Raw genomic sequence first — 72,089 nt, forward strand, 5'->3', positions numbered from 1 at the left:
ATGGGCCCCACAATGATGGCTATGGATAATGGCATCATCATCATCTATTGTAAGAGTATTTGATAATGACGGGGCTCTGCACGACAACACCATGATATGTTGTAAAAGTTTTTGCAAATCTCCTTATCGCCATCTATGAGCATAGGCTTTTAGGAGGATTAAGGGGAAATGGTATGGATATGTATGAAGTCAACATTATAAGTATACTAGAGCTAGGAGAGAAATATACATCACATGTATCAACTCTCTATCAATCTTTAGAAGCCTAGTCCATCATGATACAAGCTTGAAGAAAAACTAGTGATACCAAATAATTTTTTTGGGAGGTTCTCACCATAGCTAGACACCAAATAAAAACTAATGATACCAAATAAATTTGTTGGGAGGTTCTCACCATAGCTAAGATATTGGTGTGCTTGAACAAGATGCTATTGATCTACGAAGACAAGGATCTTACAATCATGCACTCATCTTGGTAGTGTAGTCTGCCAGAGTTCAAGGTAGTATCATGGATATATTTGGTTGAACAAAACCGCTTCTTCTTCAAATCTAGAAGTGAATCCAAATTTTACAAATTTTTGTTTATTAAAGAGGGAAATAGTTTCCTTTTTCCCCTTCCATAAAGATATCAAGTTATTTAGTTGTAAATGACAAGAACTTGGAACCTTGGCTTTAAGGTTTTAACGAAAAAGGGAAAATTATAGTCTCATTATCGATTAGAGGTAATGATTAATTTGGTATTTCCCCGGGGGATTCACTCTTCATGAAGGGGGGACGTCACCTGCGTGCATGAACTTCAAGAAAACCCCCTATTTAAGATCCATGTAGGATGATAAAACACCCCTATTTAAGCTTATAAGATACCACCAAAATTCTATTATGTCCCCCCTTTCCTTAAATCTATGTTCTTTCTCAAGCATTTAGATCACACAATAAGAAAATTTAGATTACTTTCCCTATGACTATTTAAAACCATACACAAAACTAAACTTGTTTGGACTAGTTATCCAAGGTAGCCTATACTATGTCCCCCCCTCTTAAATATGGCATGACCCCCCTAACTTAAATTCAATATTGGGAAAAAATAAAAGGCCCCCCACCCCTAATGTATAAGCTTATGCCTCATTTAAAAAAACCCCCTAATTGTACACTCACGTGATATCATAAGTTTCCTCTTGTGAATCCCTCGGGGGTATTTCCTTCAAGTTTGGATCAAATAATTTCATTCTTACCTACCATATGTTGTAGCTGTCGGCATAAAGATTGCAATTCGCTTGCCGCTTTGGCTCATAAAAGAGGGAATCTATAGCCTCATGACCAACTAGCGACAAAGCCTAATTGGTATTCCTTTCACTTTGTATCAAAGAATTCCTACTAGATGTACTCAATTCGAGTCATACAATTTCAATACAATGGATTCTTGGTTAGCAAGGCCTTGTTTCAACTCTAATATTTTTGCTACATAATGGTTTCACAATTTGTGCTTAGCTAGTAAGAACTATAAATAAACTTTTAGCATATCAATTAGCACAACTTGTTGCAACATAATTTTGATTGAATTGAACTACCTACATCAATCAAATGGAGCATATAATGTTCCACGTGTAGAAAATGGCTGACCAATCTAATTCACACATTGCTTACCTTGGACCATATCCCATTAGATGCTCATTCAAAAACTCACAAGACTTCTAGTTTCGATTTAGGGCTTGTTTGAACTTCTTTACCTCTAACTTTGCCAAAATCTACTCCTTCAATGCATGTTACCAAAACCTCTATGCAATGGTTAATTTCGTTTGAACTTGCACCCCCATTGAAGCAATCAACATAATCTCCCCAAACCACATTTGGAAAACAAGTCTCATTGTTAGGACCCATGAAGTTGGACTTCAACACAAAGGGTATGTATTTGGGCTCTATTTGGGCAATACTCTTTGCCGAAGCATGCATGATTGACTCCTTTATGTGAGCTTGGAGGCACAAGACATTGTGGAGAGTGCAAGGTTTATTGTGTTCCTTGCTTATCTTGAGAGTGAGAGAGCTTTTATTTCTCGAGTTTCTTGAGTGATTAGTTTCTTGTGAGGTTTGAGATAGTTTCTTCTTCTTTATCCTCAAAGTATGCTTTATAGCCTTTGTTTCATACTATTGTGTTACATCCTTCTTTCTGAGGAGACTTCATTGAAGCATACTCCTTTCAAATCTTGTTTATGTAAAAGATCCTATGTCTACATCCTAGTCTACTTTTTCATCCATACTACAACCCAAAATGACACTAGCATAAGCAACCTATGCACCAAAGCAGATATAAAGACAAACTAACTCTGACCGATTAACAGATGCAATTAACAAGATGAACACAATATAAGGTTCAATGACTCAAGTGGCAAACTAACATAGACCAAGAAACAATATACAATAGTAGTATCTACAACTAGTGATAGTAGACCAATAGCCTACAAGCAAGCCAACATAAAGGGCAAATAAGTCTTGGAAACAGGCTGACATGGGATGGCTACAAAAGAGATATGCAGAGCAAGATAGCAATAATGAAAGCTACAATAGGACCATGATGCCAGACCAAAACTCAACAACTGTAACAAGGGATGCAAAGGCATGAGGCATACATCGAAGCTCAGGATCATGATAAGGTCACCCAAAACCAAGGTTGTTAACAAGATCGACATGTGAGGATAAGGCCGCATCATCCAAAATGTGGCATTTACCACGTTAGCAAGAGTCTAAGTCACTATTCCAGTCAACAGTGCCATGTCGGTAGTACATGTGACATGGCCACACCATCATGTGCCACATTAGCATACCACATGGCAGTCCAATCATCAATGCCGCATAAGCACACAAGTGCCTACTAAGCACAATTTGTAAGCAGCATTTGTACACACAGGCAATATGTTCACATAGTGCCACAGCATTAATTGGAGCTCCTCCTTGATAAGCCATAACTTTTGATCCAGGAAGAATTTGCTTATGATCCAGGGGAAAAATGATCCATGGTTTTTATACAATGGTAGTGTCTAATTCTTTTAAGACCTATGAGATTGTTGCATAAAAACCATTGTATAAAATTAGACACTACCAATATTGAAATAATTAAATTGATAAAACCTTTGCAACGAATGGCAAAGCAAAGCATGAATGCACAAATCATTATCCTAAGCATGCCAAAAGCACAAGCTCATGAGATGACCATAGCACATAACATGGCATCCAAACTTAATGCATTAAAGGAACATGAAGAACAAAGCATCACATGACATAAAGTAAAGAGGAGAATGACAATGAAAGAATATACTAAGAGCCACAAAGATAGACGTTATTACCTTAGCCCAAGTTTTGTAAAAGGCTACCATATGAGTAGACCTGATTTTTTAAATCAAACCTGATCATTTGAGAGTAGTGTATCAACAAGAGGTGATGGATTATCTTTTGTAACTCACATCTCCTCACCTTGCATAGCTAGGTGTTGAGAGTTGTGGTGACATGAACATAAGAAAAGAGGCAAGGTATGAGTAAAGGTTATGAAGCAAGAGCATGCTGCCACATGGTAGGGAGGCTTTATCCAAACATGTGAGCAAGCAAATGTAAGTATCTATCCACTCCTATAAATGGAGGTCATTTTCATGCAATAACATCAAGCAATCTCTCAAGTCTCTTTATGACTACAAGTCACAATCTTGTAACCTAACACACTTGAGTCTATGCTTTACAATTAATAGGTTAGACTTCATTAGGCCTACAACAGCATTGCTCCACTCCCCTCACACTCCTTTGCATCTGTAGGAGGACACGAGTATTGGGAAACTTGAAAGGTCATCAATTTGCAAAGGTTGAAATTGGATGATCCTCCCACATGTCTTTGCACTAGTGAAAGGGCAAAATACTATTGATACTAGTAGCTTGGGATTGCAAAGGATGGAAATTGAGGATCCTACCACATGTCTTTGCATTAGTACCAAGCTTTTAATATGTAGAGAATTACATTGAAAACCACATAGAACACATGAGCTACCATAGCTAGGAGATCCTGGAGTTAAGCAAATATTTAACGATGAGCACTAGATCAATTTTTTAAACATGGAGTCATTCAATCATATGGATAGGACATTCAATTTGAACCTTTCAATGGATAGCTAATAAGTGAAGCTAAGTGTTAATAGAAGGTCAATAATGATGGAAATGCTATTGAGACTAGTGGCCTTGGATTGTGACTGCGATGGCTATCACAGGCTTTGGAAAAATGGGAAATTGGACCTTTAATTAAGGTTTCAAAGAGGGTCTATCTTATTTTCATATGTAATATCACTGTGCTTATATAGCTTTTAAAATACCCTTTTTGTAGATTTTACGTATGGTATTTTTAAAATCCCTTCATGCATGTATAACATTTTTCAATTTTATGGGGACATACACTCGCTCGACTCAACTTTATTCCTATTTGTTTTGGTCTATGGAGGCTAATTAACCTATGTTTGTCCATGGTTTAACATATTTTATGCATAGGTTAATCTTTTAATCTTATGTCTAAGAGGGGTGCACATCATATCAAGAGGGGATTCAAACTCATAATCTTAACTTCACACACTTGAGCTTTACCACTAAGCTAGGAGTAGTATAGCATCATAAGCTAAGAATGGTATAGCATACAGATAATATTAAAAATGGTCCCTCCTTCCCTTCCATGTCCCTTCCTCTTTAATGCCCTCTTCATAAGTGGTTCCTCACCCCGTCCCTAATCTCACCTCATGATGGCTCCTTATTTAATGCCCCCTAACTCTTTTATTCTTTAATTGAAACTCCTTTCCTCTCCCCTTTATCCCTTAGTTTAAACATGGGTTTGCCATCTTCCTTTTCACCCCTCTTCTTTTCCCCACAAGTAATTAATAGGATTTGTCATTTTTTCAATGTTATGGGATGTACTAAATCAATTGAAAAAAAACCCCCTCCATTAAAATCCCTTCTTGCATGTATACATATGTATTTTTAACATCCCTTCATACATTGTAGTATATATGTATAAATCCCTTGATTTAAAAATCCCTCTCTATTCTACATTTCTGAGGAAGCCTGGTGGATGAGGGGGGCATTTAGGGGTGCATGCATGACCTCGTCAGCCCTTTCAGACCACACCTCGGTGGTGTGGGAGTTCTTAGTCCCGACGTCAGTAGGGAGATCTAAAGACGTCAAAAAACATGTTATGTTACATGTATATAAGGTGATCCCTTGGGTTGAGATCCTTGACCAAACATGTTTCTAGGTCATGACCCATCCATATTTGAGGGCAACGTAAATTGTTTTATATGCTATAGTAGTTGTAACTTCTTGCAATCTTAGTTGCTCCCCATTATGGCCTTGAGAGCATCTTATAGAGTGCCTTTCAATTTTTATCTCGCGAGGTGGTGTGCACAAACTCAATGATAGTTCTATATCCATCCTTTAGTAGACCCATGGAAGCTATTCATAGTGTTCAGCCTAATCCTAGTGTTCACCTGGCTGGCTCCGCCCCTTGTTGCCTGTCTGCGTAAGCACGGCTAGTCGGCGTCTGTAAGGGTGTTTACAGACTCGAGCCACCAATGCCCAACATGGTACATTGAATGCATCTAGGCCGTGGGCTAGACTTGTGCGGGCAATCTCCCCCCCCCCGGTTTGCAAACATCCTAAGGAGACACTACAATGTAAGGATCCATGTGGACACTCACATGGGCATAGCCCTATACATAGTAAAGCTGGAACATCTTATGGGCATTCGTCGATGCCTACAGAGCAGCAACAGCCGCTTAGGCGAACGAAGGCCTTAGTGATCTGGGCCACTGTTGTGCAGGGTTTGGAGAGATACAAAGATCCTTGCATCTTGAAGGAGCCCGCTCGCAATTTTCTCATGTCATTCCCTCCCTTCTCTCCAAGCTACGGACATCAATTCTTGGCTAAGTAATGTGGTTGTTACAAATCAACACACAGAGCAAAACGCTTAATAGAGATGGCAAATGAACTAGATCTGAATTCTAGTTCAAAACGTAGGCAGCTTCAATGGTGAATGGGAATGAAAAGGTGGCTTATCGCGAAAATTACAAACTCCCTTCCCATGTAAAAGCAAGTTTAGGTGGGCTAAAATAGCATGCCAGCACTACTCCTTAGAGGTAGTGCTATAGTGGTGGATTGAAACCCCTCTTGTGAATTTTCACATTTATTTTTTTTAAAATATTAATTAGGTTGTGTTTATGGAGATCATCCTATAAAAATGCCTTTTAATAGCCTAACACCCCTTCAACAATTGTTTTCTTTGTCTTGTGCATCCAAAAGCCCTTGCTTTACCACTATAGTAGGAGGTAGTGCTTGCATGCACTTGTGCACTCTTATTAGCTTTCCAACTTAGAACCATTACACCATTGTGGTCACATGTATGATACTCACACAACCCAAATTATGTACTGTGCAAGACATTATCACAACAAAGTGACTACAATGCATTCCATCTACATTGGATCCCTCAATGGGGGTAAGCCTTTCCTAAAGGTGGCTCGCAATGGAATTATATTCAAATTCCTACATGTTGCATTCTTGATGTAGCACAAATGAGAATATCCTACAATCACTTTGAGTTTAGTGACGCATATAAAAATGATGGGAAGAGCTTGCATTGCAATCTCCTTAGACTATGTAGAGAGCCATGATGCAATTTTGCCTATAACTACAAGTAAAAACTGGATCATCTAGTTGTGCTTCCAATAGTTATTTCACAACCAATACAATTTTTTAAACACAAGTTTTACAAGAAATATACATATAGGAGTTTGATTTCGATGGTTAGACAAGTCATGCCTCTACCCATAATAAGGGGCTACTGAAAAATCAAGCTAGATAAAAGAATGATTGAGAGACAAATCATTTTGGGTCAACCAGCCAGGTGAGCCAGCTAGGTGAGCCGACGCCCAAACTCCTGACCTGGCGCTTGGTAGAAGTTAGTTTCCCATTCTAAACGAACAACTAACGTTAGTTCAGAGAAATGGAGTTTCGTAGAACTTAAAAGGCCAGAGCTGCGGATTTAAGCTTCTACAAGCTCTCGCTCACAGCCATGGCTCCTTTGCTTAGGGTTAGCGATGCTGCCGTGCCCAACGTCGAACGAGTGGTACGCTCCTTTCCTGCCCACTCCTCTGCCACCTTCTTACCGTTGCTATTCACACAGAATTCAAGTCCTCCTCTTTGCTGCTTTGGGTCTGCAGAACGCAGAGCTTTTCACTTTGACTTACGGTGCTATCGTTCGTCAACTCCTTACTGACTTCGAAGAAGTGGAAGAGGTCAACAAACAGCTGGATACCATGTGAGTCTGTCGTCCTTCCGAAGATGGGTGAATTTGAAGAAGCAAAATTGATCCATTTGTGCGTTTGAATTCAGCGATCCGAGCTTCAGCGTTGCAGAGGGCAGAAATTGTCCGAACAGTAAGGCTGGGCTTGCTGCCTGTCGTATCAAACATGAGTTCTCCTGCTACATAGGTTGCCCCTTCTCCAACTTGGAAAACCATCCTTGTATCTAGGAGTACTCCTTGAAGCTGCCGAAGGCGTGTTGCTGCAGGCACAACTGAATGTTGTAAAGCAGGGGTAGGGCAGAGGTAAAGGAGGGCGGGCAGAAGATAGCAGGAGCTGGAGAGAGAGAGAGAGAGAGAGAGAGAGAGAGCTGATGTGAGACTGGAGGGTGGGAGTTGGAGTGGATCAGAACAAAACCTCAAGCGGCCTAGCTGACAGAAGAATGAGAGAAGAGGAAGGTTTCTGCTGCCTATGTATGCTTCTGCATGCCTCGCTGAAGAGGGCTTCAGTGGGATACATAAACTGAGGCTAGAGCCTCCCTTTTATAAGGCATTCCAGCCATAAACCTGGCCGACAACCAGCTGACCAGATCTGGACCAGATCCAGTTATCTAGACCAGGCAGACCTGGTCTGTTACTTGGTCAACCCACTTTGTCAATGCGTTATCCGATGTAAGTAGCTTTTCAGCAATGTAATGATGTATACCGAAATGAAAAAGATGCATAACAAAGGAGATCTACGAAACATTCAAGCACCGTATGCTTCCCTCATCTGTCTCTGCTAAATACTTCACCTCCTCCATCAAGTTACTTACAAATCCCCTCCTCCATAAGAGTGCTGGGTTCAATTAGTTAATCCAAAACACCTGGATGTATTTTCACTGCATAACAGGTCTCCTATTTATGCCTTAGTTTATCAATCAGTAACTTGAACAACTTCAAGAAAAATGTTCTCTATAAAGGCTGGCTAAAACAATCTGTCCAAATGCACATATATTGTATCTAATGTATTAGTACACGTGCTAGCCTGACTACTTAGAAACCCAAAGCTTCTGCTCCATTGTAAGGCTAATCTTCATTTTTTTCCACGAGTGTTCCATTTTCCTTGTTTGCCATTGCTACTCCTAGATTCCTTTCTTTGCTTCTGTTTTTTGTTTCTTCCTCCACCACAAAAATTTTTTAGCTGCTTTTGTTCTCCCTATGTACCATGTGTTAGAGATCGATGACCCCACTTGTGAGCCGCCAACCGGTCTTCCTGCTGAAGACTCGCTGCCAAGGGTATGTTCTACTGAATGGATTCCTGCTGCTCTTATATGCAGCCAAGAGTGAGGCACAAAGTGAATGCCAGGCCCCAAAACGGGGGCCTTTATACGGGGCATAGAAGCCCTCAGATCTGGCAGACCAGATGTGTACTCTGCTGACCAAACTCCTGCTCAGACCGACCTGACACAGCCTCCTGCTGCTGACCTAACAGCCGACCAGTCTGTACAGCCAACTGTCCTGTGCTGACTGCCCCCGTCTGCTGCTGCAGATGCCGACCACCTGCAGGGCCTATAAGTGCCCTTATACTGGGGCACTTTCCTGCACCAGCCCCCTGATATGCCCTACTCCATGGCCTATGCCAGACGTGTATGCTAGCCTGTACTGCAGACCACGTGCTGTCCTGCCGGTCCTACAGTCTGTCCATGCTGCGCATGTGGCAGCCTGTTTGCTGACCATGTGGCAGCCCTCTTTCTTCTTTTATCTTCTCAGTGCACCCCCCCATGGCATCTTCATTCTCTGCCCATGTGAGCTCCTTCTGATCCCTTGCTTTGCTACAGGTCATTTGGGGAGGTGACTTCTAATTCCCAACACCCCTTGTCACCGATCCACTGGGGGCCTATACCTGCTCGTCGAAACAGATGCTCCATCAGTTCCCATGGAGAGGCTTTCAGGAACAAGTCGATGGCATCCTCAATCTTTCATCCTTGTTTTCCTCCAGGTCCAACTTCACCAAGGTAAGCCATCAAGAACACAGGTACCATTCGAGTATACAAACTGTTCGTACCTCCATCAGGTTCATCTAGCTAAAATGCAAGGACAGTTTGGCTCCACCATGCTCTGAGGTCTATTTCAACCCGTCCTGTTTGCAGGCACCATCTGCAACCAAGAAACACAAGTGAACAATGAGATCCCTGTAACTACTCCACAGATTCTCGTCACCAAGTATACTTCCAGAAATCTTGGAATCTTCAGAAACAAGTTCCAAGTGAGCTCCCACGTGAGTACCCCATCGCTAATGATGGACCCTCCACCTCAAAGGCTTCAACAGGTTCACCTATTCTGTCTTCCAATATCCTGCAATTGGGCCTTGAAGAAGCCTCTGAAACACCTGTCCATGTCAACAACTTAAGCTTCTCGAAGCCTCCATTAGTAGCCTAATAGCAGGCATTGATGACATTTACAACAAGATTTCCTCCTTTGTTCATTAGGAAGGCTTTCACCCTGTACAATCATTACACACTGGCATGGCCTTGTAGGCTAGTTAGTACATAAATAGGACAGTTAGTACTGTTAGTTCACGTATGACTACTGGATTAAGATAGATAATTTTTTCCTTAGGATTTTATAAAAAACCTTTTGTACTTGAAATACAGATGCTTGTTGCCTGTGCTCAACGTTGATGATTTGCTTCCACTTGATCATCTCGTACAACAGAGGTATCGAAGTGGTCAGATCCTGGCCTCTCCGCTTGATTGGGGCTGATCCTCGCTGGTTGACTAGTTCGGCTTTTGATTTTTGCTTCAGCTGGTTGATTTTTTCCTCGAGCTGGTCGACATCTTTTATGAGTTGCCACCTTTGTCTTGCTGGGTGTTTTGTATTGAGCTGCACGATTCTGCTCTATATCTGGTTGTTCTCACACATCAGATTGCCGCCTCAGTTATGCTCTAATTTTGAGCACATCAAATCATGCCGTTGCCATTTTCTGAGATCTGTTCTTGCTGGTGCTCTAGATCAGTTTGTTGTCGCTTCCTTTCACTTTTAGAACGGATGCTTTCATCGCATATGTATGCCTCATGAATAGTCCTCCCCTCAGGGTTAATACTATTGCTACAAAGGCCATCACTATTATTTGCAAGGCATGACATAACCGACATCCCACCCTTGCAGCTGATGATCCCATCGCACCAGCAAAAAGAAGTGTCGGAAGATGACAGGGCCTATCTCACATCCAACTTTCCATATCTAACCACTCTCTCTGCCAATCTCACAACCTCACTACTCCTTGCTGCTACCATCCTCTTAACCTTCCATGAGCTCCATCTTAACATCTATTCCCTTCATCGTCTCATGCCTCTTACCATTTTCATCTAACCCAACAACAGCCTTGCTCTGAAGCAAACCTGTCGCCACCATTTAGAACCAGATCAGTGCCGCCGCCGTACAATATTTGTAGGAGGTCGACTTCCTACCTTGGTCGACACTTAGATTTGTATTGTTCAGCTTTGTACTAGCCATACAGGTCGTGTAGGGGATAGGGACCATACCGCCATACATGCTTTACAGAATTTGGGGCTTTTGAGTCAAGACCACTATCATTCAATGGAAGAGTCGCCACCATTTAGAACCAGATCAGTGCCGCCGCCGTACAATATTTGTAGGAGGTCGACTTCCTACCTTGGTCGACACTTAGATTTGTATTGTTCAGCTTTGTACTAGCCATACAGGTCGTGTAGGGGATACGGACCATACCGCCATACATGCTTTACAGAATTTGGGGCTTTTGAGTCAAGACCACTATCATTCAATGGAAGAGTTCAAGATGCACTCAACTTTGAGTTGAAATTCCTGCCCAAAATTTCCTGCCCAAAATTTGGGGCTTTTGCATCATGGTTTCTTTCCTGCAGGCATTTATTGCCAGGGGTTGTTATTTGTAGGCATGGCAAGTCAGATTCGGTCTTTGGGCAAACATTTGCACTCATGGCTTAGTATAGTTAGTTGCATTAATTGTTCAGTTAATATGACAAAGGATGGTCTAGCTGGAAATGCTTGCAGCTGAAGATGACTTGATGGTAGTAATTACCCCATGTGGGAATACATCATGCGTGATATACTGGTGGCCAAAAGTGTTTGCCCTATCAGCTAGATCGTCTAAGCATTTTTTTGCTTGGATGCTCGTTTGGGAGAGACTAAAATGAAATCATATAGTCTTCACATTGAGCAGTTGTAGCTTGAATGAAGAGAATGTGGACTACTTTTTGATTAGCCTTCTCCTTTAGTGCTAGCCTTTGTCACGGCTGAGTCTGTCCTTCCGGAGTGTTGGAGCTCCATACGACCCCACATTTTCTTCATACATCTCCGCATATGTGCTGGACTGAGCAGCCCTCATGGTGATCCCTCCCCCTCCACCTCTGACACGTCCCAGCACTCCTGAAACCCCTGATCTGCAAACAAACCACACACAACGTCAGATCTGAGCAGGCTGCTCACCACCCAACCATGACATCTACGGGATGTGATCCCGAATCAGAAGATGTCCCCTCTGAGCCACGAGCTGAGCTACTGGCACGAACTCCCAATCAGATCCAAACCAGCTTGGTGTCCCATACCACCAGGTGGCGCTGTGAAGCCCTGGATCTACCACTGGGCCTTGGGCTACGCTAAGATGCAGGCGCGCGTCCGCGACTCAATCCAGGATCAGACCTGGCACCTGGGAACGAGACTTGCTTCCAACTGCACACTGAGAACTGAATTTCCTGGGCCTCTTTTATAGACTCGGGCCCCGGTGCCAAAAATAGCGAAGACCTATAAATAGTTCGTACCCTTGCCACTCAACCCGAGAATCAAGCCTGCCTAGCTCTAAGCCTCCCGAGGCTAACCTGAGCTAGTCATGTGTACCTAGTACACGTCAGATACCAATCCGTGCACATGACATACTCCCCCTCCTCTAAGAACTCACTCCTGAGTTCGCTAAAAAATCTGCAAATGTTCTTTGGAGGTTTTGTAATGTCTCCCATGTGGCATCCTCCTCAACACGATCCTTCCACTTGATCTTGTATTCCGTGATAGTACGATTACGAATCTGTCTTTCACGAAATTCAAGAATAAACTCAGGTTCGTGAGGAATAAAAGTCAAATCTGTAACTTCTATAATCTCATGAGGAGAAACAAGTTGATCATCTGCACCCAAGACTTCTTTCAGTCTACTGACATGAAAGGCTGGATGTACTTTAACATCAGGAGGCAATTCTAGTCGATATGCAACTGGTCCAATTCTTTTAATGACCTTGAATGGGCCACAGTATCTGGGGGATAATTTCGGAACCAAACCAGTACTTAGGCTCTTGGATTCCTTTGGAATTCGCAAATATACCATCGTTCTTTCAGAGAACTCTCTAGGTGAACGATGTCTATTAGCATAAAATCTGTCTCGATCTTGGGCACTTCTAATAGACTCCTTGGCAAACTGCAACATTTCCTGCATATCTAGCAAGAAGTTCTTAGGAGCATCATTTTGAATCCCTTTTAATCCAACCATAACTGGTGACTTAGGTTGAAACCCGTACATAAGCATAAAAGGACTGTAACCCGTACTAGAATGCTTTGCACTGTTGTAAGCAAATTCAATCATAGGTAGATAATCTTCCCATGAAGACTGTCTCTTAGATACATATGCCCGAAGCATGTCTTCAACCAACTGGTTGACCTTCTCTGTACTGCCATCGGATTGTGCATGATCCGAGGAACTCATACTTAGAGTAGTTTCCAACTTCTCAAATACAAGTGTCCAAAAGTTACTTGTAAACTTTGAGTCCCTGTCACTGACTATGTCAGATGGCAAACCATACAGCTTAAACAAGTGGTCCACAAACTCGTGAGCCAGCTGAACAGCTGAAATAATTGTTCTAGTAGGTAAGAATCTAGCCATTTTTGTCAAACGATCGACTATGACCCAAATGGAGTCATGACCCTTGCGCGTTCGAGGCAAACCAGTAATAAAATCCATGGAAATACTTTCCTATTTATTACCTGGAATCTGTAATGGCTGTAATAAGCCCGCGCTTCTAAGGCGTTCTGCCTTAGTAACCTGACAAACTCGGCAACCTACTACATAGTTCTCAATAAATGCACGCATCTTAGGCCAATAAAAGGTATGCTTCACAAGAGACAGAGTCCTATGTATACCCGGATGTCTAGCACTAGGAGCATCATGACGCTCCCAGAGAATATTGGATTTAAGGTCCGAAACATCTGGCACACAAATCTTTTCATTCCGGAACAGCAAGCCGTTCCTAATCATCCACTGACCTCCTGCCGCCTGTACCGTAGGTGGCACAATCCCTGAGTCCTGGTCAACCATGGAGCTCCCATCCTGGACTCTCTGCCAATAAGAACTGAAATGACTATCAGTTGCGTATAGCCCTCTCAAGGATTGAAATAGGTCGGAGGATATTTCCATAAATGACAAAGCATTTACAAACTTAACTTGACTTAAGGCATCCGCCACACTATTCAGGGAACCCTTACAATAACGTATTTCGAAATCAAAATCCTTCATTAATTCTGCCCATCTAGCTTTCCTTCCCCTCAATTCTGATCCATTACACACATACTTAATTGACTGATGATTAGTCAATACAAGGAACTTTGAACCATACAAGTAGTGTCTCCAAACCTTAAGAGCATACACTACAGCATAAAGTTCCTTCTCGAGTGTGGGCCAACGATATTGAGTGTCGTCTAGCTTCTTACTCTCGAAAGCTACAGGTCTGCCCTCTTGGAATAGAGCTGCCCCAATCGCATAATCACTCGCATCGGCCTCTAAAACATAAGGCCGGGTAGGATCGGGTAATGCAAGAACGGGTGCTTCCTTGATAGAAAACTTCAAGGTTTCAAAAGCCTTGTTCATTGCATCATTCCAAGAGATCGGCTGGGTAGACCTGCGTCCACGACCTTTCAATATGTTTGTCAGGGGTGCCGTGATATGTGAATAATCACGCATAGATTTTCGAAGAAATACCGTAAATCCTAGGAAAGAACGAAGTTGTTTCACAGTCTGAGGGATAGGCCATTCTAAAACCTTCTGGATACGATCCAGATCAATGCTAATACCTTCAGAAGAAATCTTGTGTCCTAAGTAAATGATTTCCTTCATAAAGAAGTCACATTTACTCATCTTGGCATAAAGCTTATGCTGTCGTAGAACAACTAAGACAACCCGGAGGTGTCCTATGTGATCCTCAAGCGTTTGACTATATACCAAGATGTCATCTAAGAACACTACAACAAATTTGCCCAGAAAATCCCTGAACAAATCGTTCATCATCTGCTGAAAAGTAGCAGGAGCATTGGTCAAACCAAAAGGTAATACGAGGAACTCGTAATGACCATACCTAGTCCGGAATGCGGTCCTATCTATGTGTTTAGCATAGATACGGATTTGATGATAACCCGTACGCAAATCAATCTTAGTGAAATACTTCGCTCCCGCCAAACGGTCTATCAAATCATCGGAACGAGGTAAAGGATAGCGGTTCTTAATTGTCACTTTATTTAATCGTTTATAATCTATACACATTCTCCAGGTAGAATCTTTCTTCTTTCTTAAGAGGACAGGTGCACCCCAAGGTGATTTACTTGGGCGGATATAGCCCATATTCAGGTAATCCTGTAGCTGGGTAGCTAACTCATCCTCCTCTACCTGGCTCATCCTATAAGGTGGTACACTGATAGGTTGAGCCCCTGGGACTAAGTCTATGCGATGATCTACTGCCCGTTCTGGAGGTAAACCTTCCGGCAGTTGAGCTGGGAATACGTCCTTAAAATTATCTAACAACATTTTTCAATTCACGGTGTTCAAACACACTTAATTCATTCTTGTTAATGACAGAAACAACAAATGAAGAAAGTGGAATCAAAACACACTGATAGACATCATAATGAGAATTGTTTAATATATTCCGAAGCTGCATCGCAGATACAATAGGTCCCTGAGAAGAGGGAATTTTATCACACTGAATACAAAATTGGGTGTCCTTATCTACAAAAGAAAGCGTATGCTCCTTCCATCCGATCTGAATATTGTGGGTTTTAAACCACTCTATCCCGATCAACAAGTCTACATGCTCCAGATGCATAACATAACATGTAAGAGCTCCCGTGTAGGCCTGAATCCGGATAGGAAGCGCTTCAACCTTGCGATCCCAAAACTGCTTCCCAGCTGGAAGTTGCACCTCATAGGTGTGGTCGCTAGGTACTGTGGACAGCCCCATCTTCTGCACAAATTTGTAATTAACAAAGTTGTGAGAGGTGCCCGGATCAAAGAGAATGTGAACCTGTTGGCCCCTAACTTCTCCATAAACTCGGAAAAGATCATGGGAACCAAACAACGAAGTATTGAAAGTACAATTACAAGAGAGTGGGCAAGTAATGACATTTACTGAAATACCTGTTATCGCGACTTGGTTCGCTCCCTTGGCTGCGGTACGTGGACCCGCCTGGAGCTTCGGTCCAAGCACCAACTTTTGGTTCTTGCGCTTGGGACACTCATTCTTTGTGTGGCCCCGCTCCTCGCAATAGAAGCATCGTCCTTCTTTCTTGAGCCTCAGAGTGTGAAGGAAACGGGCTTTACCATTCTTTGCTGGAGTCAAGTTTTTCTTGGAGGCGTTGTCCGTAGACTTCGTCTCCCCAATACCAGTCGTATGCTGAAAGAACTTGCGTTTGTTCTTTCCACTCGTGTCGGTAACTGTGGTTGCTTTGGTACCGGCCATGGTATCATCGTATATGCGCGCATAAGTCATGGCCTCCTGCAACGTTGTGCATTTGTTGTTCTTTATCTGCAACTTGTAGGAGTCTGGCAAACCATCCACGAAGAAACCTAACAAGGTCACCGGATCCATCTTAGTGGCCCTGGTTTGCAGATCCCGAAATCTTTGAAGATAAACTTCAAAGGTCAAGTTTAATTTTGACATATCGAGGGCTTTGAGCTTGCCAATGATATCGTAATCATCCTCCTTCTTCAGGAACTCCTTCCTGAAGACCCCTTCAAAATCTGTCCATGTATCGGGCTTAGGCTGGAGTTCCTTCCACCATAGCAATGCTTTACCTGACATGAACCCCGCTGCAAGCTGGATCTTCTTCTCATCTGGGTATGGGTGGAACTGGAAGTGTACCTGCCACTTGTGTAACCAAGTGTCAACTACTTCCTTCGTTCTATACTTTTGGTCACCCGGAAAAGGGTCTGGAGTTATATTCGGGCCTAGCACTGAAGCCATAGCATCCACATGCGTGAGTGCCTGCACAGTGCTAGCCAGAAGGGTGAGAGTAGCTTGAATCCCCTGGAGTTGCTGTGTCAACCCCGTTTGATTAGCATTGACCTGCTCGAATTTGCCATCTAGAGCAGTCGTAAATTCACTGAAGGCCTTTTTGGTTATCAGGTCATCATAGAGACCCTGATCCTCCTCTCCCACAGGAGTGTAATCCAAATCCTGCTCTCCCATGGTGAACTCGGGATTTGCAGCATCAGACATAACTGAAATCTGATTTGAATACGAACTGAGAGAAATAAATGACTGAACTGAAGCGAAAAGGAGAATGGAGCAGAGGAAAACCGTCCCAAGAGATGCCGACGGAAAGAGATGCTGGAAACTGGCGAACCGGAAGCCCACGAATCCCGAGACCTCGCTGAACCCGCTACCGGATGCACGTGCGAAATCCTGCGGCAAACGTGCTGCTGACGTGGCTGTACGGTCTGCTGACGCAGGCCGTACAGGTGCTGACGGAGGCCGTACAGTTGCTGACGTGGCTGTACGGCGTCCGTACAATCTGCAGGTGCAGGTGCGATGCAGGAGGTGCTGACGCAGGCAGAGTTCGCAGCAGCTGACGCAGATCCGTACGGATGGCGATGGCTGACGCAGACAGCATACGGTTGCTGACGCAGGCTGGCGCAGCTGTACGGTGCTGTTGCAGGGCTGGCGCAGGCTTGCAGACAGGCTGGGGCTGATGCAGGGCTGAAGCAGGCAGGCACGCAATTCGAGGGGCAGCTACAAGGCACTTTGCGAGGCTGTGGGTGGGCTGGTACCCTGCCCCATCTATATAGGGAGCAGGGCAGCCTTATTAGGAAGCCCTGCTTCCAAAAAAGGCCAACCTCCCCCAGCTTTGGAAGGGTGCTTTTTTCGAAAAAAGCACCCTCCACGCAGGCTGTTCACAGCCTGTTCGCTGCCCTTTGAGCCTCTCCTTGCACCCGCCTGTTTCCGTACTGCCCTGGGTGTCCCCTCTCCGCCTCCCTCGCAGCCCTTTTCCCTCACTTTCCCACTTCTCTGCTCTCTCTCCTGCTCCCTACAGCCTACTCTCACAGGTTCCTTCAGGAAACTCGAAATCTCTCTCTCCTTTCTTCTACCTTTTCCCACACATCTGTCCACCCCTGCCAACCCAGGAACCCAGCAGAAAACGCAGCAACAGATTTCGAATTTTGGGCATACCTGGAGGAAAAATTCGTCAAAAATTCCCGCATCAGAAGTTCCTACCTCAGGAGCTGGCTCTGATACCAACTGACACGTCCCAGCACTCCTGAAACCCCTGATCTGCAAACAAACCACACACAACGTCAGATCTGAGCAGTGCTCACCACCCAACCATGACATCTACGGGATGTGATCCCGAATCAGAAGATGTCCCCTCCGAGCCACGAGTTGAGCTACTGGCACGAACTCCCAATCAGATCCAAACCAGCCTGGTGTCCCATACCACTAGGTGGCGCTGTGAAGCCCTGGATCTGCCACTGGGCCTTGGGCTACGCTAAGATGCAGGCGCGCGTCCGCGACTCAATCCAGGATCAGACCTGGCACCTGGGAACGAGACTTGCTCCCAACTGCACACTGAGAACTGAACCTCCTGGGCCTCTTTTATAGACTCGGGCCCCGGTGCCAAAAATAGCGAAGACCTATAAATAGTTCGTACCCTTGCCACTCAACCCGAGAATCAAGCCTGCCTAGCTCTAAGCCTCCCCAGGCTAACCTGAGCTAGTCCTGTGTACCTAGTACACGTCAGATATCAATCCGTGCACATGACAACCTCTCCTGGGCGGGCAAACCCACAAGCAAGGCCCTCACTCCATCTTTTGGGCGGGTAGACCCACAACCAAGGCCCCCACTTTGTAGGCCATCCTTTGGTGGTTCTAGTGATGCCGTATAGGCCATGGTATGTGCCTTGTAGGCATAAGTGTAGGCACTTATTGTGTTAGTGCCTTCTATGCCACATAGGACACTTAGTCCTATGTGACACCTAGGACACTTAGTCCTAGGCCTAGATACAAGTACTTTGTACTTGTGTTTAGGAACCTTATCTATCAATCTAAGTTGACGTGACTTCTTCTTCGACTCGTCCTGTACTGCACACTCTCTCTCTCTCTTCGTTTAGCATCCACAGTGGTATCAGAGCAGGTTTTGCTCTTGTCTTCCAGCTCTACTCAGCCCCCGAGTCCTCCATTGCTCTTTGGGAAGTCTGCTGCCCTGCTGGTCGACATATCTTCGGCACCTGCAGTTTTTTGAGGTCACCTGTTCCGTACTGCATGCAGTACCTTAGCCGTACAGCCTGTACGTGAACAAGTACATCGTCGTCGCTATACAACTGCACGTCACCGTACTGTGCATCGTCGTACCGTACTGCCACAGTCCATAGGTGAGCAGACCTGCATCACTTGTACCTTTTGCGTCGTCGCCGTACGCCGTACCTTCAGTGAGTCGTCAACTGCACTCGCACCGTACATTCGCTGTACCCGTACTCTGCTTCGTACAGTTGCCGTACCCGTACTCTACTCCGTACATTCGTTGTACCCGCACTCTGCTCCGTACAGCCGCCGTACCCGTACTTTGCTCCGTACATCTACTGTACCCGTACATGCTTTGTACGCTGCGCCGTACATTCGTCGTACAGGGTCGTACCTTCAGGAGTACACCGTACGTCCGTACAGCCGTACAGCAGTACTTAAGCTGACAGTACAGCTGTACGTTGTACTAGAGCTGTTTGTACAGCTAAGATTTGCAGGACATTGGGTCACATTTGTGAGATTCCAGCAAAATTTGGGGCTTTCCCACATTTGCCCTCTTTTTGGTCTATTTGCCCTAAATAAACTTGGGGCTTTCTGCCAAATTTGCTGTTTTTGCATCAGATTGCAGTACATTGGGTCAGATTGCAGGACATTCAGCTACATTTACAGGACATTGAGTCAGATTTGCATAGATTGGGTCACATTTGCAAAATTTCAGCAAAATTTGGGGCTCTTCTGAATTTGCCCTCTTTTTGGCCTATTTGCCCTCAATAAATTTAGGGCTTTTGCCAAATTTGCTGTTTTGTTTTGTAGTGAACATTGCCTGTCACAATCACATTTGGGTCAGATCTGCATTTGCCCTTTGATTTGGGTCAGAAATTTGCAGATATTTGCTGTCATTTTTGGGACAGCCAGCTGATAGCCTTGAGGCTTTTGGGTTTTCAGGTCTTTTACAAGTTATCATAGTTGCTATGGCTGGGAACAATCAAGATTTATTTGGAGTTCTTCGTGAAGATGATAAGTTGGATGGCACCAACTATCCGATGTGGTCTTATCTCATGAAACATATTCTTGTTGCAAAGCATTTGTGGAATATTGTTTCTAGGGCTGATCTGAGGCCAGCCAATCCTTCAGTGGTTGTTTCTACTGCTGCACCTTCTGCAGGTGGTACTTCTCCTGATGCCTCTTCCTCTAGCACTCCTGCTGCTGCTCTTCCAACTCAAGAACAGTTTAGATGGGATGCAAGAGATGCAAATGCACATTCATGCATTGCTTTATCATGCAAGAGAATCATTATTCCACACATCCGTTCTTGCAGGACAGCAAAGGATGCTTGGGATAAATTGGCTTCTCTATATCAGATTCGCAATGAAGCTCGTGTTGCATATTTGAGAAGGCAATTACAGGAAGTGAATATGAATGAAGGTGAGTCAATGGATGCATATTTGACAAAGGTCAAGGACCTCATGGAACAGCTTGCCAACATCGATGAAGTGGTGCCAAATTCACAGCTTGTCAGTACTACTTTGAATGGACTACCAGATACATATCAAGGGTTTGCTACAACCCTTCGATTAGTGGCCATGGGTAATCCAGACCACTATTCTTTTGATCAGCTTCTTACTTTGCTTTTGCAGGAAGAGCAAAGTAGAGCTAACAGACAAGCCATTATTCCTGATCATGCATTTGCTTCACAGCAAACAGGAAGAGGCAAGGCTTCCAAGTCTATGAACAAGCCAAAATCTGCGCATAGCAGCTGCAATTCCTCTACACATAGCAGCTGTAATTCCTCCCATGCATCTAAAAATACAGCAGATAAAGGAAAGAAGAAAAGATGCAACTATTGTCGCAAGCCTGGACATGACATTTCAGAATGCAGGAAGCGCATTGCTTCGGAGAAAAAGAAAGCAGGATTGACAGTTAATGCCTCACATGCCATTGAATCCCATGAGCCAGCAGATGCTTCACATGCACATGCTCTTCAGGATGATTGGGCATGGGCTGTCCATTGCTCATTTGATCCCTCCAAAGCTGATGCACTTTTTACTGCTAATGATGCTCAGTTCTGGTACTTTGATAGTGGTGCTTCCAAGCATGTCACATCTTGCAGACAGTTGTTTCATTCTTTAGCTGATGCACCTCGAGGGGGGACTGTTACAGGTGCCAATAATGCTTCATATGCTGTAAAAGGAGTTGGAGATGTGCAGCTCACATTTCCAGCCATCCTGTCACTCTGACAAATGTTCTTTTTGTGCCTGGAATTGAAGTTAACTTGATTTCAATTTCAGCAATTGCTACTTCAGGTTTCAGAGTAATTTTTGATGGCTACAGATGCCTAGTATATGATCTTCGTGATGACAATGCCATAGTTCTCACTGGCACTTTGCAAAAAGGACTTTATCACCTTGATCATCATGCAGCTACACTTTCTACCGAAGCATTGGCTATTTCAGATTCACAGCTTGCTGAAACTCATCTTTGGCATGAGAGAATGGGCCATCTCAATTATAGAGCTCTTGCAAAGCTACATTGACAGCAGATGGCAAATGATGTACCTCAGACTCACACAGTTTCTAAACATGTGTGTGAGGGTTGTCTTTGTAAGATGCATCGATTTCCTTTTCAAAAGAATTGTCCAAAACTCTCACAAAGGAAATTGCAGCTAGTACACAGTGATGTCTGTGGCCCAATGAGGACAAATGCCATTGGAGGATACAAGTATTTCATGACTCTCATTGATGATTTCACAAGGTATTGCTGGGTATATCCTTTAAAGGCCAAATCTGAAGTTTTTTAATGCTTTCAGAGATGGCTGAATATGGTTGAGAATGAATCAGGATGCAAGCTTGTCACCCTCAACACAGATAGGGGGGGTGAGTATATGTCAAAGGAGTTTGATGCATTTCTTTCCTCACGGGGCATTATTCACTCATGCACTACTCCTTACACTCCTCAGCAGAATCCTGTTTCTGAAAGGAAAAACAGGTCCACAATGGAGATGGCTAGATGCATGCTTAAGGCCAAGTCTTTGCCCAATAAATTTTGGCTTGATGCCGTAATGTGTGCCAACTATGTGCTGAATAGATCACCTACACGGGCATTAAAGACTATTACACCTTATGAAGCATGGAAAGGCAGGAAGCCTTCACTTTCACACATGAAAGTTTTTGGGTCTGTTGCATATGTTCATGTACCATCTCAGCTGAGACATAAGCTTGATGACAAGGCAATCAAATGCATATTCATTGGTTACAGCGAGGAGAGCAGAGGGTATCGGTTATATCAACCAAATACTGGGAAGATTATTGTCAGTAGAGATGTGATCTTTGCTGAACATTCAGCTTCTCCTCTTGTGGACTGCAAAGCAAAGCCAGATATTGACATGTTTGATGCCTTTGAATCTTGGTTACCTCTACCATCATCAGAAGAGGATTTTGAGCAGCAACATGCGCCTCCTGCAGGCCCTCCACAAAGCAATAATCAGCCTCAACCTCATGCTGATTTGCAGGTTTCTCTTCCGGCACAAAATGATCCCATTACTCATGATGCAGTCATTGAAGAAAGAGCTGTTAATAGACAGCAAAGGCAAGTTTCCAGATGGCTTCTTGATACATTGAGGGATAGTAAACAAGATCAGCCTTTTGCTGCCCAGACAAGATCAGGGAATAGACAGCATGGTCACTTTCTTGAGTTTGCACTCCTTGCTACAGCTTGCAATGAAGAGCCTTTGTGCCATAAAGATGCTTTTGACAGCAAAGAGTGGATGGATGCAATGAAAGCTGAGTTACAATCTATTGCCAAAAATGACACTTGGGAATTAGTAGATCTCCCACCTGGCAAGCATGCCATTGGAACGCGGTGGGTTTACAAATTAAAAAGAAAATCTGATGGCAGCATAGATCGATACAAAGCCCGTCTTGTTGCAAAAGGGTATGCCCAACAACAAGGCATTGACTTTGAGGAGACATTTGCTCCCACATCCAGGATTACTACCATTCGATGTGTCATTGCCATTGCAGCCCATCATCATTGGCAAGTGCACCAACTTGACATCAAGACTGCCTTTCTTCATGGGGATTTGCAGGCAGAAGTCTATGTCACACAACCTCCTGGTTTTGAGATTGTTAATTCTGAAAATAAGGTATGCCGGCTTAGAAAAGCCCTTTATGGTTTGAAGCAGGCACCAAGGGCATGGTATGCCAAAATTCATGCACACTTACTATCCCTTGGTTTTCAGAATAGTCCCACAGAACCCACTCTTTATTTCCGTGGGAGTGGATCTGATTTTTGAGTGCTGATTTTAGATGTGGATGATATGCTTCTCACGGGCCCAGATACTCAGCAAATTGCAGCTTTCAAGGCTGATTTGCAGCAGATTTTTGACATGTCAGACATGGGACAGCTCCATTATTATTTGGGCATTCAGTTTGCTCATGTTGAGGGGGGTATCATGATGTCTCAGTCCAAGTATATTGGACAGCTCCTTGATCGTTTTCAGTTTGAGGATTGCAAGCCAATCTCTACTCCAGTGGACCCTGGCTTCAAATTCTCAGCTCATGATGGGAGCCCACCATGTGATATCACTCTTTATCAGCACGCTGTTGGATGCCTTATTTATTTATGTCACACCAGACCTGACTTGTAGTATGCAGTATCTCAGCTCAGCAGATTCATGCACATGCCCAGTTCACAGCATTGGCAGGCAGTGAAGAGAGTCTTCAGATATCTTAGAGGCACTCAGGATTTAGCCCTCTTCTATGGTGATCAGGGTTCACTTACCATGCATGCTTACACGGATAGTGATTGGGCAGGATGTTCCGACACCAGAGTGTCACATACTGGCAATTGTTTTTTGCTTGGCAATTCATGTATTTCTTGGCTCAACAAGAAGCAACCGACAGTTGCCACGTCTAGTTGTGAGGCTGAGTACAGGGCAGCCTTCACCGCTACAGTAGAGTGTGTTTGGCTTCGACAGTTACTTACAGATCTTGGTATTTGCCAAACATCCTCCACTATTGTCTACACTGACAGCCAGAGTGCTTTGGCCATTGCGCGTAACCCAGTGTTTCATGCGCGTACCAAGCATATTGAAGTTCACTATCATTATGTTCGGGAGCGGTTGTCAACAGGCGACATAGAGTTGTCCTATCTTCCCACAGAGGACAACATCGCAGATATGTTTACAAAGGCACTTCCTCGTCGTAAGTTCGAAGTCTTCCGACAGGCTTTACACTTGGTTCCCTTTGTTACATGATCTAACATTCCTTGTACATTCATAGGTGGCTATATCCTTTTGGATGAACATGTGCCACCATGACCAGAAACTACCAGGTATTCTGAGACGTTTCCAGAGTACTTCAGCCCATCCCATTGAGGGGGGTTTGTAGGCCATCCTTTGGTGGTTCTAGTGATGCCCTATAGGCCATGGTATGTGCCTTGTAGGCATAAGTGTAGGCACTTGTTGTGTTAGTGCCTTCTATGCCACATAGGACACTTAGTCCTATGTGACACCTAGGACACTTAGTCCTAGGCCTAGATACAAGTACTTTGTACTTGTGTTTAGGAACCTTATCTATCAATCTAAGTTGACGTGACTTCTTCTTCGACTCGTCCTGTACTGCACACTCTCCCTCTCTCTTCGTTTAGCATCCACACACTCAGTGATACAGGAGATGTCACCTCTAACACACCCTTTTAGCTCTTGGATCATGGATCATCCTGAGTGAGCTGGAATGGTCTCCAAGCAGATGCTGTGCCAAGGGCTTGGTGAAGTAAGTCTGCCTTGTTATCCTCTGTCTTGCAGTAGCTAAGTTTGATCACATCAGTGAGCACTTTCTCTCGCACATAATGATACTAGATCTCAATATGTTTGGTGCGAGCGTGGAACACCGGGTTTTGAGCAAGTGTAATGCAACTCTGATTGTCACTGTGAAAGTGTCCTCTTCATCTTCAGATCATCCTTCTTGGGCTTGCCACTGCTAGGCTTGCCTCGACCTTTGCTTGCTTTGTCCTTTGCCAGCAATGCCGTTGTTGTCTTTGTTATAGAGTGTCTCCCGAGCCTCGTCCTGTAGCAGTAAAAGTCCCAATTCCTCAAAGGTTAGATGTTTGGTCCTTAGTCTTGCTATCACAGTCGTAACGAAGCTGTTGAACTCCGTGGTAGCATCCCAAGTACCATAAAGGCCAGCTTGAGTCTACCTTTTGACCAACCGATGCTAGCTGATCCCTCACCACCTGTGGTCATGAAATGAATCTCCCTCATCCATATCCATGTTGTAGAGTTGATGTTGAAGAGTCAAGATCTGGGATTTATTATCTGTCTCGTACAGATCCTTCAGAATGGCCCACGCCTCTACTAACATGTCAGCCATCTGGATATGAGGAATCACCGAGTCTGCTGTAGTCCCAATGATCAAGGCCGAAGGCTTGGGATTTCTATCTTCCCACGTGTCGAGTTCATCTCATCTACTGGTATAAGTATTTTCCCCTTGTTGTCCAGCACATCCTCTAGCTTCGCCTCCGTTCTCGTTGTCATCTTCTAGAGTTTCCGAGCCACTAAATGACTCAGGATCTTCACCTTCTAGATAGAATAGTTCGTCCCATCCAGTTTCTCGGATTCTCCAACGTTAGGGATGGTGAAAGAAGGAACTCGATTGGAGGAGGGGGAAGGAAGAGTAGTGGCTGAAGAGGCTTCCGCTTCTGAAATAGACATCTCTGCTGCTACACCATACATCAAAATCGAAAAGCAAACACCACCATCTGTAGACAAGAACTGTTTACAGACCTGACTGAACCTAATTCGCCCTCCTTCTCGCTCATCTAGTTGTGGAAGTCAATCCTCTAGAGCCTTGAATCAAGGTCGTCCTTCAGCAAGGTCCCTGCCTTCAAGCTTCCCACTTATGAGGCTCCTATCTGGGCTATGATACCATGTTAGAAATTGACCAACAGAGGTTACGCACAGCGGAAGAAGTGGAAGAGTGATAGATTAGCCTAGGAGCTCCCAAGGTGTGTGGTGTGGGTGGAACCACAAACTTCTTTACTTAATGTGCTTCACATAGATGTGCAGAACAATAAATAGACAATGCTCAGAAGATATATATGACCAAAAAAATATTTCCGTCCAATGGACACAAGACAACAGAGGGCCAAAGTCCCACCAAACTGTGGTCCTTTGTCCTCACCAAGAGATGCGGTCCTACCAAGAGATGCTGTCCTCCTAGGGGCCCTTTTATAGGGGCTGTTAGCCCCCTATTTGCACTGACCAGCCAGCCCTGCTGGCTGACTTCCCTGCTCCTCCAACCGACCCCACACAGTCTTGTTTTATGGGGCTGTGGGTACCCCTTTTGGGTCTGTGTACTGGCCGACCTGGTTGGCCAGCCGACCAGCCAGCTCAACCTTATTTAAGGGCAGGGCAATGCCCATTTGCAGCCCTCCTTGTATGCAGGGGCCCAGCAGCCCTTGGTCTGCCCATAACCAGCCCTGGTTGGCTGGCTCCAACCAGACCTAACCAGGCTTGTCCAATGGCCAACCCCTTCAAGGCTTTCCCTGCCATGACTGCGCCTGCTCTTAGGCCTCCTGCAGGCCTTGTACCTGCTCATAGACCTCACCATGTGCTGTGCCTCTTCTTGCCATCTTCTGGGCCTAATGCATGCCATGTACCTGCCCTCATACCTTGGGATGAACCCTCCTTTGTTTGCTGTGAGGTGCTGCCCATGTGGCAGCCCCCCCTCTCTCTCCTCTCCCTCCCCCATGCTCTCCTCATTTGGGGGCTTACAGATGGGAGGTGACCTTTCTAACTAACATAGATCCAATTTTGTATTAAGGAGTGAGATCAATGGTCCGATGAATTGGCGATACTTGCTTGCATTCACTGGTAGGGTCATACTTGGACGATTTGGTACTAGGGTCCATGGGTGATGAGATGGCACGACAATGTGTCATGTGAAAAGCCTCTAGAAGCTCTTGAGTATACCGCTTTTTGACACAAAATAGCCTTCCTGATCCTGTCTTTGTCTCGGATATATGTGCAACATGGCTACTTGTGTTGAAATTGTCATAAACAGGGGGCTGTATAAATGGTGGGGGCATCATTGCTCTTGTATTTTGAGCCATTCCACCCGTACCCATGGTGGGGTTAGGCATTCTAGGTCCCACTCCCTACATTATTGGCATATTCCAAGTATTGCCCATTGTCCCAGGCATTCCTGTCTGCATTCCAGGTTGCATCCCAATGTTCGAGTACATCATATTGGCATTTGTAGGGGGCATTCCACCCATCATATGTTGCTGAAAATTCTGCATTCCGGGCTGCGTGCTGCCCATAAAGCTACCTGGCATTCCGGGTGCCTCTGTGGATGGTGTGTGGGCTGAGGAAGGGCTTGCTGTCCCTGATTGACTGAATGAAAGTTGTTGGCATTACTCGCTATAGGGGTGATCGATGGCATCTTTGAAGGCTGTCCATTGAAAGAAACGTGCCTTTGAGTCTTCCTATGCTTCTTCTGTTTCTTTTGAGCTGACTTTTTGCTTCTAGGGGAAGCAGCCATAGGGGGAGGAGCTTGCATAATCTCCGTGACGGCATGTTGCAACTACGACAGGGCTCCCGCTACACTTTGCATTCGCAGCTGAAAAAGGACATTGGGATCAAGCTCCTGTGCCTCATCTACCTCATCATGTGAGTCCTCAGTGGCATGCTCAGGAGAAATTGGCTGTGCCCCATTGTCCACGATCTCACACGGTGTGGCTTGCTGAGATTGATGGCTATAGCAACAATTGCAATGAAGGTGTTTTTCACCCAACATTACCAGGGCTCACCTCTGTGGGAAGATGGTGACGATCCCGGCCAATGGAACCACTGAAACCGGCCTTCAATAACTAAAAAGGCAGTGATCTTCTACTCATCATAAACTTCATAAATAGCCACATGCAAGCTTCAGTCACTTCAACTACGTAGCACAACTTAGAAGCAAACTTCAACAACAACAAAGGTAAGGCTAGAATGCCCCTGCTTAATGAAAATAATACACAGTACACCCACTAGCCCCAAATGCCTTGGCGCCCCCTTATGGTATTCATTTAATGCTTCAGGTACCTCCTAGGGACCCCCGCCCTGATCTGTACCAAGCCGTACAGTTCGTATGGCTGAAACGCGATGCCAAAAAGCCACCTCGGGATCCGTGCCAGGTGGTACAGCTGCTTCGGGATGCATAGCAGTTGGGGCTGCTTCTAGGGCTTGCAGGAGTTGGGGAGAGAGTCAGAACAGCAGCCAAAGAGCAAGAGCAGTAGAAAATCCAACGAAAACCACAGGAAGCTTCTGCTAGACGTCCAAGCCTCCACGAGAGTGAGAGGAGAGGGATGGAAGGTGGGGGAAGGGCATGCATACACATGCATGACAAATGGCACTTCTTTCTTGCCATTGCCCCTTCGTTAAAGTCCTAACCCCCATACCAAGGACAATGTTAGTTGTCCTTGGGCCCAACCTTTAGACCCCTCTTTAAAGCCTTGCCTTGTCCCTAGGACCTAGTGGTGCACCTAGACTTTGCCCCTAGGAACTTCTAGGAAGTGTGCAGTTCCTCTAGCCAGTCCGTCACGGCCAAACCATTACTACACTTAACCATGTTTAACCTCGGGTTAAGCGTGGGTTGAGTTACAAAGATACTTTACATCACTTTTCACGTCCCTGTGACAGCTATACATGGCATCTCCGTCCTCCACCCTTATGGTGAACAATTGATTTTGAAAGTTGAGGATCCTTGTGGAGTTGTTTGTCTCGTACAGACTCTTAAAGTTGTCTTATGCTTGATTCGTAGTATTTGTCAACCAAACATGTGGGATCACGGAATTTACTATGTTTCAATAATCATTGATATCACCTCAACATCCTTTTATTCCTAGTCTTCCAAGCCATGTGCATGTTTAAGTTTAACTACCTTTCCTAGTGTTTCAGAAGACATATCCCAAGGTTCACACAATGCATAAACAAATCTCTCTCCAACACTTATGCACACCAGGTCCAAATCTCCACAGGCAGTGATTTGCTAAATGTATCCGAAATTTGAGGCATCTCCATCATAAATTCTTTTGCCTAGTTGAAAGTATAGGTACTTTTGTATGGTTTATGATAGTTTTTGTTTTAAGCTACTTTATCATTGTTGTTTTGCAGGGGCTATCATATAGGGATAAGATTGATTGATGATTTCTTGTCAAAGTCCAATGTAACAAGGTGTACAGAGTTCAGGGAGACAGCAGAAGTCATTGCAAAGGTTTCATTCCTTCTCGCTTGCTTCCCTCTATGTATTTATGATAAATGATTGAGTTCTAATGCCATGCAAATGGAGCAAGAGTAGACACGATAAATGGTTAAACATGTAATAATATATTAGGTATACTTGCAATTTTAGGATTACTTGGTAAAACATGCTCTATCGTATTCAAGGGGAAAAGCTAGCTAAGTTATTGGTGGTTAGGGTTAATATTCCAAAGGGTTGACTTTGGGGGTATCTATTAAGGTCCATTTAGTAGTAGGTATTAATGTGATTGGACTCCTAAGTTCTAATTGACACTCTCTTCAGCTCTCCTCTCAATATTATGTATTCCTCCCTCCCCACCCTTCCCCCCCCCCCTTCTCTCTCTCTCTCTCTCTCTCTCTCTCTCTCTCTCTCTCTCTCTCTCTCTCTTGCGTGCGAGCATATGGCTCTTGCAACGAGCTCAACACGATCATCTAGGAGGGTCTTTTACAGCCACACACATTCTGGACCCGGTTGGCACAATTAGAGCTTCTCGTGAAGCTCAGTTTCCATCGAGATCACTGCCTGCACATTTTTGAGGAGGGATTTATTATCCCACCAGGGTACACCTAGATTCATCTACCACACTCACTCAGGATTGCCATTATAGAGTTCCGCGTGTCATCGCACCGACTCCGTATCAAGAGTGGGCAAGAGATGGGATCCTCAGGGAGAGTCCTATTTGCACACTATGTGATCAACTGGAGGTGGAATCAGAGGAGCACTTCGTCTTTCGCTGCCCAGTCTACTATGAGATCCGTGGACGATACCATTGTCTTTTCAGAGACGGGTTTGAGGGCCTCTCCAGAATCTTCTCATACCCAGACCAGAGTTGCTTGGTTTCTTTTATCCATGAGGCGGTCTGACACACGGAGTGTCTCATGAGATCCCGGAGACAGTAGCAAGGGGCCTTACGTGGTCCATCCCATAGAATGATTATAGAGTTCTTCCAGTTGGAGCATGTTATCCCCCCGGCCATAGATAGTAGGAGAGGCAAGGACTTTGAGACCGAGATGCGGTACACCCGACAGAGGACAGACACGCAGATCACACTCACCGACATTTCTTCTATTTTTAGACGTGGGGTGCAACCGATCGGGGTTACCGTAGCGCTCGTCAAGCGTCAGATAGCTATTAGGAGGACACGACGGACATCTCATCCAGATAACAGACATCAATCTATCACGGGCTTCTTGCCTACACTATCTAGTCCATCATTGGATGTATCTTGACGTTTGATCAAATTGCCTACTCCATGGGGATTTTGATACCAGGGATTTTTTATGACTAGGCTGACATGTATGAGGATATCATTGACTATGTCTACATAGTTTTCTCTAGCATGGTTTGGATGCTCGTTTAGTAGCTCTGCCCTTTTGCTCATTGTATCAAGTTTTTCTATCAATCTCATAGACCCATCGGTCTTTAGTAGACTTTAATAGACTTTCTTTCTTTCTCTCTTTCTTTCTCTCAATCCTTCTTAGAGGAGACCGCCAGAGATGAGGTGCCACCCTTGACGTAGCCCATCGGATACAGAGATCTAGGAGACCATGTCCTCTGCCACCTCGAGAGACAGCATGACATACACAGATACGTGAGCTCTCTTTGTGTCTCATTAGAGAGCCACCATGGTGCCTGGATACATGGGAGCTTGGGCATGTACTCCGAGCTTGAGCCTTGAGTACTTGATGCTATGATGCTATTTTGCTATAATTGTTGTTACTAGTTACTAGCTTAGCACGTCAACACTCAACAAGGCCCTTTGTTTCAGCCCATAGCGGCTTGTATGAGTTACTTCTTGGTTTGTACTTTGTCTCATAGGCCCATGAGGTGAGTGTGCTATACTTTCCATGAGATTCAAATCAAAGAAAATCTAAGGCCAAAGCCACAATCTTTGATAACTAACCCAAAGAAAGTAAATCTCTCAATCTAAACAAGGTTACATATCGTCGAGTAGTCTCCTCGAGAAATCAAGTAACGCCTGAATCCACAGAGTTAATTCCGTTGACATATGCGTACACAAGCATGGTAAAATCCGTACCTGAAGGTAAATGATTCTATCAACCTTATCTATTGAGTATCCTTGAACTCAAAATCTTAGGTTGAGATCAAGGAATCATTGTTCGAACAACCCCATCAATTGAACCCCTCGAGGCCAATTTTTGGGTTGCAATTTCTATCAACCCTTATTCTTGAATTACTTAGTATTTAGAAAATCCCTCAACAGAATACCCTTGTAATTCAAATTCTTGGGTTGAAATACATGACAGACTTTCCATCGCAGAACAACTAGGTATCCGTTCATAACTCATGATGGAAGAATCTTCATGGAAGTATCAATGGGCAAAATCTTGACCAAAGATATGGTCCCCTTGATCTATCCTCGAAATGCGCCTACATGAGGATAGTTAGTAAAAATTCAGTTGGCTATATCCAGTCAATGGTACTGTTCTAGACATGTATATAGTCAACCATCATAGGAATAGCATCCTATGTGATCCAAAGACTACGGAAACATACAATCCGAAATCTCTTAAAACAAGATCCACTATTGAAGATTCTGTATAAACTTGTGCACAATAATCCACTCCGATCACAGGATCATCCAGTTCTTAGGATTTCTTATCTAGGAACATCAAGTTCCAAACAAGGCATTGAGAGACCATCATCAAAAGAGATGCGGTAACCCTCCTTGAGATTGTGTCTAGACTATGGAGCTCCAGGGTTGAACCCAAAAAATACATGGCTTCTCTGAGGGTAAAGAATCTTAGTCAGCCCTCGTAAAAAAAAATCTAATCAGGTTACCCCCAATTCAATTCAGTGTACTTGTACTTCACCCTAGAGGTCCTTGGGTATTATTTCACGCTGGATTATACCACCACATCAGAGAATCTTAAAGGTAACATACCTTAGTGTCCCATACCAACAAAGTATACTGCAAATAAAAAACTCGGTGGACAATATGAGTGAGTCAGGTAGCCAATGCCTCTTCAACTGAGATGATCCTAGATTGAGTCAAGGTGGCAAATCCGTTCTCAATCCTTTTCTTAATGTGATTATATGATCCCCTTGTGTTACAATACCCCAACCAATAGGTCAAAGAAGAAAACAAGCAGGTAGCATCCCTAACAACTCTTGAATCCTGACTATCCATGACCTCGGGCTAAAAGAGTGAGAATCAGAATGACCCCACCTTTGGACATGATTCAAAGAAGGTATCCATCAAGACTCATCTTGGTCTAATCAATAAGAACCTTGATATGTCCAAACGGTGACTCGAAGAAACGCCATAACTCACAATCACATCGAGATCAAAACTTCAAATAGAAACCAAACACGAATCTATTCACCAAAATTCGAGAAAGGGAAATCCAATTGTCTTAGTTAAGTCCAGTTTAAGATGTAACAAAGTCTCAGGCATCCTCAATGTACCATATACCTAAAAAAAACTTCAAGATATATTGAACAAAAGTACACATTATATAATGTGAAAAAACCAATCAAATTATAAATGCCACTAAGTTACAAATCAAAACCAAATTAACCAAAACTTGGTCAATTTTATAACAAGACAATTTATAATTCATACAAAATTGGGGAGCTTCTTGAGCCAAACGTGGTTCAAAAGATCTAGTCGAGTCAAAAATAATTGGGTGCCGGTCAAAATTGAGGATTTCAACCTCTTCATCGCTTCTCAATAGCACGGAAGCGGTATAAAGACTCTAAAACAAGCTGTCTACATTTAGAACAGCACGAGCCTTCTTCAATATATTTCTGGTACTGAGGGGTTTCATAGTAGTGAAGAGCTGCCTAGAGTTCATCCATCAAGGAATCCATCTCTCGTAGCAGGTCATGAGGTCTACGAGGAATAACCTCCGATGTAGCCTCATCCTCCATCTCAATAAAACAGTAATCCAACGTAGGTGTCTCATTACTTTGATACCCTTCCATGGCTGGAAAATATCTCGCACGGGAGAGGGACTGGAAGAAAAACAGCTGCGTCCAACACGTGCTCTTCACACTAGCAAAAGAGAATTTGGTGCTGCGTGGAATCAAGGAAGAAGGCGGGTAGAGGACAGCAAGAAAGATGGCGGAATCTGATAGGCTGATCTCAGACGGAAAGAGGGTGGGAAATTCGCCTTCATGCGCTGAAGTGCTGAAGTGAGAGAGAGAGAGAGAGAGGAATCCCGTGTATATAAATAGCCAAGAAGGGCCACCAAAAGCTAGGCGAATTTAGGGTGGGTGCTTGATTTAGAGCAAGTGCTTTCCTTGCTAGAGAAAAACAAAAAAGCAACCTGCTTTTTAACCAAAAAACAGTCTCGCTTTTAATAGATCCTGTCCCGCTTTTCTCCAGCCAGCCAAAAATAGCCAAAACGCGCTAAAATCAGGCCTTACGCTCCTTCCCAAAGCCAAGCGCCTGCCCCAATCATGTCGCCCCTATCTCTAATGCCCGAATTTCCTAGACAAGCCATTTTTTGGCTTATGAACGCTCTCTCTTTCCTCCTACTTCTCAACTGCAGCAAATCTAGGTCTCTAGGGTAGTAATCTCATCCTTGAGAACCTAGAGTGAATTCTTTCCCTAACCAGCCCACTCACGCGTCCCCACACAGCCAATCACATCAACAACCCAAGCGTGGGAAGTTATACGTCAGAAACGATCCATCCTCATATCTCTTGCTGAAAGCATCAAGTCTTTTCATCGCCTACCCTTCTCAAGGAATCACGATTTCCAAACACGTAGCAACCGAGAGAGCACACAATTTATGGACTTCTATTTCTTCCACAAATCTCTCAATCATGAGCGCACATCATCAGCCAACGATTCAGCCAGTGGAATTCAGTTTTGCAAGAGCAATCTCAAAAAGCATACCTGGAATACGTCTTTTTTGCATACCTCGCGTTGAATTCAATCGTGATAGGACGGCTGTGATACCAAATGACACGACCCCGCAAGATCTGACCCTATCACTGACCTAGAATCTCGTCCTCAATCCAACTAGAATCATAGCGCAGGCGCCTCGATCCTCTCGACCACCCCCGAGCACGTGGGCTACAGCTCAACTCATCCATAGGCCCGTATCTAACCCAGGCGTCCCATACCACCTGAGCCCGTCCAGAAGACCTTCGATACACCACCTATGATCCGCCATGTAGATGGCCAGAGTTCCGGCCTGGGTCCAAGCCCCATCCATCAGTTGAGGAGCGCTCAACTGATCTCTACAATAGCACTGGCCCTCCCTCTATATAGAAGGAAACCCGCTATAGATAGCACAATGCTATGAATAGCTCCTTCCATATAAAGCGAGCACTATATATGAATCAATCTCTATAGATAGCGATCTCAGCTAAAAATAGCCATCCAGCCCTATGCTATCCCGTAACCCACGTTAACCTGCTATCCAACCCTAGGTACACCATGCACATGACAATTGGGAACCCCGTGCGAGTTCGGTTGGGAGCGGTACCATGTGTTGGGATGCAAGGGAGCAGAAAAACATGGATAGCTATGAACATTAGTCTGTTACAGATTATTGGAAAGTTAAAGTACAAGTCCACATAAAGTGAACATGATAGCCATAGTCTAGGACTAGGGTAGGACTAACTGTCGTAGCGGTAATATGATGACTAATCGTCCAATGACTGACTAACTATCCCAAAGGCTAACTAGAACTAATATCCTAGGCTTACAAGACCATACTAGCGTCTAGGTGTAACAGACAACCCCCCCATGGGGCTGGAGTACTTTGGAAACATCTCAGAGATACTCGGATGGATGCACATGTTCATCCAAAAGGATAGAACCACCTATGGAAGTAAATGGATCCCCTTTTTTCCATTTTCAGCAGCATAGGGTCCTTTTCTTTTTCCTTCGAGAAAAGAAGCTTGGTATTGACTTTTGTCTGGCAAGAGGGCTCTCATGGCAGCACCTTTGACTCCCACTACCGTCAAGGTTTTACTTTCTCATCTGAAGTAAGAAGTTCAGTCTTTACAGGATTGGGCTGTCGTTGGATGCCCTCGAGGAGCCAGATACGTGATTGAGCCGTCATGGGCAGAATTGTTGGACTCATGCCCTCGAGGAGCCAGATACATGATTGGTTACAGGAAAGCTTGGCATTAGAGGGGGAACCATATCCAGGAGGTCACCATCTATGGAAGAGGAGTTTCCATGGCATTTATGGAGTAGAGCCCTATTTTCCTTGGCCTGCATTTGCTGTATCTTTTGGACATGATCCTGTGAGAAGTGTAGCAGAACTGAACAGAAATGAAGAGAGAGCGAGCGAGCCAACCTCACACACACCAAATAGGAAAGGAGAGAGAGAGATGAGAGAACTGCAAGTGATCTCATGAAAAACCCCTCTACTGTTGGGGAAAACCTCTAAATAAAAGACTGCTCAAGAGCTCTCTAGAGGCACCACACTGAGATACCCAACAGGTGAGGGAGGTGAGCTATAAATAAGCTCCCACCCCCTGTAGGTCGGTTGGCATATGTGGGCCGACCCACTACACTAGAAGGGCCGACTGCAGCTCCTGGGGGCCCGACCCCTCAGCCCCTCTATAAGTGCTGGCACTCAGCCCTAAAGGGCTGCCTCAAGGGCCGACTGCTGGGCCAGCAGCAGCCCCAGGTGGCCGAGTACCTACTGCTCCATATGGAGGCTGCCAAGCTGCTCTACAAGGGCTGCAGCCCTGACTCTAGGCCCGACTGGGCTGCTCCACCTAGCCGATCCAATGCTGCCTCATATGAGGCTGCTGCACAGCCAACCCCCCCTGCCTATAGGCCAGCCAGCAAGCCTAGGTGGCTGACCAACAGGTCGGCCCACCTTAGCCTATAAAAGGCCTCGTAGGAGAGGGATTGCAGCACATTAAGATGGCCTGACGAGCCCCAAGTCTGGCTTGGGTAATGCGCCTCCATGTGAGCCCGGAGGAACCTCTCTACCCTACTTTACCAATTCGCAGGGGTGGGCACGCCCACAACGAGGCCCTCACTCAGCCTAACTAGCCTCACACTGGGCCGGCACACCCACAACACTGGCCCTCTCTCTCTAGAGTGACATCAGGAGATGTTGACCTCCAACACCCCCTCTCAGATCCTGGATGGAACACAGACACTAGGAGCTAGGTTGGAACAATTGGAGGAATCCGTCGTGCAATGCTCAATCGTTGAAGACCGTACCATCAAAGAAGCCCCTCTTGGCATGAACCGCCTTAGCACAATCACTAGAAACCTGGTACTATTGCTTCGAGGCCACAGGTGCGAGATACACTCCTCTGGTGCAGTACTGGTATAATAGGTCATCTAGTACAACAATCCAACTATTGGTACTAGTACATCACGCCAACAGAAGGTACTGGAACAATAATCCAATTGAAACTGCCCTCGGTGCAAGGTCTTCTTCCCTGCATGAGTACTTGTATCTCAGAGCTATAGAGCCCCCTTTGAAGCCCCCTCTCAGGTCCAAATTGGTACACTGACGGTAGATTGAGGAACCTTAGTGCTCCAATGACGATGGGTATATAACAGCTCACAAGGATCAATCAACTATGTCTAGATTTCCACACTGGCAATCTTTAGACCCATCTAGATCTCCAGCAGCTCATTAGACAATAGCTGGAGCAGAACACTAGGAGACACCCTCTGGATCTGCCAGGCCATTACGTCCAAACAAAATACCAACTGGTCAACGGGAACAATTCCTCTTGGCTCGAGGTCCTACCTAAAAGCCTGCCTCAATCAGAGTCCATCGCCATTGCATTGTCTGGCAGGTACCGCTGTAACAAATAACAAGCAATCCTCTATACGGATCCAGAAAGCTTGCTGTCAGCGCATCATGTTGCATGCTACTAGAAGGCTGGAGGATATGTTGTAGCGGTGGTAACACTGTCCAGCTGGTTACCATTCCTTTGAGGACACTATTGCCAATAATGACCTTTTTGGCCACATTGGTTACATGTACGTGACGCCTTGAGTGCTTCCCGTTCCTCAGCGGCCGACTGCTTCTGTCCTTTCTGCTTAGTTGCCAAAGCCTCAGGCTGACTCGCATAGGTAGGATCTACAAGCCTCTCCTCCTGGTCAAGCACCATTGGGACCGGTTCCTTCCAGTTCGATGCATTCATTCTTCTACCTGTTATCAAGGACGAAAGAAGGCACCATACTAAGAGGAGAGTTGGGACAATAGGGTTATGGCCACGCCCTTGGAAGATATCTGCTTCCCCACCTGGAGGATCTCCTGCTGAAGTTCATGTAACTTGTTGATGTGCTCCCAGATTGATGAAGACTTCTTGGGATCCAACAATCTCATCTGGACTTCCAAGGGAGAGGTTCGATTGTAGTGGGACACCAAGTGCTCCTAGATACTCTTGGCCACCGTCGTGTGGTTTATGTGATTAATTACCTGAGGAGTACAGTTAAGAAGTATAAACGACCTTACCCTTGCATTGACACGGTCCCAGAACTGAGACATTGTCTCGGCCTCCTTCTGCTCCAGGATGCCAAGATTGGACGCAAGGGGATTAGGCCTGGCAACTCCCACCAAAATGAAGTCTGCCAGATCATACGACTGTAATGCAAACGCCATCATGACCTGCCAAACTCTGTAATTGAGTCAGTGACGGTTGATCGGGAATGTGTGGAATTTTTGTCTTGCTCTCTGCCATCTTGGACAGGGTTGCCATGTCGGAGTGAAGAGGGAATAAAACTGAGAAGAGAGGGTGGATGGGATAGAAGGAGAGAAGGGGATGGACGGAAAGAAGGGGCTGGATATGGTGATGAAGAGGCTATGAGCCTACAAGACCTTTAGACCTCGCTGTCCTGCCCTTGAGAAAACCTCCCTTCCAAAATACCCTTCAAAGTCTGTGTACTTTTCTTGACTCCCAAACAGTACACACCTCACACAATCCTCCTTACAAACACCTCTGAACAACAGCCCTACACCTCCTCCCTATGTGCTGGCTCAACACTCGCTCAACATCTCGGGTCTCTAGCCACCCGTGTGGCTTTGATACCATGTGAGAACTGCAGCGGAACTGAACAGAAATGAAGAGAGAGAGCCCCAACCTCACACACACCAAACAGGAAAGGAGAGAGAGAGAGAGACGAGAGAACTGCAAGTGATCTCAAGAAAAAGCCCTCTACTTCTGGGAAAACTTCTGCACAAAAGACTGCTCAAGAGCTCACAACCATGCTCAAGAGGCACCACACTGAGATACCCAACAAGTGAGGGAGGTGGGCTATAAATAGGCTCCCACCCCCTGCAGGTCGGTTGGCATATGTGGGCCGACCCACTGCCCTAGAAGGGCCGACTGCACCTCCTGGGGGAACTGACTCCTTGAGCTCCTGTATAAGGGCTGACAAATCAGTAGTTGGCCCTTGAGGCAGCCAATTTAGGGCTGAGCCAGCAGTAGCTGTCACGGGAATGTGGTTTCATGTGCAAATGACCCCGTGGACAAACTCGAGGATGTTTTGGCCGTAGGGGACTGGCCTAGAGGAAGTGCTAACTTCCTAGAAGTCCCTAGGGGCAAATTCTAAGTGCACCCACTAGGTCCAAGGGCTAGACCAACATTGTCCTTGGTAGGGTGGGTTAGAGCATCCCCTCAAGCACTACCTACCACCCTCTCCCTCTCTCTTCCTTCAAGCACTACTGACTGGTTTTTGGCACGTTCTTCTAGGTAAAGGCTTGGCATGCATTCCAAGGTCGCTCTCTCCACGCATTGCCTGCCTTCTGCATCCCTGAGCTAAGCTCCACTCTCTCTCTCTCTCTCTCTCTCTCTCTCTCTCTCTCTCTCTCCCCCCCCCCCGTGGCTGGAAGTCACCTGTACCTTGCTGGGGGCTTGGACACAAGATAGGTGCGAGGGCAGAGCTCGCCCCTCTTCCACGGACAGCGGGTACAGTTGTTCTGACTTCCTTTTAATTTCCATTTGCTATTTCTGAAGTTATTGCAATGCATTTTGTTGTTTGAAGCTCTCTCTGGGCCCTACAGGCTGTGAACAGAGGGTGTGCCTTGAAAGGAGCCAGAGGAGTTTGGTGTTGCATTTGAATGCCTTGAGGCTTTTTGAGCACTTTTGAGGACTTGCATTGATGGGCACTAGTGTGTGCACTGGAATTGGATGCCTTTGAAGCCAAGGTCTGGCTCAGAAAATGGAATTGCAAGAGCACAGTACAAGGGTGAGCCCTTGTTGTAAAGCAGATTCCATTTTTGAAGAATTAAATAAATACCAAAAGGAGCGCCAAAGCATTTGGGGCCAGTGGGTGTCTTGTGTCTAGGTTACTGACCAGGGGCACTCTAGCCTCCCTTTAACTGTTTTCTAAGATTGTTTATCAGTGGCATTTAACTTGGAAGTGACTGGAAATGATGCAATGTGACTGTAAATGGTGTGAATGCTAAGTTAGTTACAATTTACTGCCCTTTAGTTATCTGAAGGCCAGTTATAGTAGCCCTGGAGGACATTGTGTGTTAGCTCTGCGCAGGACGACCTTCGCATAGGCTAGTCCTTCCAATAACTTGGCATATGCTGAGCATCACCTAGAGGAGCAGTGACGACATCTGCATGGTTGGCAAGAAGCCTTGCGTGCATTGCAAGGTGTGAGCATCCATACAGAGATTGATGAAGTCAGTCGCCATATGGGAGTGTGAGTTTTGCAAAATGATGCACATTGGCAGTTTCAATGACCTAGGTAAGTACAGGAAAAATCACTCCATGTTTCGTTGAGCGTGAAATGTTTCAAAATGTTTAATTGGGACTGTATTTCCTGGTAACTTGGCTGAGCAGATTACTGTAGTTTAGAGGATATATTGTATGAAGCGGATACATGGAGGATTGGATCCAGGGTTTCTTATGGCTCAATCCTTTTGCAATCTCACTTTATATTCAATTGAATATGGGATGGTTGAGCAGGTTGCTTATGCCGCCTAGAGGTAACTCAGTTATATGTTGTATGACTTGATATTCAATTTGAACATGTGATGTAATATTGGTCACTATGCTTTTGTGATTGTTCATGGTGGTCTCTTTTGCTTTTACTAGCAGCAGTATACGTCCCAGTTAAATTTTCCAATTTATCTTAGTTTTGGTCTAGATACTAATAAACTCCTTCAATTGTATGAACATTCAAATCTGCAGGTTGGTTTCAAGATGTTCCTGGGAGTCACTGCTACAGTGACCAACTGGGATGCGGATGGGACTGAATGCAGTCTTATTCTGGATGATAATCCTCTTGTTGACTTTGTGGAGCTGCCTGAGACTTGTCAAGGTCTCTATTACTGCAATGTTTTATGTGGTGTAATCAGAGGCGCACTTGAAATGGTATCTATTTGCTCCCCTGACTGTCCGTTGTATAGGGGAAAAATGCAGCGACATTGCCCCTTCTTTTCATTATGTTCTCTTTCTTATCCTTGTGGGTGCATCTAACAGTATATGGTACCTTAACTAAACTCTTGTTGGTAACTCGGCACTTTTTCCCAAGGTTTCTATGCGTACAGAGGTTAGGTGGGTTCGAGATGTTTTGCGGGGAGACGATGCTTATGAAATGAGATTGAAGCTCCTGAAGCAGGTGGCTGAGGAATATCCTTACAAGGATGATGAGTAACATGGAAAATGAAAGCTTGATAGCCCAACTGGAGTAGTAATTTGGTTCGACACATGAAGCAGGCATTGACAAGCATATTGCCTTCAAAATCATGGCTTCTCAGGTGTTGCTTTAAGATGCTGACTTTCTAATTTGCTAAAAACCATTTACCTGAGATGAGATTTTTGAATTTATTCTGAATGTACATGGCAATTTCGAAGGCCTTTTGTATCCTATAAAAGCTGACATGCAATACTAGAAAACTTCCATTGGCCGTTCTCGCATAAGCAACATGGATGCTTTTGAGAATCGCTGTATAAGCTTTTCTGTCAATCGGTCAAGAGTCTTGAAGTTGATGTTTTCAAATCATGCTGTCTTAGATATTGTCTACAAGACGTTACTATTCCCCTTTGTGATGCTAAATATGGAGAGTTTGTGAAGTTCAAAAGTCTCAGGCATTTTGACCTATAATAATTTGACTTATGGTTGTCGTGCATGAGTTTCATATACAGAAATGAGATACAAGACAACACATTCAAAATTGTCCTCGGCCTTTGACCTAAAGGGGATCATAGAAGTGGCTTTACATAATTGCATGTTGTGAAAGTTCTTGTATGATTATCAAGTTGTTCAGACATTAATTTATGTCTCCAAGCTTTGTCCTTGGAGGTAGAACACGAAGTTTTGTGATTTGCAACATGACATGTATTTTCTTGTTCTATTTGTCACTAAAGTAATATTATTTCTTTTTGTTCATTGTCTACCTCATTTGTACACAATTTTATTTAATGTTGTGCTAAACCATACAGAAGGTGCGGATAAGAGAAGTAATTTGACCATGTGGATTAATGTTCACCTTTACATGAGTAACTAAAGCTTGGGAAAGTGCTGACAAATTTGATGTACTATTAAACTTTAGCATGTAATTGTTGGTGATGTTGAAAGATCTTAGTGGGAATCCAGAACAATACTAGCTACAACTCCAGTGGATTAATCATGCAACATAGTGCAGTGAATAAGATTATATACATGTCAACAACAGGGTTAAAAATAACACATTGAAAGGCCATTTAGCGTGATCTTTGAAACTTTCTATTTTTAAATATTTGGGGTCACTTATAGACATCACTATATTATTTTGGTGCGGACTTGGCATTTCACATTCCGGTGGTCTTATTCAATGGTATTTTATCCTATTCATGACTCATGCCTCTATTTGAACATGACGTGAACTCGTTTAGTATTCATATCTGCACAAGTGACCTTTACATAAGCTGTGGTCTCTAGTTTTTTTAGAATATATTTCTACTTTTCCAAGCCAATATATGGTGGCATAAGCTTTCCATTGGGCTCCAGGGAACCAAAGCAAAGCGCTATGATCCTGTACCTTCTCTTCAATTGATGAAATAAATATAATATTCTGTGTTTTGTATTTTTTGAAAAGAAATTCACGTGAGCCTCCATATGAGGACATAGGGGTAGAGATGGGCAAGAATGGGGAGATGTAACCTTTATTTTGGGTAATGCACTGCAGTGTCCATAGGTGCAGATTTTGGAGGCCCATGTTGACTGTGCGGCAGATTTTCAGCAAATGGCCCTTATATAGTGCACACCCTCGACCCAGGTTGGGTTTGCAGGGGGATTGGTTTGGTAGAAATGGCAGAGACTAGTCAACATATTGGTCAGCCCTTTGGTCAGCCATGTCCTAGGGTTGGTCGGCCATGTGCTGCACTGGTAAAAGTGGTATTCACAGAGTGAATTAAAAAAAGGTGGTTTTTAATATACAGATAAGTGGTTTTACAGATAGGCCTTGAACACGTGATATATAGGGTTTCTACATCGTGACCCCTCCGAAAGGGAAACCAGTCCGTGTGTGAGATGTAGAGCAAGTTTCTTATGTTGGAGTCGTCCAAGGGGGACACATGAGCTTCTCCAAGGCCCTGCCAATATCAAAGTAGATGTCATGGGAAATACTCAGTCCCAAGGCAAGGAAGATCTTCCATCTCGCGAAGAGCCGAGAGCAGCTAAAGTCGGTCAAGACACTGGTCGACTAGATGAGGAGCCTCTTCCAAGTAAGATCCCTTGCATAAAAGTCCTCAATGGTGTGATGAATGAAACTACCAAGTGGCTTAACTCGTGCACGGTGATAGGATATGTTCATGGAAAATAAAGTGATACTCGAGAAGAGAGAAGAAATTAAGAAACAAATCAAGGAATTGGAGGTGGATCCTTTAGAGAAAGGATAGGATAGACTAAGGGAATGCAAAGAGAATCTCCGCAAGCAGGCTCTCATTGAAGCACATCAAACACAGACCTATGCTAAAACTAGTGGGCTGGAAAAGGAGACATGAAAAAAGAAGGAACGTTTAGAATGCTTAGGAAAAAGCATGCCCAAGAATGTATTGAAAGCCTCAGGGTTAGGATAGAGATTGATTATAGAGCACTCAGACTTATTACAAGTAGTGACTAATCACTTTCAACAGCTCTTAGAGGAACTTATCACTTTCAACAACTCTTAGAGGAACCCAAGGTCAAAACAACATACAAGATGAGAGCAAGGGACACTTGCAGTGCCGTTAGAGTGAGGATGGTTTCTAATTTTGTTTCAAGCTACTTTGACAGAGATTTGTCTTTAGACAACAAGCTGAAAGGGGCTGTTGACCAAATGGCTAGAGGGAAAACCCTAATAGAGGACACCAATCCAATTGAATTTTATCAATCCTTCTAGGAAACTGTAGGTTCTTATCTATCGAAGCTGTGGCAGGGATCCTTAGAAAAACGATCCTTGGATCCAATAAATAACATGGGTATGATAAAGCTTATGCCTAAAGGGGAGTAGAAAAATGAACTAAAAAATTGGAAACCCCTTACCATGTTGAATATTTGCTACAAATTTTTTGCCAAAGGCCTAGCCGTGAGACTAAAAATGAAGATGCAAGGTTGGATTAGATAAGAAAAAAAAGGTTTCCTATGAGGCAGACACATCCTTGAGGCAATTTTGACTCTTTGGGAGGGTTTGGAGTTTGATGAAGAACAGGGGCAGGATATATTTTTTAAAATATTGGATCTTGATAAAGCCTATGACGAAACGGCATGGGGTTTCATTCAATTATCAATGCTGGATATAGGCATATGACTCAAATTCAAAGGTTTTTGTGGAGATTCTCTTTCAGTAAGCAAGAGCCAAGATCGAAGTCAATGGGAAGACTTCTAACCCTTTTCCTTTGAAAAGATAAATCAAGTAGGGATTCCCTCTTTCACCCTTGCTCTTTGCAATTATAGTTGATACCCTTGGCTAGCTCATCTAAGAGGAGGTGGACAAAGGAGAAATCAAAGGCATTCAACTAGATGTGGATCTACAAATTGTAAGTCAACATTTTGGAGGTGACACAGATTTAGCATCTCAAAATGATCCTCAATTCGTTAAAGCCATGATGCAATGCCTGGAAACGTTATGTGAAGTATTTGGGTCCAAGATAAACCACAACAAGACTGGAATGTATGGGACTAGGAGTCCTCCTAATCTAGTTATTGAAAAGGGCTGCAAAATCTTGAAATAAGGGGAAGTATTTAGATTTCTCAATTTTCCTATGGGATTCAAATCTACAAACATAGGAATAAAGGGCAAAATAGATTTGAATACAATAACTGGTACAAAATAAAGGGCAAAATAGAAAAATGGCAGGGATTAGAACCTACCTTAGCAAAATGTAAGTTTGTTCTTAATCACTTTATTTATCCTTCAATAATTTACTTTATCTCATAATGATATCCTTCTAAAAAAGTTTTTGAGTAGATCAATTCCTAATTCAAAACTTTCTTGTGTGGATGCGAGTTGGGACATAGAAAAGTGCCAAGGTTCAATGGAGATTTTGTACTATGCCAAAAAGTGTCGGAGGTTTGGGTATAGTGAACATTGAAAACTCTTCTACTCACTTCATGTGTTAGTAGATTTTGAAGGCTTACCAACAACAAAATTTGGTTTGGCTACCATGGTTAGGCATAACATATCTAGAGTCAAGCCAATTTATTGTAGACATTGGAAATCTCTCCCCAAATGAATAGCTATTTTTGAAAGGAAGCCTTGTGTTGAAGAAGGCTCAGAGCTTTGGAAAGGTATGTTGAAAGCGTGATTGAAGCCCTATTTGGCTTGGAATGGGTTTACCAGAAATATGGGAACTTTTTATGAATAGGATTCCATCATTTGAAGAGGTTTCCCTTTGAAAGACTTAGCACTCAAGGGGACTCTAAGACTCAACAAGAAGGGATTGAGATGCTAATAGGACCTGTGGGACACAACAAAAGGCACTTGGAAAAGTGTTTTGGAATTAAGAAGAGCTTTTAAGCTCAATAGGTTTGGCATCATGCTAATTCAGGAGAGGAGGAACTTTTGGGATAGGAAGACTTTAGCACGGATGGGAGGTGGACAACAACCATCCCCCAAAGAGTTTGGATGGATGGGCAAAAGAGCTTTATTACCAATTCTTATTATGTGGATTTCCAAGAGGACCTCATAGCTTATCTCAACAAAAAATGGCATAGAAGAGACTCAACACAAACATGGGGACAAGATTTGAAAAATATGGCGCACAAAGGGATCTTGGAAGAGAAAGCATGCTTGTTGTGGCTAATTTTGCATAAGGCTATGTGGATAGCTAGCAAGGCCAGGGTGATAGGACAAGGAGATGGAAGATTCCAAAAATGTCAACGTTTGTAGGTAGAATACCACACCCTTTTAAGAATTGCTCTCAGCTTCTTCCTGTTTGGAATTTTCTTAAATATCATATTGTGCATTTTCCCTTTCACTATGCTTACATTTTACTGGGAGACACTCTTTGCAAAATGTAGGGAGTGAATTCAAGCTCTAGTTGAAAAGCTAGAGAAGGTGGACCAATTGGTACAACAAGTTCATGTCTGCCTTAAGAAATCTTTGGTGATGGCCAAGCTCACAACAAAGACCTAGAACCTTTTGGTGGAATGCTTTGACAACAACACAAACTCTCTAGACAAAGAAATAGATCAGGCTATCCCAAAGGAGGGTGTGGCATAAAAGACGATTGTGGCTCATATGGTAGTTTCCAAAAGTCAATTAGTTTAAACACACTAAGTTTGTTCTCCTCACTGAATTTTTCCATATTCTACTATGGCTGGTGGTGTTATCAATACCTCTGGGGATGGGGGCCTCAGGTTATGTCTTTGGGTTACTCTGGTGGAGGTTTGTCCCATGAATCACCACTCCCCCCAAAGCAAACTCTTACCAAGATCCTTCTCTTTTATATCCTCATTGATTACACCAAATGATGTGAATATGCCACATATTTATTACAACAGACCTGGCATGCATAAGGCCTCGACATATTTTCCTTCTAAGATGTTGGTGGGAGCCACAACAACTCATGCATCTACCCCTTTGCAAATAGAATGTGCCTCATTAGTGGCTGCTTCACTAACAACCCGCATTCTTGTTGAGGATGGTACCAAAGATACTTCACAAATTCCAAAGGTTGGAATGCTAAAATGCTGAGATGGTAGTGTTGTCTCTATCTGCCCATTTTGTTTCACATGGGCAGAGAATACTTTTTGTAAGACTTTTGCAACTTTTGACCTTTTAATATAAACCCTCATTTTTAAGGAAAAAAACCTGTTGGTTTTAGTAGTACTAAATAGTGTTTATAGAAGTTTTGAATGTTATAACAATCATTATTGTTAATCAATTATTAAGTTTTACTAAACAATCGTATTTCTTACTCAAGTAGTACTAAATAGTACTAAATAATAGGTAATGGGACTGGACACATTCGAGGGAGTGTTTCAAATAATTAGACTTGATATAGCTAGTACTAATTTAGTACTAAGTAACCTAAATTAGATCTATATACATAGGGTTTGACTATAGCTCTGCTATAACTAGTACTAAATACACTTTATCTATATTTATTATAACTAGTGCTAAATACATAGGGTCTAAATATAGCTACTATAACATGAACTAAATAGCACATGAAAAGAAACACTCCACCTGGTTTGATGGGAAATTGCTTAGATTGCATTGGCCTTTGATGGGATTATAAATATCACCCATTACAATTTGGAGACAACCATCTTCTTTGAAGTTTTTCTTTCTATCATGATATTGTTCCATTGGATGTGGTATTACTGTATTGGAAAATATCTATAATTCATTAGAGGCCAATGTGCACCACAAGCGAATGCCTTACTTATAACAAAATCGCTTGGATTACATTGGCCTTTGATTGAATTATAAATATCACCGATTATAGTTTGGAGACAACACTCTTGTTTGAAGTTCCTCTTTTTGTGTTGACCTTGTCCATTGGCATCACTGTATTTTAAAATATCTATAATTTCATCAAACACCAATGTGCACCACAAGCGTGGTGCCATAGAATCTAGGTTGGGGATTACTTTTCATTGTGATAGGATTGAAACTTTAGACCATCAATAAAAACATTAATGAATGAGTACCATTAATGAATGAGGACCATTCAAAGTGGCTAAATAGTACTAAATAACACAACGTAGTACTTGATAAGAAACATTTAGTACTAAATAGACTTCAATATGATACCCAACATATGACAGTGGTACCTAAATAGTACTACTAAATAGCAATATGGTAGTGGTACTTAGAATCTAAGAGAATATGATTGTAGTACCTGAAAAATACTAAATAGTGCTAACTAAGATATGATAGTGGTACCTAGAATCTAAGTGCATGACAGTAGTATCTGAATATTATTAAATAATACTAAATAGTACTAAATAGTGGTACCTAGAATACCACAATTGAGTGCTAGAACTATTAGATGTATTCAATAGTACTAAAGTAGTTTTAGTGTTACTGCTAAACAATACTAAATAGCGGTGAATGATTTTAAAATTTACCCAAATACTACTATACTATTTAGTACTAAATATACGGTTAGAACTCCATCGGTTTTTGCCAAAAAGAGTACTTTTAACATACATGGTATTGTACTTAGACCCCTATGAGTGGAATTCCCTCAAGTAGGCCAATTAATGCAATCCAAAAAACCATGACAATACAATGTATCTAGAATTATAATGCCATAAGTTCACCCAAAATTGATGCGAGAGAAAACAAAGTCCCATAGGTAGGCTTAATATGAGACAGCTTTTTTCTTTCTTGTTTTTAATATATGAGACAACTTATTAGAGTAAATTTGTTTAATTCTCCACATTGATGAGTGGGATGCACTCCAATGTTCGATCCAAAATTAGTAAAATCTATTGAGGCATTAATTGGTAGACATAGATACTTCTACTCCTTGAAGCAATGTTATCCATATAAATTCAATGATTTCTTCTCTTCTTCGATTTTAGCTTTCACATACATTGTCCACTATGAACCTTCGTGTGCATAGCCATATTTTTTGCATAACAAGGCAAACCACTATTTTTCCATTTATAGTAGCTCCCCCCTTATTAGATGAAAAAATCATTTGAAAGAAGAAAACCTCTATGCCTTACCAAAAGTCAACGTCCTCAATGGGTGCTCCAAAATGTGGAACTGTATCACGTGTGGATGTAGAAGTCTCTTTATGAACTTGCACTACACATTTTATACAAACAAAAGTCAAACAACTCAATGACATGCAAACTAATCTTCCATGTCATTTCTGACCATAAGATTAAAAAATCACAAATTCAAGCATTACGTAGGACTATGTAAATTAGAATGATGCACCTCTACGTTGATCTAATTCACAAGCTTTGAATTAGAATCCACACACATGACATGGACACCAACCTTCACCACTATGCAGATGGCCCCACTTGCCCCAACAAGTAAATCCAGAATGACTCCTCCCCTCCTTGCAAAATGCAGGCAAGAGGAATTGCAAGAACAATTTGCTAGACTTTTCCATGCTTCCCCGTAATGGGAGGTTGCCATCGTTGTCTATTCTCCATTCAGATTTTGGAAGCATACAATACTTTTCAAATTGAATAACATTTCTTCAACTTGTCGTGCTAAATTTTATTCATACAATTTTGGGCACTCAGGTTGTGACACATAATGTATAAATCTAGAGACATCTCCTAGATTAGCATGGCAAAATCAAAGTCAGAGACAACAAGCAACAATAATGAGACAAGCCCCATAAACTTTCTAATAAGGTACCTACAATTCCAAATAAACAACACTCCTCGTAAAATGAACAAACAACATATCCCCCATCCAATAAAAGGACTCTTTACCTATCTCCCATCAAGTCTCATTCCAAAAGGATCTATAGATGGCAAATGTATGTGGTCATGAACTCGAAACCATGCCTCCCAATCTGTAACTCTATCCCCCATCCCATGAGTGGTAGAAGAAATGAATAGTAACCATTCAACATGTCCACACTTAGTTTAAGCACTACATCAAGCATGCCAGGAGACCACTTATTCCAATTAAGCAAGCCATCAAACCCTCCACTTCCATGCTAGTGAGCATGTCAAAAGAATTACATCTGCACTATAAGAGGTTTGAATTGCCTTCCTTATTCTTTCATCATGCCTTGCATCATGCAAGACTAAAAAATCTTTAATAGCATTAATACTTTTTTATTTCTCCTTTTTCCACAATGCAACAAACAATTTCATAACATTAGCACAAATTACAATAGAGCCAACAATTTTACTTTGAGTGATTACCTTCCCCTTCCCATAATCCAAATCCTCCCTTCTTCTCTTGGGTTGGAAATCACTCACTTCCACAACATCTATATCTACACTTGCGGTTTGCTTATTTTTTCGCTTAACTAATGTAGTTGGTTGCACCTCAACCTCCCTAGGACTTGCTGTGAAATGAGTAGTGGCCATCTCTCTTGCTTCCATATCATCTTCCAAGTTATGCAAAAGCAAGCCCTTCTCATGGTGCTCATAGTGCAACCTCTCTCACAAGTAGGAAATTTACCCAAAGGAAAATCTAACCACCAAGAAAAGTACTTTTCCTCCCACTTCAAAAACACTCGAGCCCCTCTCTTTTTAATATTCATTGTCATTGAGTACATGCTTACTTCTTTCACTATCTTGCTTTGGTTTCACATATCCACTTGCAAAGGGGAATCTTTCCACTTAGCATATATTCAATCTTTCAACAACCTGCACCCACGCACAACGGTCTAACTATAGCTCACATGATAAGCATATTTCTATCAACTTCCAAATAGAAAAAAGATAAGGAAGCATTTTACCTCAATGACTCATTTACCTGCCAACATAATCTTTTGCTAAAATTTTTTACATCAAAGTAGGCTCCATACGAACCAAAATCTCAGGAAGTAACTCATCTCTTAACGTAGAAGCAATGTGTTCATGAAACGCCAAACACATGTTTTCTAGCAAAGTAAATGTTGCTTATTTTACATAACATTGCACAATAACAATAGTGAGAGTAGACATTTCATAAAATAAGCATTTACATTGCCATTACTTGAAACAAAACAGAAGCAAAGATAAATCTTTATCTTGCAACTTGCACTAGCATAGAGAGATCCATTGGGTGATACAAATGATAATCTCAAGACAATTGGTTTGAATAAGTGCCTTGCATAGGAGGAATCCCAACCAACTATGAAAACACTCTTAAATCATAGTGATAGTTTACTTCAACTTGAATAATTTGTCTTTACTAATTAAGCATATTTCTTTTTTTTTAAAATGGCATACTCCTCAAAAGAATAATATAGTCTAAGTTCTCTTGACCCATCTCGAGGTCTCAATCACCCATAGATAGATCACTTCCATTTCATTGGCCAATGGAACAAAGCGATGCAAACAGCCGAGCTCATGCCCAATTCATAGAATCTTGGCATAGGCCCCTCTTAGCATAACTCATCAATGAGCCATGCTGAAAAAATAATAATCCTGGCATATAATCTATAAAAGAAAAGCCCCTTCCTAGCATAGCTCATCAATGAGCTATGCCAAGAGGGGGCAAAAATATTTTTTCTTTTTTGAAAGAAGGTTTCAGGGCACACTTATAGATTGGAGGCAGCAATTGGAGGCAGCAAGCATCAATTGGAGGCTTTTATTTTGGCTCTTCCAGGGTGGCAAGCGGTAGGTAGCTTCAAGGGAGGGAGGGGTAGTAGCCATCGGGGGAAGATCGAAAGGGAGAGGAGGTAGAGGGGGGGAGGAAGGGGGAGGAGGTAGAGGGGGGGAGGAAGGATGGCCCGAGGGTGGCCATAGAGGGAGGGAGGGTGAGCTATAGGAAGGGGAGGAGTGAGGCCAATGGTGGAGGGGAGGAGGAGGGGAGAGTGAGCTACGGAGGGTGTAAGGGAGGGAGGGGGGGTAAGATCTAGAGAGAGGGTATACAAAGGAAGGAAGTAATAGTAATAGAAGGAGGATAAGGAAGGGATGGAGGGTAAGGAGGGGAGGGCATTGAGGGAGGGAGGGAGAGATGCAAGAGGGGTGGGTGGGAGAGAGGCAAAATGAGGGGGGTAAAAAGGAAGAGAGATTGCGAAATAGAGGTTGGAGAAGAGGAAGATAGAGAGGGAAAGGTAGAGAGTGAAAAAGACGTAGAGAGAGAAGGGGAAAGGGAGCAAGAGAGAGAGAGAGAGAGAGAGAGAGAGACACACACACACGCATGCACGCACACATGCACGCATGTACACACACACACACCTGCACAGACATCCTCGTTGCCCTCCTCTCTCTCTCTCTCTCTCTCTCTCTCTCTCTCTCTCTCTCTCTCTCTCTCTTTCCCCTCTCTATCTCTGTCTCTATCTCTCTTTATCTATCTATTTTATCCACCTATCTATCTATCGGTTTTATCTCTCTCTCTCTCTCTCTCTCTATCTGTTTTAGGACATGAAGCCAAAATCTAAAAAAATATACATTTCTTTACTCCCAAACCCATGTGTCTATTGCAACATTTTCTATTGCATGAACAAAAGTCTCTCAATAAGACAAATATGTTGTAATTGTCTCAACTCCAAAAAACCAATTCACCATCATCTTACCACAAATGATCAAACAACCTTGTGGTTTCTAGAGCGAGAAGAGTTCCGTCGGAGGGAGTTGTGGTTTGTGGACATATATGTTTTGGTTTATGTCAAGACCAAAGGCCACTATGTAGACAAAGTATAGATGCTTGCAAATTATGAATTTTCCCTTTGTCAAACCTCTAGACAAAGTCCACACATATCTATTGTGAAGTTTCACTTATAGTCACATTGTAAGTACTTCCAAAAGGAGTTGTTGTATAAGTTTCAATCTAAAAGACAACCTTCCTATCCTATTTAATGACTTGGTCAAGCACAACGACCACTATCAAACCTATTTCCTTCTTGATCTTGTCATTTGTTACAATAGATATCGTTCTTTCTTGTCTACTTATTCCCCTTATTGCAACCTCAACTATATTGTGAGTACTTTATGATACCACATTATATGCCTGCACAACATGGACCTCCAACATGTAGCCTCCTTTGTTAAATGTATTCACTTCCTCTTGGCTCATGTTACTTCCATTGTTAGCTAGCCATTTCTGTAGAGGCACTGTGGGTGTATTCAGAATGCTCTTGTTTGGATGCCATGTATCAGTCACATCATCAAGATAGAACCACATGAATGGCATTGTCTCACCCCACTATAAACCCGCTCTCCAAAGAGTCCTAGGGACAAAATGTTTTTTGTTGCTCTATCCAAGGTGACTGCCTTCCCACGTTTTTTCTTTTCACTAATTAGATACAGATGACTTCATTACCATTAGAAATGCCCCTAATCACCCAAAAAGTTTTGTGAATTTGCTCTCCCTTTCCAATGTACTATATTCTATTTTTACCTCAACTTTAAAAAACCACAACCTACATTGTCACTAATATGCCCCCACAAATTGACAACCTACCCCATCTCCATTGAATCTAGATATACTTGTAGTCTTGTATCAGACCCATGCATGGCCATCCATTCTTTGCTCCATTCTAGTGATAGAACAAGTATTTGCATTGATAGGAGGCAACACAAAAATACATTTACCACCATACAAAGGAAGTTCGTGCACATGCACTATGTTTCCTATCTCATCCACAAACTTTTGTAACTTGATCTTTATTAAGAATCCTTTGATCAAGGTCTCCAACATAGAACTATAGCATCTAATTTTTTAGGCTTGATATTTTTCACGTGAATGAACAAGGGCACTTAAACTACTCAGAATGGTCCTCCACATCACGACGATCATCAATCTTCTAAGTTATAAACCTTTTCTTTACCCCACGACCCACCTCCTTTTTGAATTAAGATTGGAACAATTTTTGCCTTCTACTTGCAAGGACAAATAATGCTCAACAATGAAGCACTTTGGATCTTGAAATAGTATTTCCTCCTAGGGTATCATAAGAGAAGAACTGCAGGTTGGCTGAGCAATTATGTGTGCTATCTTAACAATACTAATTTTGAAAGAAAATGCTCAACATTTCACACTCTCAAGCACATTGGTATGCTCCTCTTCTCCAACCTCGACAAACAAGTCCTACTTTATCATACAAAAACCATATAGGCTCCATAACATTGATATTCAAGGGATGTGGGTGATAGAGAACAAGTTGATAGCAACAAGCTTAATGTGTAGAGAGCTTGGAGTGTATACAGCTAATAGGAGGCCATCTTTCCACCTATGTATTTCTTTGTGACATGTGGTACTTGGATTCCAAATAATTAATGTAGTAATGTGTGTGGTGTCCATAGGTTAATGAGGTTAAGGATAAATGTTGGGTTAGGCACTACTAGCAACACTTTTATAAGATTAAAAGCTGACAAATCTCATAAGGAAAAAGCTCACAGTGCCAAGGCCCTTTTGTGCTTCTTATTGGACTGGGCCTTTTTAGACCTCAAACCCTCACATATATATATATATATATATATATATATATATATATATATATATATATATGATATCTTGGGCTTTTGGACGGTATTCTAATTCACACAGTCATGAGGAAAGTTCCACTTGAGATTTATAGCAAGTGTTGAAGCATTCCATCATACCATCCTTGGCTCAATCATAATAAATCTCATTGGGCACAATCTCAAAAAAATAGGGTTCCTCATTTGAGTCCGTGGAATCAAGACCGATCCAAAAAGGTTGAGGGTTTACAAGAGTACCTTAGTTCATTAAAAACACAAAATAGATTCATAGTTTGAGTTCCTGCTTTATACTTTAATTTTTGGTAATAGTAGCACCCTCAAGAAAATGTTTTGTAATTTTTTGTAATAGCAGCACCCTCAAGAAAATTATTACTAAAAAGGTTAAATTCCTATGGACACCTAAATGTTACATTGCATTTGGCAAAATTCACAATATCTTAAAGGAACATACCTTGCTTAGACATTCTAAGCTAAATAAGCCTTTTTAGTCTCACTGCTAGATTGCATTTGAGGAATTTCACAATGTTTTAATGATAAATGCCTTGCTCAAGCATCTCATTGAGAATATGCTTTTTAAAATATTTTTGTCACAATTAGAGTCGAGATGTGCTACCAACACGTTAGAAGCCTTCTTGTTGCAATAATGTAGGCATACATGCATGGTGCAAAATTTGAAGTCCACGTTTTAAAGATACTATGCAATTAGTGTAGAAATCCTAGCATCAAGCTTAACGTGTAGAGTGTTGGGGTAAAGGGTAGTGTGCCCACCCACTTGTACAGTGCCCATGTATACTCATATATATATGATAGAGGAATAAGCTGGAGTAGCTTTTGCTCCACCACTAAAAATGTCTCTTATCCTTCCTGAGTGCTCCCTCTTCCCCCACAACTGGTATCAGGGCCAAGGAGAGCTAGGTGAGAGCATGGTGAGAGCTTGGTGAGTGTGGCCAGCAAGGTTAGAGAGGAGTAACCCGGTGGGAGCTTCATCGATCGAATTGGAACTGCAGTGAAGGTGAAGAAGCAAACGATTTGATAGAGAGCTCTTGCAAGAAGCTGAAGCAAGCTTGGGCTTGGTAGCTCATAAGAAGAAGGGGAAGGTCTGATAGAGAGCTCTTGCAAGAACCTTGAGCTACCTCTACGATGGTAGATCAAAACAACATATCAGCAAACTAGTCCGATCTACCGGATTGTTGGCTGTGGGCTACACCTCCAGATTGGTGTTGACGGGATTGCTAGTTGTGCTCTTGATCGTCATGACCATGCTTACCTGGGACTTCACTTCCACCAACATGCAAACGTCTGTGAAATCCATCACTGCTCAATTCTATCATGAATTAACGAATTGTTGAGCTATCCATGGAAGAAGAAAGCTACTTCAAAGATTGCTACTACAAGAATTGCTGCCTATGAAAGAAAGGGGACATTTGTTGCAAAGAAAGGATGTTGCTATAAGTTACTGCTCAACATCCTCGACAGATGGCAGCAACAAATAATTGCTCAGAGCTATGTCAGAATGAGATTGTCCCTCAACACTGCTTGCTATGGGATTCGATTTATCCTACATGGCTGAAGGCTTATCATCTACGAGGGTTAGTTACAAATCGTCCTCAAGGTGGAGATTGACACTACCATGATCGATTTGTAATTTGTTTTGAGCCTAATGCAGTGCAAGGGTGTCAGCATTAGCAATAGCAAGCGGCTTATCCCAGACCTGCACCTCAAACAGATTTGAAGTCTGAGGCAAGGGCTGATGGAGCCGTGGACACTAGAGTTGCCCTTGAGAGGATGGCATGAAAAAGGCTATGGGTGAGCAAGGTCGTAGAGATTGCAGTTCTATGTGGAGTGCTTGTAGGAGTCGCTTGTATGGCAGAGCAATAAGGAGCTGGCCATCAAAGGCTGTATTTGAGTCCAGTGAAAGAAGAGGAGGAATGGAGACATCTAAGATGAGAGGCATCCCTACACGGAGGCCCTTGATCAGATGCTTGAAAGTTCACACATACTTTGACAGTGGTACATGCCTGGTTGAGATGCATTGATAGTTCGTTGGATGCATGGTTATTTGTGAGAGGTTGGATGGATCAAACTTTCAATATTAGAAAGAGCAGATTTATGATGTGTTAGTGCAGAAGAGGCAGCATAAGCCCATTCAATGCAAAGGTGTCAAGCCTAATAGCATTAAACAGAGTGATTAGGATGACATGGATGAGCAAGCATGCTCTATCATTCAGTCATCAGTCTCAAGTCAGTCTACTTGTAGGTACAAGATGGTGTACAGGGTGTAGACTGCCATGCATATGAGTTCTATACTCGTATATGCCGGATGTATGACCATGATAGTGTTATGTTACAGCATGATGGGTTGAAATGCCCTGATGTGCTGAAATACAGCCTTGATATGCACTCTAGAGGTAGATTAATTGGTAGAAGCAGGTCATGTTCAAGGGGGAATTCCAAGAGCAAGTCTAGCTCTCGGACTTGTGTTGGATGTTTCTATTGTGGAAAGTATGGCCACATGAAAAAGTACTACTAGAAATGACTAAGAAAATGCAAGAAGAAGAGCAAGGTTAAGAATGATAGGAAGAAGGAGAAGAAGCATGTTGAGCTTCAAGGTGAGGTTTCCATTGATAGTAGCAGTGATGAAGGCATTCTTTTGTCTATGTCTGACACCTCCTTCTTGGCCACTAATGTACCCATTGTCGATGATTGGATGTTAGATCCATGTGCTTCATGTCATATGACCCCTCATAGGTCATGGTTCAGTGCATATCAGGAATGCATTGTGGAGAGTGGTTTGATGGGCATTGATCATTCTATGGATGTCTATGGTTATGGGGATATCCACCTTGTTATGCCTAGTGGCTCTATTCTTGTTCTACAGAGGGTTAGACATATACCAGGACTTGCTACGAGCAAAATCAGTATTGCACAGTTGGTTGAGGCAGGTTATCATGTCTCTTTGGGTGATCATGCATGGAAGATTGCTAGAGGCAATCTGGTTATGGCTAGGGGATCACGGGTTGGATTTTCTTATGCATTGCATGTATCAGGTGTCCAAGATAAGATGCTTATGATTAGTAAGCAGCCATCAGTTAGTTTATGGTATGCTAGACTTGGACATATGTCTACTACAGGTATGGAAGCCCTTACAACACTGAGATACATTCCTTTTATGGATGTCTCTCAAAGTTTATGTCATGATTGTGATGATGGTCAGCAATCAGGATCTTCTTTTGTGAGGAAGACAGTTAGTGAGAGGTATGTTGAGCCATTAAAGTTGGTTCATAGTGCAGTTTGTGGGCCTATGCCTACCGTTTCACTAGGTGGTGCCTCTTACTTTGTGACATTTATTAATGCTGCTACAAAGTACATATGGGTATATCCGATTCGGCAGAAGCATGATGTATATGATACATTTCAGCACTTCTTGGGTAATGTTGAAAATCAGTCAGGAAAGAAGCTACTGAGCTTGATGGTGATGCAGAGTTTACCTCTTCTAGATTTCAACATCTATGTGATACACTTGGTATCAAGAGGGTGTTGGCCACTCCTCATCTTTCTGCTCATGATGCCTTGGCAGAAGGCATAAATCGGATTCTATTAGACAGGATTGGTAGCATGCTACGATATGCAGGTCTTACCGAATGCTATTGGGCTCAGGCATGCAAGACAACTGCATACTTACTTAACAGGTCACCCAGGAGATCTCTGAATGGTAGAGTGCCATTTGACTTCTTGACAGGCAGGGCACCATGTTATGAGCATTTATGTGTGTTTGGCTGCGAGGCTTATGCTCATGGTTCCCGATCGAGGAGGTGTATCTTCCTTGGATATAGTGAGTCCAGTAGGGACTACAAAATATGGGATTCTTCAACTAGAGAGTTGATATGCAGCCATAATGTCTATTTTAGAGAGGATGCTATATTTAGACAGCAGCCCAGGACTATGGATAGCAAGAGAGTGGTTGAGAGTGCTCTCAACGGAAGCAAGAATGGAAGAAGGAGAGAGAGAGACAGAGAGCCACACAAGTTTTGGTGGGTGCAGAACCACCCTAATCTTCTTTTTCATTAATTTATATATGTGTTTGAGTATTGTACATAATCGGGGTAAAGGCACAATGACCTTTAACCCCCACAACCTCCCACTTAAAGGACAATGTGCCTTTAAGGGAGAACAACCAGTGAGCATACTATCCAATGCCCATCAATACACGACAATACTCAAACCGCTGACTAGGTAGACTCTTTGTCAGCATATCTGCAGGGTTATCATCTGTATGAACCTTGACAAGCTCTATGCACTTGTCCTCAAGTACCTCCCTGATGAAATGGTACCTGACCTCAATGTGTTTGGTCTTTGCATGAAAGACCGGATTCCATGCTAGCTGAATAGCACTCATGGAATCACTATGCAATGTCGGTACACCTGTATGAATCCCCAAATCTCCCACTAGCCGATCAAGCCATATAGCCTCCTTGCAACCCTCTGTGGCTTGAACATACTCAGCCTGTGTGGTAGACAAAGCAACGCACTTCTGTGCGCGAGACATCCACGACACTGCACCACCTGCAAAGGTGAACACATAACTAGAAGTGGATCTCCTACTATCCACATGCCCTCCTGCATAGTCTGAATCTGTGTACCCAAGTACACACATGTCTCCTTTACCAAAGCAAATGCACATCTCCTTGGTACCCTTCATGTACCTCATGATGCACTTAACTGCCTCCCAATGCCTCTTTCCTGGATTAGCCATATACCGGCTAACAACTCCCACTGTAAATGCAATGTCTAGTCTAGTAGCTATCATAGCATACATAAGACTCCCAACTGCTGATGCATAAGGAACCTTGGCCATCATGGCCCTCTCCTCATCTGATTTGGGACTATCTGTATGACTAAGTTTCACATATGGAGGCAATGGAGTACTCACTGCCTTCCCCCCCTCCATATTGAAACGCTGCAATACTTTTGTAACATACTCTTTTTGTGAAAGCCAAAGGAGTTTCCTACTCCGATCATGCGTGATGCGCATACCAAGAATATGACCTACAAGTCCCAAATCTTTCATATCAAAGGCCTCATGCAACTTGGCCTTTAATGCATCTAGCTCATAAGTATTCTTACTAGCCAATAGCATATCATCCACATATAGTGCCAAGATTATCAGGCTATTATCCTTAGCCCTTTTAGTGTAGAGGCAGTGATCAATTTCACTCCTCCTAAAATCCTGGGACTGAATGAAAGCATCAAACTCCTGATACCATTCTCTAGGCACTTGCTTAAGACCATAGAGACTCTTCTTTAGCTTGCAAACTAAATGCTCTTTGCCCTTTTCTTCAAAGCCTTCTGGCTGCACCATGTAAATTTCCTCATGCAAATCCCCATGCAAGAAAGCTATCTTGACATCCATTTGCATAAGCTCCATATCCTCTACTGCCACTAGTCCAAGCATGCATCTAAGTGTGGTCATCTTTACAACTGGAGAGAATATCTCATCAAAGTCCACACCCTTCTCTTGCTTGAACCCTTTAGCAACCAAACAGGCCTTGTACTGTTATGGATAAAATTGTCTAAGGAAAAAGGCATTAATATGTATGTGTGTGGCAATAGTATAATAAAATATGGTGTGCATAGGGCCCAAGGTTGAGGTGGCAGGGCATGACCATGTGCCACCCTTCCATGTAAGAGGACCCATAAGGTGTGTTGTACATAATCCATAATAGTAATATTATAAAATGCAAGGTGGCATGGCTCCTCCATGTGCCACCCCTCCAGCTAGGCTGCATTTAGTGAGATATGGCTCAAAGTCCATGGGAGAAGCAATATAAAATAGGTGGAGATGGATATTATATTGAGTTATACCCTCCATATGAGATAGGCCCATGTGGGGGAGGTATAGAAGGACCAAGAGAGCTAGCTAAATAATGGGGAAAGTAGGATGAGGTGGCAAGATTCCTTGTGCCAACCCTCCACTTGTCCTCCTAGAGGTTTGAACCTATTATAAAATTGGAAAGAGACCAAGGGAGTATCATAGACTTGAGATATGGGGCTTGATTTATGTGGAAAATTGAGGCAAAGGGTTGTCGCACACAATTGAGAGTGCGTACCCACCTAGGCCACATGGGAGACTTTTCCACATACACCATGCATGTGGGAGGATACATTAATGTGGAGAGACCCCCTCTTTTGGCTATAAAAGGAAGGGGCTATTCCTTGATGAGACACGCTCATTCTTGTAAAGCCACCTAGCTAGTATTTTGATATTTCCTCTCATCCCTTCTTTCCAATAAAGTATGGTTCACTTCCCTTGATGTCTACATCTCAACATTCCTCTTCCTATCATGTACATGCTTCTCTTCCCCCTCTCCCTTTCCCCTTGTGTCATAGTCTCCCTTTTCCTTCCCTCCACTTCTAATTCCTTGTTTACCCCTATGACATCCCTTCGCTCTCGTGACCTCCTTTTCTCTATGGCCTTTGAGCGTAGCCATACTTAGTCTCTAGCCTCTGATCTCGATAACTTTTCCGGCTAAAAGTTTTGGTGTGGCTGCTGGGATATGAATCTTTATGGCTGGTGGCGAATCTTCTATTCGTACGGGTTACATCAACAAAACTATACCATCTGTGCTCTTTCTAAGCTACTGCGCGTGCATTCAATTTGTGCGTCTCCTGCGCGATAGTTCTTTGGACTGTTGCGACTTCTGGTTGCAGACAGTTTTCTGCACTTCAATTCTCTGGATTGCTGTGATTTCTGGTTGCGGACAGTTTTTAGCGCTCACCTGCGTGATAGTTCTCTGGACTGCTGCGACTTCTGGTTGCGGACAGTTTTCAGCGCGACAGTTCTCTGGTCGTGGACTGTTCTGTTTACTGCTCTGGTCACGGACTATTCTGTTTTCTGAGTCCCTGGATACGAATCTCCACGGCTGGTGGCGAATCTTCTATTTGTACGGGTTACATCAACAAAACTATACCATCTGTGCTCTTTCTAAGCTATTGCACGTGCATTCGATTCGTGCGTCTCCTGCACGACAGTTCTCTGGACTGCTGCGACTTCTGGTTGCAGACAGTTTTCTGCACTTCAGTTCTCTGGACTGCTGCGATTTCTGGTTGCGGACAGTTTTCTGTGCGACAGTTCTCTGGTCGTGGACTGTTCTATTTTCTGAGTCCCTGCAAAAGAGTAACAGCAGATCCCACGGCCCCCCTATCTCTTCTTCTTCTTCTCCTCTTTCTCTTTCTCTTCTCCTTCTCCTCTCCTCTCCTCTCTTTTTATTAAAGAGTAGGATTGGAACCCAAGACCTTCCCCTTCACAAAAGAAAGTCTTACCATTGGGCCAACAAGTTGGAAGTGGTAAAAATGTAATGATTTTTGTTCATATATTGAAATTGCGGGAGCTGTAACTCTCTAACCATAAGGAGTTTGCTCTTGCTATAAAAAGCAAAAATATTTCATTTTATGTGCTCTATCCACATCTCTTGCTAGATTGCCAATTCAGAACTTCTCCAAGCTCATTTCACGAACGCATGCCTCACGAGAAGGGTGGACATTTATGTAACTTCTCGACGCGTTTAAGGAATTGGTGCCTGTTCCTCCGCACCTTATGGCTACCAATGCACGAGATGTCTTCCTTGATCTTCATGTCGACCTTCAACGGCTGATTGTCTAGTGCATTATTGATGGTGATGACGGGTGGAATGACACACCGTGGATGATTCATGGTGACGAACTACTGATACGCTGGGAGGATTTTGACTTTACTTCTACTCATTGTGCGGTGATCGAACTACTTGCTGCTTCAGAGGTAATCAAAACGGTTTCCTTCTTCGAAGGGTGGGATGCTCCCCAAGCTTGGGGGAAGATTTGGTGCATCTGCTTGTTGATTCCTGTGGAAAAGCTCGTCCTGAATGGTTTATTCACAATCTCATTACAAAGGTTTCTAGGCCTTGGCTATGGTTGGTAATGTTTCGACCAAGGAATCCATTTGTACCTAATCAGCCTTTTGTGCCTCATTTCGAGCTTCAAATTGTAATTATTTTTGGGCTTAAGATAAACTATCAACAAAGAATTGCAAGTTTATTTGGTGCTGAACGTTTGGCTCAAGTGTTGAATTCTCCCCACCCTCTCCTCCTACCTAACTTGGACTACCGAGAAACTTGGGATGTCCGAATTCTAGTCTTGGTGTGATGACATCTTGGATTCTTCAATTTGATGGAGCTTACAAACCTTCGACCAAGGCAGCTGGCGTGGGTGTGAAGCTCACTTCACCGGGTGGTGAGGAGTTTTGTTACAGCAAGTCTTCGCCCGCAAGTACTTGCAATCAAGTTGAGTACTCAGCGCTCATTTTTGGGCTACAAAAGGCACAAGAACATCATGCCAAGCAATTGGAGGTGCAAGGAGATTCTCAACTAGTGTGTGAACAAGTTAGTGGAAGGTGGAAGGTGCGGAGCAAAGGCTTGGTTCCACGACATCAACAAGCCTTGGAACTTTGCAACCAATTTGAAGAGGTAAAAATTCAGCATATCCCTCGAGCTCAAAATCTTGTTGCTGATTTCTTGGCACGTGAAGCTTGTATTTCAATCACGCATGACGCGAGTGGAAGCGCCACCCCAACAAAGCCGCAAGCCACGAAGGAGGGTGATCGTTTGTAAGGAATGCAAAGGTTGTGGTCATCGTGAAACTAAGTGTTGGGCATACTTGATACGAGTTCACCGACTTCGGAAGATCATCAGGAGGGTTCTCAAGAACATTGCTCAAAAGAAGGATGCCAGACCACACACCCCTTGAAGAAATAGCATGGCGACTACAAGAACTGGAAGAAGCTGAAGGTGATGTGCAAGCTCTCCAACTGCTACATTTTTCATGGCATTCTTGTTTGCCTTGATGAACAACCTCATGCAACGCTGCACCTCTAACCCTCGTGTGTAATGATCAAAGTGATATCATGAGGGTTGGTCCTTTTAAGATTGTCTATGTGCTATTCTATGCTGAAGATTCTTCTCGTGTAATATTTCACACTACACCAGTCACACCCTACCCTGCCTATGTGTGCTTTTTGGATGTATCTTCACCCGATTTTCAGTTCAATCTTCCTCTTACTATTGTTCGTCCATAGATAAGCCCCTCTTTTCCATCTTCCAAGCATGGCTGACATTCCCGTGTTTTGTGGACGGGTAGAAGAAAATCCAAATGAGTATCTTGTGGCTTTCAAGCACCGTTGTGTCTCTCTTAACTTTCTTACTGAAGACAGATGGCTATTGGTTCTCCCCACATTTCTAGAAGGTTTGGCTCAAGTGTGGTATGAGAAGCAAACCGAAGATGTTCGCCAAAGCTGGCCAAGGTTGATAGCAGCAATGATTGAGTATTTCGGCAAAGAAGAGGAGCCGGAGAATGTGTACCTGCAGGTGGTAAATTTGAAGCAGTCAGAAGGTGAGACGACGCGTCGGCCATGCTCCTGGACCGTTTGATTGCCACACAGGAGGACAATGCCGGGTTTCGAGCTGGAATGACTCAGAATGTGCTGGGCTACCTTGTAGTAGGAGCGAGTGATGAATTCCGCCTCAAGCTTAAATGGGAGAATCCAGAAACTATGGTGCAAGCACATGAGATTGCTCAAAAGTTTGACAAAGTTCAGTCTGACCCCACTTCAAAGAAGACGATTGTCCCTCCGCATCCCCCTCCATTCCTGCAATAACAACCTGGGGGGTCTAACTCAAGGGCATACCCCCACCCCTCATCAGGGATGTATCCACCGCCTCCACCTCAGATGTATGGTCCTCCCTTAGATGCTTACCCTCAACAAGGTGGATATCCTCATCCTCCGCCTCGAAGATTTCCCCAGCCTCGCCCACGAGCCCCCCTCCTCTCTACTCCCATGGCCCCTCCAACTAAAGAGGCCCCCCCTGCAATAGAACCTGGAGTTAATGACCTAGCCAAGGCCCTGAATGATCTTCGGCTTGAGATGGTGGGCATCAGAAATCAAGCCAACCACCCTCCAAGAGATCGTGCTAATGTTGTATGCTACGAGTGCCACCAGAAGGGTCATTATCGCACAGAATGCCCCAATATTCCAAGGGTGAATCTTCTAAAAGTGAGTCGGGCACTGAGGATTCTGATGTGGAGATCCTTGATCTCGAGAAAAGAACTCGTGCAACCTCGGACCCCTCTCCAAACCGTGGACCGGGCCGCCCCAGGAAGAAGGTGTCCTTCTCAGAGCCCTCAGATGCTGAGATGGCAGACCCACCAACAGAGAAGACTAAAAGATCTCGCAGGAGTAAGTGGTCACCCTCGAATTTTCCCATCGGCTCAGGGCAAGAGGACTATTCGGTCGTTCAAGACCTTGCTCATCGTTCTTTGAGCATCACACTCCCTCAACTAATAGCATTAAGCCCTAAGGTGAGACGTGAGCTGCAGCAAGGTCTCTCAACAAGGAAGAGCAAGAAAAAGGGAAAGGTACGAGAGGTATCTTCTATCTCTGAAGAAATTGATCGGCACCCACACACAGTAGATGTCATCATAGATAATTGCCGTGTCAAAAATGTGTGTGTTGATGGGGGAGCTGCATGTAATATCATGGTGCCCCGCATCATGAAGAAATTGAATTTGAAATGTACAAGGCGTTCCTCCACTCGAATCAAGGTAGCAGCAGATGGTCGACGACTCGCCACCATGGGAGTCATTGAGGATTTGCCCATCACTGTCAATGGGCTGACCACCACTGTCAATTTCTATGTAGTGGACATTGAAGATACAGGCAAAAGTTACCCAGCCATACTCGGGAGACCATGGTTGAGAAAAAGTGATGCAGTCAGCTATTGGAAGACAGGACACATGTCTTTTGGTGCTTCCAAGGAGAAAATCCCTGTGCAACCTGGTGCCATGGAATCGAAAGAAGAAGAGGAGCATGACAGTGATACTCTCTCATCCTCACTGTCTGAGTCCATGGAAGAATCAGACGGGGGGGAGGAATTCTCAGAGGAGGAAGTTTACATGATGGGGGTGTCTCCGACCCTGCCACCTACAGAAAAGATAACAGCTAGTCCTCAACAGCTCGAATCAATGCTTTCTCCAGACCTCACTCCAGGTGAGAAAGATGAGTTTCTTGAAATGTTCAAAGATTTTCCTGACCTCTTTGCAACTAGCTACCACCACCTTCGCCATGTGACTGCCATAGAGCACAAGATAGAGTTGAAGCCTGATGCAAAGCCTGTGGCTCAGAAGTATCGGAGATTAGGGCCCCTGCAGACCGATGCTTTGCGCTCAGAGTTGCAAAAGCTTGTAGAGGCAGGGTTTATTGTTCTGGTTCACAATACTGAATGGGTTTCACCAGTGGTAGTTATCCCAAAGAAAAACAACAAGTGGCGGGTCTGCATCGACTATAAGAAGCTCAACGCTGCCACCAAGAGGGATCATCATCCTCTACCCTTTCAAGACCTCATTCTTGAGAAGGTAAGTGGTTATGAGATGTATACTTTCTGTGATGGTTACTCGGGGTTTTATCAAATCAGAATTGCCGAGGAAGATGTGCTTAAAACCACATTTGCCACACCCTGGGGGGCATTTGCATTCAAAGTAATGCCATTTGGCCTCACCAATGCTCCTGCCACCTTTCAAAGATTTATGCAGATGGTGTTTGCTCCTTATTTGGGGGATTTCTTGGAGGTGTTTTTAGATGATTTCTGTATATTCTCATCACGTAAGGAGCACATCATGAAGGTTAGGTTGGCCTTCCAAAGGGTCAATGATGCAAATGGCAGTCTCAACCCTAAGAAATGTACCATTGGAGCCACTCAAGGGAGGTTATTGTGACATGTTCTATATCAATCCTGGGTTTGGTGAGCACACTCTGGCAGGTATTCTTCTCCAGCAAGGGGAGGATCGGTTCATGTATCCCGTTCGATTTGCTTCTCGACAATTGCTCGACACTGAGCGACGCTATTTAGAGGCCGACAAGCATGCCTTTTCTTTGGTGTTTTGCATTGAGAAATTTAAGCATTATGTGGTTGGAAAGTCCTTCTTTATACTCACTAGCACTGGTCTTGCAAAGCAGGTTCTTCAATCACCAAATCCCATGGGCCGGTTGGCCAAATGGTTGGTAGTTCTACAAGAATATGATTTTTCTTTCAAAATTGTAAAAGGGGGTTGTTCCAACTTGAAGAATGCTTTGATTGATTTAGAGGAGTGCCTTGATGTAACCCTTGTAGCAGCCATAGAAGTTGGGGATCCTTGGTATGGTGGTATCTACAAGTTTTTGACCGCTTTCTCCTTTCCTTCAGAAAGTACTAGCTATGAGAGAAAGAAGATCCGTAGAGATAGTAGGCGCTATACCCTCCTTGATGGGGTGTTGTACCATCAAGGCATGGATGGGGTACTCAGACGGGCCATTGATGCAGATGAAGTACCTAAGGTATTGAAGCATTATCATGATGGATTTTGTGGAGGCCACTATGCTAGTGACTATACAGCTAAGAAGATTTTACATGCTGGATACTATTGGCCGACATTGTTCAAGGATGTCACTTTGTATTGCATCCCAGGCAACATTACCCAGTGATGTCCATCCATCCATTTCAGAAGTGGGGAATAGATTTTGTCGGGCCCTTGCCCATGACTGCCCGCAAAAAGAAGAATCTTTTGGTAGCCACTCAGTATGTCACTAAGTGGGCTGAAGCTATCGCTCTCTCTGCTACAAATGGCAAGGCAGTTTCAAGTTTCATATTTGAATGTATCTGCACAAGGTTTGGGACACCCATGGAGATAGTCTCTGACCATGGGAGTCCATTCTTAAATGAAGCAGTGGAGTTACTCATGGATCGCATGGGCATTGATCATCACACTTCTAGCATCTATTATCCAGCATCCATGGGTCAAACAGAGCGGACCAATGGCCTCCTCTGTAAAACCATAGGAAAAATGGCCGCAGGGAATAGGAGCCAATGGGATCAGAAGGTCACTGAAGCAGTGTGGGCTTACAACATCACTCATAAAACATCTACAGGTCACACCCCTTTTGACAGAAGATGAATGTGTAGAGGCCAGATTGGTACAACTTGAGAAGTTAGATGAGACCCGACGCCTTGCACTACATCAAACAGAGATCCAAAAGAATCGACAAAAGGCCCGATTGGATGCTAAGATTCGCAAGGGATGGGAAAGACACTTTGCTGAGGGGGATGTTGTGCTATGCTTCGATAATAGATTGGACCACCAAATGGATAAGAAGTTTTTGCCACTGTGGGCTGGTCCATACAAAGTCATCAAAGAACGTAGCAATGGGTCTGTACAAGTTCAGCAGCTGCATGAACCATATGGCAAGAAGGTGATCAACAAGCGTTACCTCAAGCCTTTCTTTGTGCGTGATGGTCCCAGGCATGGAAATGCTGTGCATTCCCTGCCTGGGGGGGGGAACTGTTATGGATAAAATTATCTAAGGAAAAAGGCATTAATATGTATGTGTGTGGCAATAGTATAATAAAATATGGTGTGCATAGGGCCCAAGGTTGAGGTGGCAGGGCATGACCATGTGCCACCCTTCCATGTAAGAGGACCCATAAGGTGTGTTGTACATAATCCATAATAGTAATATTATAAAATGCAAGGTGGCATGGCTCCTCCATGTGCCACCCCTCCACCTAGGCTGCATTTAGTGAGATATGGCTCAAAGTCCATGGGAGAAGCAATATAAAATAGGTGGAGATGGATATTATATTGAGTTATACCCTCCATATGAGATAGGCCCATGTGGGGGAGGTATAGAAGGACCAAGAGAGCTAGTTAAATAATGGGGAAAGTAGGATGAGGTGGCAAGATTCCTTGTGCCAACCCTCCACTTGTCCTCCTAGAGGTTTGAACCTATTATAAAATTGGAAAGAGACCAAGGGAGTATCATAGACTTGAGATATGGGGCATGATTTATGTGGAAAATTGAGGCAGAGGGTTGTCGCACACAATTGAGAGTGCGTACCCACCTAGCCCACATGGGAGACTTTTCCACACACACCATGCATGTGGGAGGATACATTAATGTGGAGAGACCCCCTCTTTTGGCTATAAAAGGAAGGGGCTATTCCTTGATGAGACATGCTCATTCTTGTAAAGCCACCTAGCTAGTATTTTGATATTTCCCTCTCATCCCTTCTTTCCAATAAAGTATGGTTCACTTCCCTTGATGTCTACATCTCAACATTCCTCTTCCTATCATGTACATGCTTCTCTTCCCCCTCTCCCTTTCCCCTTGTGTCATAGTCTCCCTTTCCCTTCCCTCCACTTCTAATTCCTTGTTTACCCCTATGACATCCCTTCGCCCTCGTGATCTCCTTTTCTCTATGGCCTTTGAGCGTAGCCATACTTAGTCTCTAGACTCTGATCTCGATAACTTTTCCGGCTAAAAGTACCTAGCCACATCATCACCTGTGACCTTCATTTTGTAGACCCATTTACATGGCAATGCTTTCTTTCCATGTGGCAAAGAAACCAAGTCCCAAGTCTTATTCTTCATAAGTGAACTCATCTCTGATTGCATAGCATACTCCCACTTGCATTGATCCTCACGCATCATAGCCTCTCTGTAGCAAGAAGGCTCCCCGCAATCAGTAAGCATCACATAGTCTATGGAACAAACCTATCAGGCAGTCTAGACACTCTAGATGATCTTCTCAATGGCATTTCAGCTTGCTGTCCACCTGCATATCAGCCACATTTGGCTCATCATTTCCACCAATAAATGATCCATCATCTACCCTTGATTGTATACCTGTGGGAGTACTTCGTGGTACCATTTCTTATATATTTGGTGCATGGACAGCTTGCTGTCTATCAACATATGCAGGTGGATTCACATCCTAGAAAGTGATTCTCCTCATTTCCACATCCCTCATGGGTGCCTTATGCATCTTCTTCTCATTGAAGACCACATCATGGCTGCGTATGATCTTCTTTGCTTCTGGATCCCAGAGACGATAGCCCATCTCTCCACTTTCACCATAACCTAGAAAGATGCATTTCCTAGACTTAGGATCTAGCTTCTTTCGAAGCTCTTTTGGCACATGTGCATATGCCTCACACCCAAATATACGCAAATGAGAGTAAGAGGGCTTCTTGCCACTCCATGCCTCTTCAAGAATACCACCATCCAAACTCTTACTAGGTGATGTATTGATCACATGCACTGCAGTCTTCATTGCCTTAGCCCAAAAACCACCAGAAAGACTTGCATTGGAAAGCATGCATTGCAACCTTTCTTGAATGGTACGATTCATCTTTTCTGCAACTGGATTTTGCTCTGGAGTATGAGGGGATGTGAGCTCCCTCTTAATCCCACGTGTATCATAGAAATGCTGAAAGTCATGAGAGAGATACTCTCCACCATTGTCAGTCCGTAGGCATTTAAGCGTTCTACCTGACTGATTCTCAACCAAGGCCAGCCATTTTTGAAATACCTGGAACACATCACTCTTCCGAGCTATAGCATAAGCCCACACTTTCCTAGTTGCATCATCAATGAATGTCACATAGTATTCAGCCCCGCCTAATGACTGTGTAGGCATGGGACCGCATACATCTGAGTGCACCAAATCAAGCTTTTCAAACTCTTTCTTTCCCCTTCTTTTATGGGCTGATTTAGTCTGCTTCCCATAGAGACAATGCGCACAAAATTCAAAATCAGAGACACTCAAATGCGGTACATAACCCAAATGGCATAAGAGTTTCATTCCATTCTGGCTCATGTGCCCCAACCTGCAATGCCACAAAGAAGTGCTTGGTTGCTCGGTTATTGCAAGAACATGATCAAATACCCCTGATACATGTAAGGGATACAAAGTCCCACACTTGGCACCCCTGGCCAAAAGCATAGAGCCCTTCTGAATTTTCCAACTTTGAAAGCCAAAAGTGGTGTGAAAACCAGCATCATCTAGCTGACCCACTGAAATAAGACTCTTGGTCAACTTAGGCACATGTCTCACATGTTTCAAAACAAATGCAGACCCATTTGCAAAAGAAAACTTTATGTCACCTGCTCCCACTATGTCACATGCATAGTCATTTCCAAGATGCACACAACCTGTCTTTCCACTATCATAAGTGGAGAACCATTCCCTATGGGGAGTAACATGGAATGAAGCACCAGAATCCAAAATCCAATCCTGGGAATATGCATCATCTGAAGTGGTAAGCAACTCTGCCGATAAAGTAGACATGAAGAGAACATCATTGTCACTATCATGTGTGACTACATTGATCTCCTCGATCTTCACTTTTCCTTTGTCCTCCCTTGGACTCTCTTCCTTTTGATTTGCACCCCAATTTGCATTCTTTTTCTTATCCTTTTGCTCTCTTTTTAGCTTGTAGCAATCCTTTTTTATATGGCCCTTCTTGCCACAGTGGTAACACTCAATGTTTCATGCCTTGGATTTGCTACGAGACTTCCCTCTTTCTTGGGACTTCCCCCTGAACTGTGATCTACCCCTTTGCACATTTAAGGCTGCATCCTGCTTGTTGCCATCCATAGACTTCCATCTAATTTCCTCGGCCAACAAGCTACCCACAACATCATCAAATTTTAGTACTCCACCAGGTGTAGAGTTACTGACAGCTGTACGGAAGGTATCCCATGAGGATGGCAATGAACATAAGAGAAACATTGCCTTAGTCTCCGCATCAAAATTCATTTTTTGAGCCTGAAGCTGGCTGAAAATAATATTGAATTCATTCAAGTGAGAAGCAATGGAGACCCCTTCCTTCATCTGCAGCTCAAACAACCTCTTCATGAGGTAAACTTTATTAGAGGCAGTTTCCTTCTCATAAGTGGCACACAGTTTCTTTCACAAATCTTCCGTAGTCTGCTCATTTACTACTGTGAAATAAATTGACTCTGCAAGATGAAGTCTAATAGTAGACTTTGCTAATGCATCCAACTCATTCCAATCATCCTCAGACATATTTGCAGGCTTAGCTTCAATCCCTGCCAAGGGGTTAGTCTACTTCTTTTGAATAAGCACATCCCTTATTTGTTCTTTCCATAAAGAAAAGTTTGTCCCATCAAACTTTTTAATGTTGAAAAACTCCTTTTCAGACATGGAAGAGGATGCCATGATGCAAATAAAGCAAAATCCCAAATGCTAGTGCCTCAAGAGAGAATCACACCAAATACCAGGTGCATCCAAATGTGTATGCCACAATAGAGTGAAATATCACCAAAATTCAAAGCTCAAAGCATCAAAAGATGCATTTGACTCATGTGCATATACTATGCATCCATATTAGCAAATCTAGCCTAAAAGAAAATGCCAATAAGTGCCAAATGACTCAAGCATAAACACTGTCCATTGGCATATGCATCAATAATATCTCATCCAAGAGAGCATAGCACTATCAGTGCATCACCTACAATGTGTTAAAGCTGTCCCTCAGCATAAAATAGCATCCATGTGCAAAGCGTCCATAAAAAATAGCATCCCACAAGGCAATTTGGGCCTATCAGCGCATCCAATAAGGACCGCAATGCATCCAAATGGCCTATAAATCATCCACTACAACCCAATGCATACCACGAACGAGCACACACTGCTCAAACTGCAACCAGAGTGATCTGCATAAGGTATGCTCAAGAAATCATAGTCCCACTGTAATGACCGCTACTGAAAATAGAACCTGAGATGCCTTAAAACATGGGCGCCATTGTATAATCGGACTCAGCAAGAAAATCTGCAAATATCTCTCTTCTGCTAGAACTCCAAAATCCCAACCGATGAGTGACAAATGGGAGTCAACACTTATCCACTGCCATGTGGCATAAATCTAGGTTTTCAAAACCTTAGAATGAAAAATGCATAACAGAGAGACGAAATCGAATACACAGAGATCTATAACTGTGAAAATCCTCCACCGAATTGCACAAGAACTCGCAGGTAGGGGTTTTTGGGCGTCCGGAACGCAATGGGATAGACGGTTTTGGAAACCGTGGTCTCAATCACTGGGTCCAACACACGGACTGAAAAACGTTTTTGGAAACAGAGCTGTTTGTAAACTCCACCGGAGTGCGAATGATGAGCAACATAGAAGTTTTAGGACCTCCTGAGTCCACTGGAACTGACAGATCTGCAAATGGTTGCTCCAAACTTGAGTTCCAACACCTGGGCAAAAAACGCAAGGACTGACACAGTGAGTCAAAAATCCAATGAAATGATCCCAGATTCAAGAATGAAAGTGTTTCCAAGTTCCTGAAGTGAAGTGGACACCAAAAGCAAGCAATAGTTGCCTCTACAAGTCAATATGGAGTCTCTGTCATCGAACGGAACAGGGAAAAGCTCAAAAAACGACTTTTTCTTTGAAACCACTTAACAGGCTCTCAAAACCACTTCGCAAAGCCAAAATGACTTTTCCAAAGGTTCCTCCAAGGTCTCTGCACACTCGGATGCAAGTAAAGTCACCCACAAAGCTTCCCACAAAGGTTCTCCTTCCTCCCACAGAGCTACTGAGCTTCCAAGCATTCACGCATGCTCAGCTAGATCACCCAGG

At 43.5% G+C, this 72,089-nt stretch overlaps 1 protein-coding gene across 1 annotated transcript; it reads left to right on the forward strand.

The window, feature by feature from the left end:
- The first annotated feature begins 6,951 nt into the window (after positions 1-6,951).
- LOC147901639 (Transport protein particle (TRAPP) component) lies at positions 6,952-40,768 on the forward strand. The gene is made up of 5 exons (XM_087374835.1): positions 6,952-7,141; positions 7,236-7,333; positions 28,999-29,098; positions 40,238-40,420; positions 40,581-40,768. Exons 1-5 carry the CDS (start codon positions 7,088-7,090, stop codon positions 40,701-40,703), a joined length of 558 nt encoding a protein of 185 aa, XP_087230961.1. The 5' UTR covers positions 6,952-7,087; the 3' UTR covers positions 40,704-40,768.
- Positions 40,769-72,089: the final 31,321 nt, after the last annotated feature.

Source organism: Dipteris shenzhenensis, chromosome 5, assembly GCF_047967505.1.
Source record: "Dipteris shenzhenensis isolate YYH24624 ecotype China chromosome 5, Dip_SZ_1.0, whole genome shotgun sequence".
NCBI classification, from domain to species: Eukaryota; Viridiplantae; Streptophyta; class Polypodiopsida; order Gleicheniales; family Dipteridaceae; genus Dipteris; species Dipteris shenzhenensis.

What these genes read in the sequence shown, in the direction of transcription:
- LOC147901639 (XM_087374835.1), top strand. Translation starts at nt 7,088, where the DNA reads ATGGCTCCTTTGCTTAGGGTTAGCGATGCTGCCGTGCCCAACGTCGAA. An exon ending in AACAAACAGCTGGATACCAT is followed by an intron (nt 7,334 to 28,998) that starts GTGAGTCTGTCG and finishes GTTGTTTTGCAG; the next exon opens with GGGCTATCATATAGGGATAA. An exon ending in CAGCAGAAGTCATTGCAAAG is followed by an intron (nt 29,099 to 40,237) that starts GTTTCATTCCTT and finishes TCAAATCTGCAG; the next exon opens with GTTGGTTTCAAGATGTTCCT.